The 60,948-nt window shown below is 57.9% G+C and overlaps 1 protein-coding gene across 3 annotated transcripts; it reads left to right on the forward strand.

Moving 5' to 3' along the window:
- The first annotated feature begins 9,367 nt into the window (after positions 1–9,367).
- Positions 9,368–54,139, forward strand: RAB11FIP5 (RAB11 family interacting protein 5). 3 transcript variants are annotated; one of them, XM_088056980.1, is made up of 6 exons: positions 9,368–9,748; positions 28,552–28,991; positions 32,295–32,982; positions 41,830–44,187; positions 50,702–50,885; positions 51,692–54,139. In XM_088056980.1, the coding sequence occupies exons 1-6, from the start codon at positions 9,369–9,371 to the stop codon at positions 51,902–51,904; spliced, it is 4,263 nt and encodes a 1,420-aa protein (XP_087913106.1). In that variant the 5' UTR covers position 9,368; the 3' UTR covers positions 51,905–54,139. The 3 variants fall into 3 exon arrangements, with proteins under 3 accessions (XP_087913106.1, XP_087913107.1, XP_087913108.1); XM_088056981.1 differs by having other exon boundaries at positions 51,695–54,139; XM_088056982.1 differs by having other exon boundaries at positions 41,830–43,569.
- Positions 54,140–60,948: the final 6,809 nt, after the last annotated feature.

Consider the following 60,948-nt stretch of genomic DNA (forward strand, 5'->3'; position numbering starts at 1 on the left):
GGGGAGCTGGAACTGGGGTCGCTGCCCACAAACCCTTTCAGCAGGTCCTGCTCCAGAAGCGGGATGTGAATCCAGGCATGGCTCGTGCCTAATTTGGAGGCTTTGAGGATTAATTGGTGAAGGCTGCGGCTCCTGAGCTAATTAATGACAAAGCTGCTCATTAGCCCTGGGCCGGGGCGTCTGGGCAGGTGTGGATTGCAGAGGGATGGAGCCTCCAGGATCCCTGGACAGGCTCGGGGTGATCCCAGAGCCCCCTTGGCTTTGTGTCCATCCCCTGCCCTGCAGCGTCCCTCTGTCCATTGTCCGTCTGTCCTTGTGTCCATCCCAGCTCTGGGAGTCCTTCACCCACAAAATCCCTTTGCACCCCACTGGGGGCCAGGGACACCCCCAGCTCCCCGGGAAAGGGAGAATTTTTCTACCAATTCAGCTGAAATTCCTGGAGAAAAGGGAAGCGTTTGGATACCCACTGCCATCAAGTGGCTGAGGAGGATCCACACCTGACCCTCGTCCTCTGTGGGATCATTTTATCAGAATTCTACATCCGCCCTCAAGAAAATCCTCTCTTTTTTCCACTTATTAAAGGTCTCCCACCCACATTTGGGATGCAGAGCAAAGCCCTCCCTTAAGCACCCTAAGATATGCAGCTCCACTTCTTCTCTCCAAAGACCTGACCCAGCTCCAGGGAGGTTTTTCCCAAGCGGGACTTGGATGTGCACAGGTCACCGTGGCTGTTTGAGGGTGAAAATGTAGGAAAAACAAAGAAAAAATAAATTTTTAAATGCTGTCAGATTTCCCTAACCTGAGGAACTCCTTACACGGGAGCTTTTGGAAGTTGGGAGCTCTAACACAGCTCCATGGCATCCACAGCTGAATGAGCTGGGATAGAGTGTGCCCCAAATCCCAAACTGGGCTGTCCTGAGCAGGGCTGGGTGCTGGGAATGGGACCTTGGGATTGGGACAGGTCCCCCCAGGGCTGGGTTTGATCACCCCAGGGATGGGATGGATCCTTCAGCAGGGCTATTGTAATGTTCAGAGCTTTTTCTGTGCACCTCAGGGAAAAATGATGATTTTGGTTTTTTCTCCATAATCTTCCTTATCTCTAATTCTGGGGCTTTTGGAGCTGTGGTTCTCCTGGGGCTCCTGCCCTGCCCTTCCCACTCTGCTCCTGCTCCGTACCCAAACTCCTTTGGATGCTGGAGGTGCCAAAGGAGCCACTTCCAGAAAAAAATTGGCTTTTGGGAATCGGGGTCTGACTCCCAAAGGCACCTGAAGTGCTGATCCATCCCTGATCCACAGGGATATGGGACACCCCAGTTAGTGAGGATCCCAGTTAATGACAATCCCAGTTAATGACAAGTTAGCAGGGATCCCAGTTGGGGAACATCCCAGCTGGCAGAACTGCAGTCAGCTGCCAGCTCCCCATCCCAATTAACAGGTTGCTAATTGCTGGGGATGCCAGTCAGGGCCGATCCCACTGAGTGCACCCGGAGGTCCCGGTTTTGGGGATCCCAGCTCCGAAGCATCCCAGGCAGTGGATCCCAGAGGATCCCGGCTGGGAGGGGCCGCAGGGCAGGGGCCCAAAGCAGGGTCCCGGTGAGATCCCAGTGCGATCCCAGTGCGGTCCCGGTAAGATCCCGGTGCGATCCCAGTGAGGTCCCAGTGCAGTCCCGGTAAGAACCCAGTGTGGTCCCGGTGAGATCCCAGTGTGGTCCCGGTGAGATCCCAGTGCGATCCCAGTGCGCTCCCGGTGAGATCCCAGTGCGGTCCCGGTGAGATCCCAGTGCGATCCCAGTGCAGTCCCGGTAAGATCCCAGTGCGGTCCCAGTGCGGTCCCGGTGAGATCCCAGTGCGATCCCAGTGCAGTCCCGGTAAGATCCCAGTGCGGTCCCGGTGAGATCCCAGTGAGGTCCCAGTGCAGTCCCGGTAAGATCCCAGTGCGGTCCCGGTGAGATCCCAGTGCGATCCCAGTGCAGTCCCGGTAAGATCCCAGTGCGGTCCCAGTGCGGTCCCAGTGCGGTCCCAGTGCGGTCCCAGTGCAGCCGTTCCCTCAGTGACCGCCAGAGGGCGATCCCAGACCGCTCTGAGCCCCGGCGGCACCGGGAGGGGACAGGGATGGGACAGAGAGACAGGACAGAGAGACAGGACAGAGAGACAGGACAGAGAGACAGGACAGAGGGACAGGACAGAGGGATGTCACAGTGGGACAGGACAGAGGAATAAAGACAACAGGATGGGGACAGTGGGAGAGGACCCACTGGAATAGGACACACCAGAGCGGGATGCACTGGGCAGGCCCAGTGGGCTGGGGGACACCAGGCTGGGACACACCGGGGTGGGACACGTTGAGGTGGGTGGGACACACGAGGATGGGACAAACTGGGCTGGCACACACCAGGCTGGGACAAACTGGGCTGGCACACACCAGGATGGGACAAACTGGGCTGGCACACACCAGGATGGGACACACTGAGATGGGACACCCCAGTGTCGGGAGGCTTTTCCCAGGATGTTTATCACGGAGGTTTATCCCGATGGATGAGGGGGGGTTCCGAGCTGTCCCCTCTCCGTGCTTTGGTGCCATCGAGCCACACGAGCTCTGAGCCTTTGGCCGTCGATGTGACACATGTCCCACTGCCCCAAGGGACAGCAGCAATGGGGACCACGGGCAGATTTGTCCTTGGCTCGCTGATTTTGGGACGGCAGGACCGAACTCGTGTGACCTCCCCCTGGAATCCGCTGCAGCATCCCCAGGGCCACCAGCCCCTCGGTGGGTCCCCCTTTCCTGGCCATCTGCCCCCCGATGGGGAGGGGTCAGCACCCCTCCATCTGCCCAGCGGGAAAGTCACCCGCGGTGTCATTGCCAAATCCAGAGGCGCCCGCGGAATTGATGGCGCCGGATTTCCACCCCGCTTTGTCAACACGGCTCCTCGGCCTCCCCCGGAGCCCCCTTAATCCCCTGCACAGTTGCAGTTTGCTGTGCAAACAGCGCGGGGGGCTTTGCATGAGAAATGCGTCCTTTGGGGGGCCTTGGCCGCGCCGGGAGCGAATCCCGGCATCGCTAAAGCGGGATTGGGGCCGCTCCGGAGCGCGCCCTTCGCTAACCTCAACCCCCGGGAGAACGGGGGGCCGCTCCTCACCCCGGTCCCACCTTATTATCCATTGATTGACTTCTGGCAAGGGTAATAACACCGAGAGATTGATGCTCTCAATCCCGGCCCCAGATCAAATGGAGCAAATTCGCCACCAGGGATCCGCCGGATAAAGCCCAGAGCGTCGATTTTTCCCCCTGGAAGGGCGGGTGAAGGGGACGGGGGGGGGGGGTGAGGAGAAGGGAGAGGGGAGGGAGGAGCCTCCAGCCCCCCCCAGCTCCACCAAACAATCAGAATAAAAGCAAATTATTTCTCCCATTTCCCTGGCCGAGATGAGCGATAAAGCTCCATCCCGAAAAGCGCCTGATAACGCTTTAATTTCACTGCAAGGCCTAAAAATGCCATTTCTACGCAAAGCAGGGCCCCGCTCTCCTCCCCGGCCGGCTTTTGATAAATGTTGGGTGATTTTTACCTCCCCTTTTTTTTTTTTGCCCATTCCCCGTTCGGTCGGCGCGGGGGAAATGCCCCCGGAGCTACAAGCGCCGCACAATAAAGCAAAATCATATTTTAGTCAAAATAGGCAGACGGCGCTCGCAGCCAACTTTCAAATTAGCATTTTGAGGGCAAATATGCAGCAATTTGAGATAATGAGGCCTGATTATTCAATCCAATGAATGTTAAATAGGCAGCGAGGGCGCCCGCGCCTTATCTCCCCCGCTTTCCATTTATTTGACTTTAGTTTAGTTTTAATCGTTTCCCATTTGAACTCTTTATTTGTCTTGGCTCAGGCCCCTTCCCCCACTCCCCTCCTCTCCCTCCTTCCATTCCCGGGTGTTCCTGTGCTGCCAGCTGGAATTCTGCACCGGGACCTGCTGCTCCCGCTTCTCCAGCCCCTTCCAGTGGGTTTGGATGAGTTTTGCTGCTGCTGCTCCAAGGAATTGGGGCTGGGGGAGTTTTGGGTGTTGCTGTCAGTCCCCTCTGTGTGTGCAGGTTTGGGGGGTGTTTGGATGGTGGTGGGAATTTTTGTGGGGATTTGCATTCTTGGGGAAGAGATTCCATGGAACTGTGGAATGTTTTGAGTTGGAAGGGACCGTAAAGCTCATCCAGTTCCATGGAAGCTCCCACTGACCCAGGTGGATCCAATCCCAGTGTCCAACCCAGCCTTGGGCATTCCCAGGGATCCAGGGGCAGCCCCAGCAAATCTGGGAATTGCAGCCCAGGCAGGAATTCCTTGCCAAGATCCCAGCCCAATCTCCCCTTTCCCAGTGGAAGCCATTCCCTGGCTCCTGTCCCTGCAGCCCTTGGCCCCAGTCCCTCTCCAGCTCTCCTGGAGCCCCTGCAGGGACTCTCAGCATTCCCTGCATTTTGCCCTTCTCCAGGGGAACATTCCCAGCTCTCCCAGCCTGGCTCCAGAGCAGAGGGGCTCCAGCCCTGGAGCAGCTCCGGGGCCTCCTCTGGACTCTCTCCAGCAGCTCCACGTCCTCCTGCTCTTGGCCCCGGGGCTGGGGCAGCTCTGCAGGTGGGGCCTCACCTGAGGGGCTCCGGGACACAATTCCCACCTTTCCTTTGGGATCAGCCCAGCCTGGGGGTTCTGGGTCATTTCCAGCCTCTCACAGCAGCTCTCGGAGCTCCCAGCTCTTCCTTCACCCCTTCCCGTCCCTGCCCAGGGGTGACGCTGCCGTCGCTCCCACCCTGGAGCTCGGCTCCACTGCAAAACATCCAAACTCCCAACGAGCCCTGGGAATGGGATCCCCACTCTGGGAATGGGATCCCAACCCTGGGAATGGGATCCCAGCCCTGGGAATGGGATCCCCACTCTGGGAATGGGATCCCCACTCTGGGAATGGGATCCCAACCCTGGGAATGGGATCCCAGCCCTGGGAATGGGATCCCAGCCCCAGGAATGGGATCCCTGCTCTGGGAATGGGATCCCTGCTCTGGGAATGGGATCCCAGCCCTGGGAATGGGATCCCAGCTCTGGGAACTGGATCCAAGCCCTGGGAATGGGATCCCAACCCTGGGAATGGGATCCCAGCTCTGGGAACTGGATCCAAGCCCTGGGAATGGGATCCCAGCTCTGGGAACTGGATCCCAACCCTGGGAATGGGATCCCAGCCCTGGGAATGGGATCCCAGCTCTGGGAACTGGATCCAAGCCCTGGGAATGGGATCCCAGCTCTGGGAACTGGATCCCAGCCCTGGGAATGGGATCCAAGCCCTGGGAATGGGATCCCAGCCCTGGGAATGGGATCCCAGCTCTGGGAACTGGATCCAAGCCCTGGGAATGGGATCCCAGCCTTCCCAAGGAAAGCCTGGCTCGGCCCCAATCCCACATCCCATGGTGCAGCTCCCGATGTTCCTGCAGCGCTTTCCTTCTCTCCCATGAAAATCCCATTTCTCCGCAGCCCCAACAAGGAGCTTCTCCCATCCCAGGGAGGGGCAGCTCCAGGCTGGGAAAATCCTGGGGTGAGCAGCTGCTGCTCCCATTGGGATGGAGAGCGGGATTTTGGAGCTAAAAAGTTCGGAAAAAAAGGAAAAAATTAATATTTGTGTTGTTTTTCAGCTTCTTGCCTGGGATGAGAGCTGGATTTGTTGGGATCCCACAGCCAGGAGGTCATTGCGGTGTTTTAGGGAGCATCGGGGTGAGCTGGGGGAGGGAGATGCCATGGAGGAAGAGGAGGAGGAAGAAAAAATTAAGTTAATCAAATATTGAAGGAAAAGTTAGAGTTAAGGGAGAAATGAAAGGAAAAAAATTAAATTAAAATAGAAGGGAAAAAATAAAATTACAGCAGAAATTCAAGCCAAAGCAAAAATTGATGTTAAAACAAAAAAAATTAAAGTTGAAGAAAAATTGAAAGGAAAAAAAATTAAAGTTGGAGCAAGAATTAAAGGAAAATTTCACTCAGCCCAGGCTCGCTGAGGATGCTGCAGAGGATCCCAGTGTTCCCTTTGATTCCAGAGTGGAATAAAAAAGACAGTAATTGATTTCAGGGGTAATTAAAAACCCTCCTTTATGCATCAAATGCAGAGGTGAGCGTGAAATCAAAGAGATGAATAAATACGAGGTAAGTAAATAGGAGCAGGGCAGGGAAGGTGAAGGGAGAAGGAAAATAAATCCCAATTATGGAGGTAAAAGATGAGAGGTGGTAGAGAGGAGGAGATGTGGTGAGAGTAGAGATAATCAGAGCATAAAAAAATGGGGAAAAACAATCAAAAGAAAGGAAAATCAAGAGCAGATGCTGAGGAGGGATAAGGGGCGGCCGGTGGAGCGGGAACAGGCCCTGGACTGGAGGGATAATTGGATTTTAGTTCATCTCGGGGCGATAAGAAACTCCTGGTGTAGGTTTTTTATTCCTGTATGAAGCATATTTTAATGGGATATTTGAATACACCCCGAGAGAAAAAAGGCAGGATTTCCCACAGTTCATGTGTTTGTTTGCTTGGAGGCTTTTTGGGGTGAAATGGGGCTTTTCCTGCACTCGGCAGCGTTTGGGGCGAGCAGGAGCCGCAAAGGCAAGGAAAGGGCCAGGGGAACCTGGAATGGATGGAGAAGGAACTCAGAGCCCTTTTGGTGTCCCCAAAAGCAAGGAAAGGGCCAGGGGAATTAAGGAATGTCTGGAGTGGGAAGGAGCCTGTGCCGTGTCCCCGCGCTGGAGCGGAACGGGTGAGCCGGGAGCGGAGCGGAGATGGCAGCGATAGGGCAGGGCTGGCACCGGCCCCGCTGCCCCGGCCACCCCTCATTGCTCCGGGGTCACCTCTCTGGCCACCCCTCATTGCTCCGGGGTCACCTCTCTGGCCACCCCTCATTGCTCCAGGGTCACCTCTCTGGCCACCCCTCATTGCTCCAGGGTCACCTCTCTGGCCACCCCTCATTGCTCCAGGGTCACCTCTCTGGCCACCCCTCATTGCTCCAGGGTCACCTCTCTGGCCACCCCTCATTGCTCCAGGATTACTGCTCCAGTCACCCCTCATCACACCAGGATCACCGCCCCAGTCACCCCTCATTGCTCTGGGATCACCTCTCCAGCCACCCCTCATCACACCAGGGTCACCTCTCTGGCCACCCCTCATTGCTCAAGGGTCACCTCTCCAGCCACCCCTCATTGCTCCAGGATCACCGCCCCAGTCACCCCTCATTGCTCTGGGATCACCTCTCCAGCCACCCCTCATCACACCAGGGTCACCTCTCTGGCCACCCCTCCTCGCTCCGGGGTCACCGTCCCGTGACCTTGCTGTGGGCACGGAACGGCGGCGGCCGGGGATTAATGGGATGTGAGGATTGGGGCCCTGAGGCTCACCTGGCCCTGCCTGGGAACCGCGGCTCAGGTGGGAGGGGCAGGCCTGGCCCGGTGCCACCGGCCACCAGCCGTGGGGACACCGGGAATCTGCTCCGGCGTGCACGGGGTCACAACGGCCCTGGGGGCTCCGGCAGCCGGGGGCCACACACAGGTGTGGGGTGTGCAGGTGTGGGGTGGGGGCAGCGGCACACCTGGGTGGGAAACACCTGGGAATGGAAACACCTGGGAATGGAAACACCTGGGAATGGAAACACCTGGGAATGGAAACACCTGGGAATGGACATAGCTGGGAATAGACACAGCTGGGCATGGAAACACCTGGACATGGAAACACCTGGACATGAACACACTTGGGTACAGACATAGCTGTGTGCTTGTATGTACATGGCACACCTGTGCAGGGACACACCTGTGAGGGGACACACACCTGTACAGGGACACACCTGGACAGAGACACACCTGTGCAGGGACACACCTGTGCAGGGACACACCTGTGCAGGGACACACACCTGTACAGGGATACACACCTGTGCAGGGACACACCTGTGCAGGGATACACACCTGTGCAGGGACACACCTGGACAGAGACACAACTGTGCAGGGACACACAACTGTGCAGGGACACACCTGTGAGGGGACACCTGTGCAGGGACACACCTGGACAGAGACACACCTGTAAAGGGACACACCTGTGAGGGGACACACCTGTGCAGGGACACACCTGGACAGAGACACACCTGTGCGGGGACACACCTGTGCGGGGACACACCTGTGTGGGGACACACCTGTGAGGGGACACACCTGTGTGGGGACACACCTGTGAGGGGACACACCTGTGAGGGGACACACCTGTGCAGGGACACGCCTGTGAGGGGACACACCTGTGCGGGGACACACACCTGTACAGGGACACACCTGTGCGGGGACACACACCTGTGAGGGGACACACCTGTGTGGGGACACACCTGTGTGGGGACACACCTGTGAGGGGACACACCTGTGTGGGGACACACCTGTGAGGGGACACACCTGTGCGGGGACACACACCTGTACAGGGACACACCTGTGCGGGGACACACACCTGTGAGGGGACACACCTGTGTGGGGACACGCCTGTGCTCACTCATGTGCACATCATACCCGTGGCAGAGTCACACCAGGGATGTGGTGAGGGGGTGCCCCAGACCATGGGGGTGTGTGCGCCATGGGTGTGGCTGTGTGGGTGTGGCTGTGTGGGTGTGGCTGTGTGGGTGTGGCTGTGTGGGTGTGACCGCCCAGGTGTGACCTCACTGGTGTGATAGCCCAGGTGTGACCTCATGCTTGTGACCTCACGGGTGTGACCTCACCGGGGCGGGGCCGTGGGCGGGGCCTGAGCGGCAAGGGGCGGGGCCAAGGCGGGTGGGGCGGTGCTGCTGCTGCTCGCGGGGCGGGGCTGGCGCACGGCTGGGGCCGGGAGGGGCGGGGCTAAAGAGGGAAGGGGCGGAGCCAGAGGACGTTGGGGGCGTGGTTAGAGCAGCACAGGGGCGTGGTCAGAGACGCACGGGGGCGTGGTCCGAGCCGCACGGGGGCGTGGTCAGAGCCGCACGGGGGCGTGGTCAGAGCCGCACGGGGGCGTGGTTAGAGCCGCACAGGGGCGTGGTTAGAGCCGCACGGGGGCGTGGTCAGAGCCGCACGGGGGCGTGGTCAGAGCCGCACGGGGGCGTGGTTAGAGCCGCACGGGGGCGTGGTCAGAGCCGCACGGGGGCGTGGTCAGAGCCGCACGGGGGCGTGGTCAGAGCCGCACGGGGGCGTGGTTAGAGCCGCACGGGGGCGCGGTTAGAGCCGCACAGGGGAGGGGCCGGTGCCGTTGTGGGCGGGGCCGGTGCCGTTGTGGGCGGGGCCGGCGGGGCCGGTGTCGCTCGCGCTGCGGCAGCAGCGGTTCCGGAGCGGGGCCCGGCCCGGCCCGCCCGCTTCTCCCCGGCCCTGCCCCGCCCGGCCCGGCCATGGCGCTGCTGCGGGCGGCCGCGCTGCCCGCCGAGGGCTGCCCGGCCTGGCTGCCCACGCACGTCCAGGTGACGGTGGTGCGGGCCCGCGGGCTGCGCTGCAAGGGCGGCGGCGGCAAAGGCAAAGCGGGCGGCAGCGACGCGTACACCGTGATCCAGCTGGGCCGCGAGAAGTACAGCACCTCGGTGGCCGAGAAGAGCGGCGGCAGCCCCGAGTGGAGGGAGGAATGTGCCTTCGAGCTGCCCCCCGAGCCCGGGGCCTGCCCGGGGCTGGTGCTCACCGTGATGCACCGGGCTCTCGTGGGCATGGACCGGTTCCTGGGCCAGGCCCTGGTGCCGCTGGAGCCCGGCCGGCAGCGGGGCCGCGAGCCCGACGAGCGGTGAGTGAGGGGCGCGGCCCGGCGGGGACGGGCGGGCCTGGGTGGGCTCCTGAACCCCCCGTGAGCCCCGGGATTGCCGTCCCGGGCTCCTCGTGTGTCCCAGGGTGGTGTCACGGCATCCCCGGTAGCCCTGGAGGGGCAGCGGGGTCGCACACGGAACCCCCCGGTGCCCGGCGTGGCTGTCACCGGCTCGCCCAGGACGGGCACTGCGGGCTCCCTGGGCACCCGGGACGGCTGCTGGAGCAGGGAGGACATCTCGGCTTCCACGGACACCCTAGGGACGTGCCACAGGGATCAGGGTGTGGCTCACCCTGCAGCAGGAAGGGTGGCACAGGGTCCCTGTGCCCTGGCACCGTGTCCCCAGGCTGGGCTGCCCCGTGTGACCCCCGAAGGACGCCGCAGGACTCGGGGGATCGCAGGGCCTGGGGATGCTCCAGGAAGGACATGCTGGCACGGGTGGGACATGGCCGGGATGATGATGATGGGACATGGCCAGGAAGGTGCTGTGGGACAGGGATCCCGCCCTGGCCCTGCAAGGGAATCGCGCTGGACGAGGCACCAGAGCATCCAGCCCCTCTGGACAGGGGTCCCAGGGACCAGGATGGCCCCAGCTCCCTCTGCACCCCGGCTCTGTCTCTCCTGGGAAGCCGTGGCACAGCTGCACCTCGTGCTTTGTCCCCTGATGGCTGCGGTGGCCCCTCCGTTGTCACCCGGTTTGTGATGGAGGGTTCCCGATTTGGGGGTCCAGACCCCAACCCCGTGCTGCCTCCAGGGGGAATTGCTGATCCTCCTCCTTCCCCAGAAGGGATTAAAACAATCAAAATGTTTTTGAGCCTTTGCCAAGCACAAAAATGCAGGAATGTGGCTGAAATTCCTTTAGGGAAGGAGTTTTGGGGGTTTTGTTCCACGCAGACCTGGCGGTGCCTCTGGGAGCGTCCCCCCTGCTCCCTGGCCCCCCAAATCCCAGGAATTCTGCTGGCTTGCTGCCCAAAGCTGCGGGCCCGGAGAGGAGCCTCCCTCGCCTTCCTACGAGGGCAGCGCTGGGATTAACGTGGAAAGGATTGGGAAAACTTTTCCCGTGGAGAAACAGCCCTGGAGGCTGCCCTAAAACGGGAGCGTGGGCAGGGAGCAGGAATGAACAACCCCGGCAATACTGGCTGGGATTTTCCCCACGGTGTTTATTTTGCTTTTCTTAGCGAGATGCCGGAGGCCGGGCGCTGTCGGAGGAGCCGGCTCGGGATTCTTGGGGCCTGATTGGAACCAGCGCCGGCTGCGGGGCCTGGCACAGACACGGGGGATGTGGAGCAGCTCCACGGCCTCGGGAATGGGCTGGGGGAGAGGATTTTGTGGGTTGTGCAAAGCAGGGGCCCCACCAAGGCTCGGTCCTTGGTCTTGGCATCTCCAAGGTCTCGTCAGGGGCCGTTAATCCTACGGGAGCAATGTCCAGCCTGGCCGGACCGTGCCAGGCCGTGGTCACCCCGTGACACCGCTCCTGCAGCCAGGGGGGATCCAGGCTGTGGGGCTGGAGGTCCCCAGGGCTTTGGAGAAGGCTTCAGGGAGATCTTCCAGCACCTTCCAGGGCCTAAAGGGGCTCCAGGAGAGCTGGAGAGGGACTGGGGCCAAGGGCTGCAGGGACAGGAGTCAGGGAATGGCTTCCACTGGGAAAGGGGAGATTGGGCTGGGATCTTGGCAAGGAATTCCTGCCTGGGCTGCAATTCCCAGATTTGCTGGGGCTGCCCCTGGATCCCTGGAGTGTCCCAGGCCAGGCTGGACACTGGGATTGGATCCCAATGGAACGGTGGGAGCTGTCCCTGCCATGGCAGGGGTGGGATGGGATGAGCTTTGAGGTCCCTTCCAGCCCAACCCCATTCCATGATTCCCTCATTTGCTGTCTGTCTCCCTCCCTTCCTGTAGCTGTGCTTGCATAAGGAAAACTCACTTCCCCTTGTGACATTCAGGATCACAAGAGCTCTGTTTTCCCCCGTGGTCCCCAGGATGGAGGCGAGCACAGAGAACACGATGGAAGCTCTGTGCCCTGAGCCCCTCCGCTCACTGCAGCCCCGAGCTGGCAGTGTCCCGAGGCTGGCTGGCACCTCTGCAGCCTGGAGAGGTTTTTGGAGGACAATCCCAGGGGCTGGAGCTTGTCCAGCCAGGTGGGAGAAGGAACACGGGGAGCTCAGGGGGTTCTGGCTCTTTGGGAGCTTCCAGCCAGCTCTGATGTCTGGAAATAGCTTCATTCAGGAGGAAACTTTGATTCCCAGATTAAAGAGAGCAAAACAAACAGAGGCTCCCACCCTCAAGGCCGGCCCTGCTGAGCCCACCCAGGCCTGTGCTGAGGAGATAACGGGGCTGAGCCTCTGCCCCTCGCTGGCTTCTGGGATCCCGTCCTGGGCTGGGCACAGCCCCGCTGCCAGCTGGACTGGGAGCCTGCTCCAGCAAAGGATCCATTGTCAGTGTGGTGACCTTGCTCTCATTTCCCTGCTGGTTTTTATTGCACAGAAACTTCACTGGTGATAATAATTATCCTTGTTTTGGGCTCGGTGGAAAATGTTCCGTCAAACTTGGACTCTTCTCCGGGAAGGAGCCGCCAGGGAGGCCGGGGTGTTTACAAGCTGCCTCGTGCGGCTCAGTCTGGGTCATCTCAGTGCTTTGCCAGGAGAAAATCAACTCCTGGAGTTGCACAAGAGCAGCCTGAGAGCTCTCCCCATCCCAGGGTTTGTCCCATACTCGGGCAGCTCCAGGGGTTGGGCTTGGCAGGCAAAGCAAGCTCCGAGCATCATTTCCCCCTTTGCGCTTGAGCCTTGTGCGTCCAGAGAACTCTGGGCAGGATCTCCTGGTCCTCACCTCCTTCCCCTGGCCTGATCCTGCAGTTCCTTGTCCTGTGCTCAGTCCCTGCAAAACCAGGATCCAGCCCAGGAAAAGAAGGATTTTTGGGAACTCACGGGGCTGCTGTTGCTTCTGTGTCCCAGCATGCAGGAAATGCCCTTGGAGCCGCCGGTGGGGGCTCACGGCAGCGAGGGACTGTCCCCTCCACAGCCAGCCCATCTGGGAAAGCTGGGAGTGCAGCCAGTGAGACAGGCTCCATCCAACACACATCAGGCTGGGAGTGTGTGGAATCAGAATCCCGGAGAGATTTGGGTGGAAAGGGACTGTAAAGCCACCCCAGTGCCACCCCTGCCACGGCAGTGACACCTCCCACTGTCCCAGGCGTTCCCAGCAGCCCAGCCTGGCCTTGGATGCTGCCCCAGCTGCTCTGGGCACCCTGTGCCAGGGCCTGCCCACCCTCCCTGCCAGGAATTCCTTCCCAATATCCCATCCAGCCCTGCCCTCTGGCAGTGGGAGCCGTTCCCTGGGCCCTGTCCCTCCAGCCCTTGTCCCAAGTTTCTCTCCAGTGGATTTGGAGACCTTTCCCTTGGCCAAGGTGTAGCATCCCTTGGGTGAGCAGCATGGGAGGGGACAGGAGGTGTCTGGGAACACCTGCAGGACTGGACCTTGGATCTCCCTGCCTGGGAACCCAAAATATCCTTGATTGTGCTGTGTGAGGGTGAGGCTGATGGTGGGAGGAAGCAGCAAAGGTCCAAGATTTCCTGGGCTGGCTAAAGCAAGCCCTTGGTTGCCTTTCCCTGGTCCCTCCCTCCCTGAAGAACCATTTCCATTTGCCATCCATCCCAAAGATCACCCAGCCCCTGGGACACGGGGAAGGTGAAAGGTGCAGACATTGACCTGCCAGGGCTGAAGCCCCTGGGCTTTGCAGCTCTGGGATCTGTGTTTGAGGGGCAGTGAGTGCAGCAGCAATCAGAATTCCTGGCTCTGCTTTTCCTGCAGTGACTTGCAGTCGCTCCCTGGCTGCTGCCCGGGCCGGGCGCGACGGGGAACTCGTCTGGGGGAGTTGTTCCCTCTGCAGAATTAGCTCAGCTCTGACTTCCCCAAAGCCCTTCCGTGCTGCACTTCCCTCTTCTTGTTCCTGTTCCTGCCCAGCTGTGGAGGCACCTGCTGCTGGCTGGGCTTCTGTGGGGCCGCAGCATCCCCACCCTGGCAGAGGGTGCGACGCTCCCTCCTCCTCTCCATCACCAAAGGACATTTCCTTCAGCTGCCAAACTTGGCTAGCAAAGTCCTCGAGGCCACCGGGGCTTCTCTGCTCCGTGTCACGATGGAGTTCTGAGGCTCAGTGGGAAAGGGACAGGGAATTCCTTGGGTTTGGAGCCAGAGAGAGCGGAGAAGGAGGTCGTGAGCCCCAGCATGGGGGCTGGGAGAAGACAAGGGCTGATCCAGAGGCTCTCTGAGGGGACCCATCCTGCCCGTCTGCTCAGCGTGTTGGCACCTCGCAGGGGTGAGAAGCTCCCTCAGAGCCAAGGATGGTCCCAAATCCCTGCCAGGGCTCCCTCACTGAGCCCCACACCAGGCACTTGTCCCTTCCTGTCACTGGTGGGACCCATCCCGTCCCCTCCTTGCTGTGACAAATGGCACTGTCCTCATGTTCCCCCTGGAATGGACCCACTCTCATCTCCTCCTCCAGCCCCTCTGGACCTCTGTCAGCCCATGCTGTGCTAGTGGTGTCCTCCTCCCTCATTTAATTACCATCAGGAGATCGTTAGCAGTGGGATGAGGCTGTGGCAGCCCCTGGCAGGGATTTGGGACCATCCCAAGCCTTGGCTCCTCGTGCCTGTCCTGGGGGACATCCTCACAGCCAGCTTTGGAGCTGGGGCCTGAGCAAGGCCAAATCCCGGCAGCTCTGTGCTTGGAATGTCTGTCCTTAGGCTGAGGAGAGGGAGACCTTGCAGTGGGGAGGGGAGGGAATGGCTGCTCTGGGGTAGATTTGGGATGGGGAGTTTGAATCCAAGGGCAAAGAGCCCTTTTCCTGTGGTCAGAGTGCCCAGCAAGGCTGGTGAGGGTCTGGGAGGTGGCCAGGAGCTCCAGCTCCCCTGAGCTGGGATGGTTTGGGGCTGAAAATGCAGCTCTGAGGGAGGAAATGGCCTGGAGTGTCGGAATGCTGCAGGGGAGGAGGGATTGGTGCTGCCAAAAACCGGGGCAGGATTGGTGCTGTGGGGGCCTGGGATGGCATCCGTGGTGACCAGAATGGGATAACATCCATGGTGACCAGGATGGGATAACATCCATGGTGACCAGGATGGGATAACATCCATGGTGACCAGGATGGGATAACATCCATGGTGACCAGGATGGGATAACATCCATGGTGACCAGGATGGGATAACATCCATGGTGACCAGGGCAGGGATAACATCCATGGTGACCAGGGCAGGGATAACATCCATGGTGACCAGGATGGGATAACATCCATGGTGACCAGGGCAGGGATAACATCCATGGTGACCAGGATGGGATAACATCCATGGTGACCAGGGCAGGGATAACATCCATGGTGACCAGGATGGGATAACATCCATGGTGACCAGGATGGGATAACATCCATGGTGACCAGGATGGGATAACATCCATGGTGACCAGGGCAGGGATAACATCCATGGTGACCAGGATGGGATAACATCCATGGTGACCAGGGCAGGGATAACATCCATGGTGACCAGGGCAGGGATAACATCCACGGTGACCAGGATGGGATAACATCCATGGTGACCAGGATGGGATAACATCCATGGTGACCAGGGCAGGGATAACATCCATGGTGACCAGGATGGGATAACATCCATGGTGACCAGGATGAGATAACATCCATGGTGACCAGGGCAGGGATAACATCCATGGTGACCAGGATGGGATAACATCCATGGTGACCAGGATGGGATAACATCCATGGTGACCAGGATGGGGTAACACCCTTGGTGGCCAGCTGACCCCAGGCAACATTTTCCTTGAGTTGGGAGCCCAGAGCAGAGGGCCCAGGGTGTAATTTTGCTCCTACCTGCCCAGTTAATCCCATTTTCACCCAGCTGCCACGGCTGGTTTAAGGAGTTTAAGGCCCTTGCTCTGCTCTCCTGCAGGAAAACTCTGCTTTTATTGTTTTTTAAGATATTTGAGTGGTCTGATCCCAGCTTTGCAGATCTGGGACGTTGGGTCTGGTGTGTCGGTGGCTGGGAGCGCTGGCCCATCACCCTCCATCATCTCAAAAAGCTGCAGACACGCTGTTCCCCAGGGATTTCCCAGGGCCCCAATTTCCCCCAGCTGCAGAATGACCTCAGCAGCTCAGGACACCCCTCAGTCCTGTTGGTGCAGAGCTCCAGACTGGGGGAGGTGGTGCTGCTGCCTGTGCTGAGTTCAGTTGTGCTCAGTCCCTGCTCCAGGAGCCCCCCGGGTGACTCTGTCCCTCCAGAGCCCAGCTGAGTCCTCCCTCGGTGGGCTCTGCTCCTCCTCCTCCTCCTCTTGGGGATGCTCTTTGTGGTTCCTGGAGGAATCTGCTCCATGGTGGAGGAGTCCAGGGAAAACCTGGCACCCTCTCCACTGCCAGGTGGGAATGGCCTTTGAGCCACCGCTGTGTCCCTCTGTCCTGGGGCCTGGCAGAGCCGGGGCCTGGCTGAGCCGTGCTCAGATCCGCCGTGGGATTCTCCTGCTCCATCTGAAGCCTGCCTGGGACAGGGGTTTGGTTTCCCAGCCCAGGGTGGGGGTTTGGGAGCTGCAGCCCTGGAGCAGCAGCTCAGGGGCTCCTCCCCAGCTCTGCATTTCCAGGGGGTCTCTTCCCTGACAGATCCGCCAAGGATAAAGGAGTGGAACATGCTGCTGGGCTCTGGATTCATTCCCTTTTCCTTTTTTTCGTGTTTGACTCACTCCTGAGCATGGCTTGATGTGATGGGTGAGCAATCCATGTGTGACCTGTTCCCAGAGCTGGTTTCAGGCCGTGTGGAGCCGTGGGGTTGGTGTCACTCCCCTGGGATTGGTGTCCCTTTGGAGAACAGGCATCCCAAGCCTCTGGGCACTGGTTCTGTGTGCAAGCCCTGCCGTGCTGCTTCTCCCAGCTGGAAGTGGAAAGGATTTACAGTAAATGGTGTTTCTCCTGTGCCTGCTCAGGGGAGCTCGTGCAGCAGCTCCTGGTGCTTTGCAGCCCTGCAGAGTCAGCTCAGGGCTCCTGTTGGTTTAACTCTGGATTCTGGTGCACAGGGCGGGGGATCACCCACACTGGCAGAGTCACACAGGGACCTTGTCCCCTGTCCTGTGCTGTCTGGGCAGCTCAGGTCACTGGGTGACCACAAGGGTGGTTCATTGGCTGCTTGGCAGCTGGGAGGACACAAACCATGGGTGCTGTGGAGCGTGAGCGGATAAATCCAGCTGAGGTGATCCTGGATCCTGCTCCTGCTGACCCCAGTCATAAATGTTTCATGCTGTTTTACAGCTCCTTAAATCGTCCCTCCCTCCCCCTGCCCACCTGTCCATCCTGTAATAGAGAACAGCCTCAGATTTTCTTAGCCCAGAGTGATTTGGGATGAGGCCACTGCTGGTGCTCTCATGCCAGCACTGTCCTGGTGGCTCAGAGCTCTTTTCCATCCCTGGTGTCTATCCTGGTCCAAAAGCTGTCCCCTTCCTTTTCGTTCCCCTGCTTGCCTCTGACCTTGCCTTGTCCCATCCCTGGGCACAGCCTGGGGGTGCATTCCCAGCTGGGACACCAGCAGGGCTGGCTTTTCCTGCTTCTCAGGCTGTTCCTGCCGTTGAGTCCCTCTGCAGTGACAATATCTCCGTTCCTGGCTGTGACAAGCTCATCCTGGGATGAGCCCTTCAGCACGTGCCAGTCCTTGCTGGCATTTTCTCACCCGGCTTCCTGCTTGTCCCAGTGGAGCACCAGCACCGTGCCCAGGGCTTCCTGTCCTTCCACACAGCTCCTGCTCTCCATTCCTGAGGTGCAGCCCCTCTGGAGCTGCTGTCTCAGAGCTGGAGCCCTCAGCAGGGTTGGGCAGCTCCGGTGCGTTGGTTCCTTGTTTGTGAGCGCTTCTGGGAAGAACATTTGGAGGGATGAACTTCCCACCTCAGCTGCTCCATCCACAGGGGAGTCAGCCTGTGTTTATTTTCCATCTGTGCTTTTAGCAGCTCGCAGGGATCACCTGGCAGGATCAGCCATCCAAAACCAACACGGGAACCGGCTCTGTGGAAAAGCTTCCCAGCACTGCTGGGGGAAGCTGGGGCAGGAACATGGAACCAGAGCAAAAAGCACAGAATTCCCCGGGGCTGGCTTGTTTTCCAGCCTGTGCTTCCCATCCTGGCTAGGTGAGCTTCCTCCTGGCCCAGCTGCTGCAGCTCCAGGCTCAGGGAAGTGTCCCTGTGCTGGGCTCTCAAGGAGGGTTGTGCCAAGAGGAACCAGCCCCAGTGTTTTCCCTGGATTGGTTTCTCCATGCCCTGCCCTGCTCTGTCGCTGTAGCAGCCCAGGAGATCCCTGATTTAAGACCTGGGGCTCTTCTGCCCAGCCAGGCTGACCTTGTTGCAGGGATGAATCAGCAGTAAATGCCAGCCTGGAGCAGTCTGGGAAGAGCCTCTGGCTCTGGGTTGGGATGTGTCTGTGTCCCACTGCAGCTCCGAGCTGTGCAGCAGAATTTCTGCTCGGTTTCAGGTGAACCTCGCCCACCCTGACAGGGCTCAGTGCTTTTGGGAGGCTTTGGAGAAGCAGCTGGAGTGGAAGTGCTCCAGAAACGCTCCAGCTGTGCCTCCTTCCCTGGTGCATCCCAGGAATCACCAAGGGGCTTCACTCCCTGAGGAAACTCCCTGAGCTCCGGGCTGGCAAAGCACTGGGACCAGTCTGAGGGGGAAGTGGAGGCCCTGGTGCCTGAGCAGGGCTGCTGGGGCACAGTGGGTCCAGCTGAGCTGGAGCTTGAAGGGGAATCTTCTGGGGACCCCAGCCAGAGCCATCAGAGGGCAAAGGTTCTCCCTTGAATAACCCATATCCTTGTGGGAATAACCCATATCCTCATGGGAATGACCCATATCCCTATGGGAATAACCCATATCCCTATGGGAATAACCCATATCCTTGTGGGAATAACCCATATCCTTGTGGGAATAACCCATATCCTCATGGGAATAATCCATATCCCTATGGGAATGACCCATATCCCTATGGGAATGACCCATATCCCTATGGGAATAACCCATATCCTCATGGGAATAACCCATATCCCTATGGGAATAACCCATATCCCTATGGGAATGACCCATATCCCTATGGGAATAACCCATATCCTCATGGGAATAATCCATATCCCTATGGGAATAACCCATATCCTCATGGGAATGACCCATATCCTTGTGGGAATAACCCATATCCCTATGGGAATAACCCATATCCTCATGGGAATAACCCATATCCCTATGGGAATGACCCATATCCCTATGGGAATAACCCATATCCTCCTGGGAATAACCCATATCCTCCTGGGAATAACCCATATCCTCATGGGAATGACCCATATCCTCATGGGAATAACCCATATCCCTATGGGAATGACCCATATCCCTATGGGAATAACCCATATCCCTATGGGAATGACCCATATCCCTATGGGAATAACCCATATCCCTATGGGAATAACCCATATCCCTATGGGAATGACCCATATCCCTATGGGAATAACCCATATCCCTATGGGAATGACCCATATCCCTATGGGAATAACCCATATCCTTGTGGGAATAACCCATATCCCTATGGGAATGACCCATATCCCTATGGGAATAACCCATATCCTCATGGGAATAATCCATATCCCTATGGGAATGACCCATATCCCTATGGGAATAACCCATATCCCTATGGGAATAACCCATATCCTCATGGGAATAACCCATATCCTCCTGGGAATGACCCATGTCCTCCCAGGAAGAGGAGCAGGGTGGTGCCCCTGGCAGCTCTGAGTCCTGCCCTGCTCTCATCCCAGTGTCCATTGGTTATCCCAAACCAGTGGGATGAGCTTGGCTCACCCCAGGGCTTCGGGATGTTGAGGCAGGAAGCTGCTGATGGGCTGGAGGCCTTGGCTCTGTGCTGAAGGAGTCACTTGCTCCAGAGGGATGTGGAAGGGACAAGGTGATGGAAAATCTCTGCTCAGAGTTGGTGTTGCCTTCCCTTTGGGGCTGGCTCTGTTCATTCCCTGTCCATCCCGGAGCTGCTGGGCCAGCCCAGTGCTCCCACAGCTCCCACAGCCGGGGGTTTCTCACTGGTGGGGAGTGAGCAATGCCCAAGCCCCACGGGAACGTTTCCTGGGGTCCCTGTGCCCCCCTGGGCTGTGCCCTGCTGCACAGGGCAGGGCAGAGCACAGAGGGAAAGGGAAGGTGTTTGCCCTGAGAAAATCCATCCTCATCCTCATCCCATCCTCATCCTCATCCTCATCTCGTTCTCTTCCTCATCTCATTCTCATCCTCATCCCATCCTCATCCTCATCCCGTCCTCTTCCTCATCGTCATCCTCACCCCATCGTCATCCTCATCCCATCCTCTTCCTCATCTTCATCTTCATCCCATCCTCATCCTCATCCCATCCCCATCCCATCCTCATCCCATCCCCATCCTCATCGGGGTCTCTTTCCCTCCTGTTCGTGTTCCCGTGCTCCCGTTTCCACGCCGGTGTTTTTCCCTCGGCTCAGCGCAGGGTGAGGGATGCTGCAGGAGGATGGGAACAGCTCTGGTTTGGGGAACAGCTCTGGTTTGAGGAACAGCTCTGGTTTGGGGAGCAGCTCTGGTTTGAGGAGCAGCTCTGGTTTTGGGAACAGCTCTGGTTTGGGGAACAGCTCTGGTTTGAGGACAGCTCTGGTTTGGGAACAGCTCTGGTTTGAGGACAGCTCTGGTTTGAGGAGCAGCTCTGGTTTGGGAACAGCTCTGGTTTGGGAACAGCTCTGGTTTGAGGAGCAGCTCTGGTTTGGGAACAGCTCTGGTTTGAGGAGCAGCTCTGGTTTGGGAACAGCTCTGGTTTGGGGACAGCTCTGGTTGGGGAACAGCTCTGGTTTGGGAACAGCTCTGGTTTGAGGACAGCTCTGGTTTGGGAACAGCTCTGGTTTGGGGAACAGCTCTGGTTTGAGGAACAGCTCTGGTTTGGGAACAGCTCTGGTTTGAGGAGCAGCTCTGGTTTGGGAACAGCTCTGGTTTGAGGAGCAGCTCTGGTTTGGGAACAGCTCTGGTTTGGGGACAGCTCTGGTTTGAGGAGCAGCTCTGGTTTGGGGAACAGCTCTGGTTTGGGAACAGCTCTGGTTTGGGAACAGCTCTGGTTTTGGGGAACAGCTCTGGTTTGGGAACAGCTCTGGTTTTGGGAACAGCTCTGGTTTGGGGAACAGCTCTGGTTTGGGAACAGCTCTGGTTTTGGGAACAGCTCTGGTTTGGGAGCAGCTCTGGTTTGGGGAACAGCTCTGGTTTGGGAACAGCTCTGGTTTGGGGAACAGCTCTGGTTTGGGAGCAGCTCTGGTTTGGGGAACAGCTCTGGTTTGGGAGCAGCTCTGGTTTGGGGAACAGCTCTGGTTTGGGGACAGCTCTGGTTTGAGGAGCAGCTCTGGTTTGGGAACAGCTCTGGTTTGGGAACAGCTCTGGTTTGGGGAACAGCTCTGGTTTGGGGAACAGCTCTGGTTTGGGAACAGCTCTGGTTTGGGGAACAGCTCTGGTTTGAGGAGCAGCTCTGGTTTGGGGAGCAGCTCTGGTTTTGGGAGCAGCTCTGGTTTGGGGAACAGCTCTGGTTTGGGGAACAGCTCTGGTTTGGGAACAGCTCTGGTTTGGGGAACAGCTCTGGTTTGGGGAACAGCTCTGGTTTTGGGAGCAGCTCTGGTTTTGGGAGCAGCTCTGGTTTGGGGAACAGCTCTGGTTTGGGGAACAGCTCTGGTTTGGGGAACAGCTCTGGTTTGGGAACAGCTCTGGTTTGGGGAACAGCTCTGGTTTGGGGAACAGCTCTGGTTTTGGGAGCAGCTCTGGTTTTGGGAACAGCTCTGGTTTGGGAACAGCTCTGGTTTGGGGAACAGCTCTGGTTTTGGGAACAGCTCTGGTTTGGGAACAGCTCTGGTTTGGGGAACAGCTCTGGTTTTGGGAGCAGCTCTGGTTTTGGGAGCAGCTCTGGTTTGGGAACAGCTCTGGTTTGGGGAACAGCTCTGGTTTGAGGACAGCTCTGGTTTGGGGAACAGCTCTGGTTTGGGGAACAGCTCTGGTTTGGGGAGCAGCTCTGGTTTGGGAACAGCTCTGGTTTTGGGAACAGCTCTGGTTTGGGAACAGCTCTGGTTGGGGAGCAGCTCTGGTTTGGGGAACAGCTCTGGTTTGGGGAACAGCTCTGGTTTGGGAACAGCTCTGGTTTGAGGACAGCTCTGGTTTGAGGAGCAGCTCTGGTTTGGGGAACAGCTCTGGTTTGGGGAACAGCTCTGGTTTGGGAACAGCTCTGGTTTGAGGACAGCTCTGGTTGGGGAACAGCTCTGGTTTGGGAACAGCTCTGGTTTTGGGAACAGCTCTGGTTTTGGGAACAGCTCTGGTTTGGGGAGCAGCTCTGGTTTTGGGAACAGCTCTGGTTTGGGAACAGCTCTGGTTTGGGGACAGCTCTGGTTTGGGGAGCAGCTCTGGTTTGAGGACAGCTCTGGTTTGGGGTGCAGCTCTGGTTTGGGGAACAGCTCTGGTTTTGGGAACAGCTCTGGTTTGGGAACAGCTCTGGTTTGGGAACAGCTCTGGTTTGGGGAACAGCTCTGGTTTTGGGAACAGCTCTGGTTTTGGGAACAGCTCTGGTTTGGGAACAGCTCTGGTTTGAGGAACAGCTCTGGTTTGGGGAACAGCTCTGGTTTGGGAACAGCTTTGGTTTGGGAACAGCTCTGGTTTTGGGAACAGCTCTGGTTTTGGGAACAGCTCTGGTTTGGGAACAGCTCTGGTTGGGGAGCAGCTCTGGTTTGGGGAACAGCTCTGTGGCTGCTCTCTCACTCATCCTGACAACAGCAGATGTAAAAACAGACCCTGGGTGTGCTCTCTCCCAGAGCTGCCTTTGGCCCAGCCCTGGGGAGAGCAGAGGGGTTCAGGGGTGTCTGGGACAGCTGGCTGTGCTCATTAACCAACTCAATTAACTCAGTGAGTGTGCACAGCCCCACTGTGGGGGCTGAGCAGCCTCTGCCACAGGGGGCTGCCCCCGATCCCGAGACAGCCCAGGAATGGGAGCTGCAGACCCCTCTGAGCTCAGGAGCCTCCCTGGAGCTGACAGGGCCTCCAGCAGCTTCCCCTTCCCTGGGAGTTCTCTCTTTGAGGTTTCCTCTCTGCCCAGCTGGGGTGCAACGCTGCTTCCTTCCCCCTCAGCCACCCTGGGCTGCTCTCCAGGCCCTTCCTTGGGCATGGAAAACAGATCCTGGGCTCCTCACCTTGGGGATCCACACCCAGCAGTGTTGGATCCATGGAGTGTCACAGGGAACAATTCACATTTGTTAGCAAAAGCGAATTTCCCCAGCCTGTGCCTTGTGCCTTCCATCTGGCTGGAGCTGCATTCCCTGGATTTGTCACCCTGGAGGTGTCCCGGGGTTCTCCATTCCCAAATGTGTCACTCTTGGGGTGTCCCTGAGCTCTCCATTCCCAAATGTGTCACTCTGGAGGTGTCCCTGAGCTCTCCATTCCCTGGATTTGTCATTCTTGAGGTGTCCCTGGGTTCTCCATTCCCAAATGTGTCACTCTTGGGGTGTCCCTGAGCTCTCCATTCCCAAATGTGTCACTCTGGAGGTGTCCCTGAGCTCTCCATTCCCAAATGTGTCACTCTGGAGGTGTCCCTGAGCTCTCCATTCCCTGGATTTGTCACTCTGGAGGTGTCCCTGAGCTCTCCATTCCCAAATGTGTCACTCTGGAGGTGTCCCTGAGCTCTCCATTCCCAAATGTGTCACTCTGGAGGTGTCCCTGAGCTCTCCATTCCCAAATGTGTCACTCTGGAGGTGTCCCTGAGCTCTCCATTCCCTGGATTTGTCACTCTGGAGGTGTCCCTGAGCTCTCCATTCCCTGGATTTGTCACCCTGGAGGTGTCCCTGAGCTCTCCATTCCCAAATGTGTCACTCTGGAGGTGTCCCTGAGCTCTCCATTCCCAAATGTGTCACTCTGGAGGTGTCCCTGAGCTCTCCATTCCCAAATGTGTCACTCTGGAGGTGTCCCTGAGCTCTCCATTCCCTGGATTTGTCACTCTGGAGGTGTCCCTGAGCTCTCCATTCCCTGGATTTGTCACTCTGGAGGTGTCCCTGAGCTCTCTATGTGTCAGCAGGCCATCACCTGGCAGGGCTGGGGGCAGGAGCAGCTCCCCACGGAGCAGAGGATGCTGATCCAGCAGGTTCCATGCTCTGGGAAGCACATTCCAGCTGTCAGGAGCAAGGGAAGGAGCACAGACTGGGGCACAGCTCCTCAGCTGGGAGCAATCCTGCTCCTGATCCCCACCAGCTCCGGCTCTGGAGCAGAGTTCAACTTCATTTTAATTTCAGTTTTGTAACAGCAAAGGCTGCATGGGGCTGGGGACCCTCAGAGCGGGCTGGGGGTGAGGGGCTTGTCCTGGGTGTCCTGTGCAGCGAGGAGCTGGATGCCAGATCCAGCAGATCTTTGTGGATCCTGGGGCTGGCTGTGCTTGGTGCAGTTCCCTCCATCCCCCTGCGCTCCAGGCTCTGACTGATGTGACCCAGTTCTGCTCCTTCAGACCTGGAAAAAGGAGTTTGTGTTTGTTTTCCAGGTGTGTTCTGTTCCCATAAAAATGTCGTGTCCCTCTCCAGGATGAGACCTTGGGTGGCCCCAATCCAGAAATCCCCTTCCAGGATCCCCCTGAGGGCAGCTCCTGGGAGGAATTTGGGAAACCGAGGGCCGTGGGATGGGGCTGATGGTGAAAAGCTGCTGTGGGAGTTTGTGTGTTGCTGTTTGGGACTTGATCCCTCCCCGATCCCTCTGTCCTGCTCCATCCCAGCAGTTTGCACCTCCTCTTTCCACTGGGGCTGATTCATAAAAACCCAAACACACGACATGGAACAGCTGAATCCTCCCAAACCTCGTCCTGTGCCATGAACTGAGAGCTCAGCCTAAAAATAGCCCCGTTGCCGTTGGAGGTGTGGTCCCGACTGTGGATGAGGGCTGGGGAACCAGAAATAGCTCCTGAATCCCAGCCCAGCACAGCTCTTGCCTTCAGCAGCTGCTCCAAAAAGCTCAGCACCTGAATTCCCTCTGATGCTCACAGGGTGGGGTGGGATGGGATCCATGGCATGGGATCCATGGGATGGGATGGGGTGGAATAGGATGGGATGGGATCGATGGGATGGGATGGGGTGGGGTGGAATAGGATGGGATGGGATCAATGGGATGGGATGGGGTCCATGGGATGGGGTGGGGTGGGATGGGATCCATGGGATAGGATTGGAGGGGCTGGGATGGGATGGGATGGGATGGGATGGGATGGGATGGGATGGGATGGGATGGGATGGGATCCATGGGATGGGGTGGGGTGGGATCCATGGGACAGGATCCATGGGATGGGATGGGACGGGATCCATGGGATGGGATGGGATGGGATGGGATGGGATCCATGGGATGGGATGGGATGGGATGGGATCCATGGGATAGGATTGGAGGGGCTGGGCTGGGATGGGATGGGATCCATGGGATGGGATGGGATCCATGGGATGAGATGGGAGGTGCTAGGGACATGTCCAGGCTGTTCCATCTCCTCCTGGGGAGCTCCTGCCTTTCCTTGTGTTAATCCACCCAGATTCTCCCTGTTTTTTTCCACGGGATGATGTAAAGTACAAAGGCTCCTTTCAGGAGTTCTTTGTTTTCCTGTGCAGTGATTCAGCCCCTCAGTCTCTCCTTCCCCAGCTGCTGCAGCCCTTCCCTCCTGAGCTGCTTCCAGCTCCTGCATTAGAGTGAACAGCAATGCACTGTGGGGTGTTCCAGGCAGCCTTTTCCCCTCCAATCCTTCGGGAAGTGTCCTCCTGATGCTCCTGCTCCTGCTCCCTGGCAGTGGCTCAGCCTCTTCTGGGCTGCTTTTGTTGCTGGTGCCTGGCTCTAAGGGGTTAATGCTGCCTTTTTCCATGGATTTGTTTTTTCCTGCCTGGATATTTTCTGACAGCCTGAGCACTGGCAGTGTTGCAGTGGGCATTGGATGGGGTGGGATAAGTGAGTGGTGGGAATAGGAGTGGATTCCCTGGGATTTAATTCCATGCCTGTGCCCAGGCACTGTCCCTCCTGCACTTTGTGTGGTGAAGGACCTGGGAATGTTTCAGGGAATGAGGGGATTTTGTGCCCCCTTTGTAGGATCCCAGACAGGATTGGGTTGGAAGGGACCTTAAAACCCATCCAGTCCCACAGGCTGGGACACTTGCCACTATCCCAGTTCCTCCAAGCCCTGTCCAGCCTGGCTTTGGACACTTCTGGGTGTAGCATTCCCAAGCCTCCCAGCTCCTTCCTTCATCCAGGCTGTGAAAACTTCCTTGGCAGAAATCCAGCAACTCCTGGAGGACACAATTCCAGTTTTTTCCTCACCCTGGTGGTTCCATGGTCACACCTGCCTCCACCCTTTTCCCTTTTCCCTTTTCCCTTTTCCCTTTTCCCTTTTCCCTTTTCCCTTTTCCCTTCTCCCTTCTCCCTTTTTACTTTTGCCTTTTCCCTTCTCCCTTCTCCCTTCTCCCTTCTCCCTTCTCCCTTCTCCCTTCTCCCTTCTCCCTTCTCCCTTCTCCCTTCTCCCTTCTCCCTTCTCCCTTCTCCCTTCTCCCTTTTCCCTTCTCCCTTCTCCCTTCTCCCTTCTCCCTTCTCCCTTCTCCCTTCTCCCTTCTCCATTCTCCCTTCTCCCTTTTCCCTTTTCCCTTTTCCCTTTTCCCTTTTCCCTTTTCCCTTTTCCCTTTTCCCTTTTCCCTTTTCCCTTTTCCCTTTTCCCTTTTCCCTTTTCCCTTTTCCCTTTTCCCTTTTCCCTTTTCCCTTTTCCCTTTTCCCTTCTCCCTTCTCCCTTCTCCCTTCTCCCTTCTCCCTTCTCCCTTCTCCCTTCTCCCTTCTCCCTTCTCCCTTCTCCCTTCTCCCTTCTCCCCTCCCCCCTCCCCCTTTCCCCTTTCCCCTTTTCCCTTCTCCCTTCTCCCTTCTCCCTTCTCCCTTCTCCCTTCTCCCTTTTCCCTTCTCCCTTTTCCCCTCTCCCTTTTCCCCTCTCCCTTCTCCCTTCTCCCTTCTCCCTTCTCCCTTCTCCCTTCTCCCTTTTCCCTTCTCCCTTCTCCCTTCTCCCTTCTCCCTTCTCCCTTCTCCCTTCTCCCTTCTCCCTTCTCCCTTCTCCCTTCTCCCTTCTCCCTTCTCCCTTTCCCCATCCCATCCCATTTTCCTTCCCTATTTTTTTTCTTCCCTCTTCACTCTCCAAGTGGATGAAGGCACCACTGGGATTTTTGTTTTCTGGAAATCATTAATGCATGTCAGAAGTGTCTTCACCTCCCATTGCTCCCAAGAAGCACAACATGGAGAAACAGGATCTGTCCCGAGCCTGCAGATGTCTTTGTGCCTTGTTAAGGGGAATTTTAATCAGAAATTCATTAAATGCTTGGATCTGGGTGGGATCAGGGCCGTGGCTGTGCTGGATTCCTGCTCATGCTGCTGCAGCTGTGGGAAGTGGTGCCTGGGATTGGCAGAGATGGAGCACCCCGTGGGGAGAAGGGAGTGATTTTTGGGAAGGGATGGTTCCCTCGTGGCCTGTGTTTGGTGCTGCCCCACAGGGATGTGCAAGTGGAGAACCAGAGGATGGCTCTGGGTGTGTCCCCAGCCCCATTGGCAGGAATCCAGACCCCTCTCCCACCCCATTCCAGAGGCTGCTCCGTGCCCTGCCAGCTGCCAGGCCATTCCCTGTGGGACCATCAGGGCCTCAAGGGAGCTTGGGGGTGTTTGTGCCTTGTGCCATGAATGGTTTGGAGGCTTTTCCAAAGCTCCTCCCTTTCCATGGGCAGCTTTGGTGTTGGGGGCTGTGTGTGGGGTGGGACAGTGGGAAGCATTCCCAGTGATCCTCTGGGATCAATCAGTGGGAGCTTTGTGCTGGACATGGGCTCCTGGAGCTGTCAGCAGGAGCCTGCCGTGGGAATTGCCCCTGGATCAGGGGTTGTGTTGGGCTGGAGCTGCACAGAGCTCCTGGGATGCATCATCCTGGAAAGAACTTGATGCAAGGACACTTCCAGGAGAACCTGAGCATCTTTACTGGAGTGAGACACAGCAGGTCTGGCACAAAGTTGATTTAATGGATGCTGTTGAGTTCCTTTGGTGTTCTGGGTCAGTCTCTGCTGAGAGGATCCCTTGAGTCACCGGCTCTGGGATATTTAAATCAGGAACACAAAATTCCAGCAGCTTTGTCTCCTCCTGGACACAGCTCCCAGCTTTCCCTGGGAAACCAGAGTGCTGTCTGCCAGGGCTGGAGCTGCAGGGGCATCAGGGAGGGGTCAGGTCCCGAGTGCCACCTCCGTGTGGGGTGTTTGTGTCTCTGACTTGGAGGTCAGTGCAATCTGGAACACTTGGGTTAGACTCACTGAGGCTGGAAAAGCCCTCCCAGCCATGGATCCTGTGCTGGATCCCCCCTTGTCCCCAGCCCAGAGCGCCGAGTGCCACCCCAGGCATTCCTTGGGCACCTCCAGGGCTGGGCACTCCAAACCTTCCCGGGCAGTTCCAACGTTTTCCCACCCCAGGCATTCCTTGGGCACCTCCAGGGCTGGGCACTCCAAACCTTCCCGGGCAGTTCCAACGTTTTCCCACCCCAGGCATTCCTTGGGCACCTCCAGGGATGGACATTCCAAACCTTCCCGGGCAGTTCCAGTGTTTTCCAGCCCTTTCCCTGGAGAAACTTGTGCCAGACAGCCCTGCTGCTTTCTCCCAGCATCTCCTCCAAAGTTCTCCTGGCTCTTGGAGATGACAGAGGGCCTTTCCTTCTCCCTCCCCTCTGGCTGCAGGTGGCACAAGCTGCACTCCAAGGCTGGGAAGAAGGAGAAGGAACGTGGTGAGATCCTGGTGAGCATCCAGTTCACCCGGAACAGCCTCACCGCCAGCATGTTCGACCTGTCCGTGAAGGACAAGCCGCGCTCGCCCTTCGGCAAGCTGAAGGACAAGGTGACGGGCAAGAAGAAATACGAGCTGGAGTCGGCCTCTGCCATCATCCCCAGCAGCATGGGAGCCCTGGACATGGAGGATGACTTCGAGCTCGGGGGCAAGAAATCCAAAGTCAAGGGTTTCTTCCTGAAGAGCAAACTGCGCAAGTCATCCCTGACCCAGTCCAGCACCTCCCTGGGATCCGACAGCACCATCTCCTCTGCCAGCCTGAGCCTGGTGGCCAACGCCCCCGAGGTGGCCAGGTCCCCGAGCAGACACGGCAGTGTGTCCACCGAGCGCTCCGGTAAGAGGATCAGGGATAATCCCTCTGTTTCCCCCTTCCTTCCTTTGCAAGGGGCTGCTGAGACTTCCTTCAGCTCTGTTAACTGATTGCTTACCCAGCCACAGATCAGGGAATTGTGGAATTGGAGAAGCCCTCCAGGATCGTGGAATCCAACTGTTCCCCAGCAGTGCCAGGGCCACCACTGCCCATGTCCCCAAGTGCCACCTGCACAGGGCTTTAAATCCCTGCAGGGATGGGCGCTCCAGCCCTGCCCTGGGCAGCTGGGCCAGGACTGGACAGCCCTTTTAGTGGAGAAGTTTTCCCTAAATCTCCCCTGGCCCAGCCTGAGGCCGTTCCCTCTCCTCCTGTCCCTGTTCCCTGGGAGCAGATCCCAAATCCCCCCCGGCTGTCCCCTCCTGCCAGGGACTTGTGCAGAGCCAGAAATTCCCCCTGAGCCTCCTTTGCTCACTTCGAGGTGACATCTCACACGAACCCCGACACCTTCCGTGTGCCAGAGCAGGAGGAACATCCCAGATTTTGCTTTTCCATGCCTGCCCCACGAGCTGCCAGGGTGTGAGGGCTCCTCAGGGCTGTTCCTGCTGGCCCCCAGCAGTCCCTGGCAGGCAGGACCGGCTGGCCCTGGCAGTGCTGGCCCTGCCCCGGGTCACTGCTCTCTCTAATGAAAGCCAAAACGGGGCTGGCTCAGTGATTAAAACAATCTGAGCTCCTGGCACTCCCAGGGCAGTGATTTACAAACAAAAAAGGCCCTTGTAGGGAGTTAATTCTCCCTTGGAAACAAATGGCATTAAATGGTTCAGTTGGCTGCAGACAGCACATGGCAAGGTTGGGTGGGAGTCCCCGGGGTGGCTTCTGCTGGGTGACATCTCCGTGCTGCTCCTTGGGATGAGCCTTCCAGCCACTGGGAGCTTCCCTTCCCATGGCAGGGGGTTGGTGACTCGATCTTCTCGAGTGTGGCCCGGCTAGCTCAGTGATGAGGTTTCTCTTCACTCGAGTTTCGAGGCAGCATATGTTTGTGGGGTTCACTGATTTTCTTCAAGAATCCAAGTCTATAGAGCGAGTAAAGAAATCAGGGGGGGACTCTCTCTCTGGTTTGCATTCCACAGTTTATTTCTGTGAAGGGGAATCCAAAGGACGAGAGACAAAGGATTTGGGGTCTGGGGGGGTCTCTTTTAACAGGGTTTCTCGGAGGGAGGGAACATCAGAGAGGGAACCAATTATTTTTCTCAGTTAGTGCATCTTACAAACTTTCTACAAATCAAGGTTACACACGCCAAGATAAGAAATAACAGACACCAACTTCTTCAAATGCCCACAAAGGTGTGGGAGTATTCTGTACAGAGGGGCAGAGGGGAGAGAGGGGGGGCCTGGTTTCCTGGCAACACAGGGGGGAAAGAAAGGGAAGGCAAGGTAAGCATGCCCTCTCAGCTTCCATAGTTTAGAGGCATTCTGGGACAGGAAAAAGTTACAAACTTCCGTGTTGGAAAGAAGAGTTCTCTTCTCCCAACCCCGTGCTTTCCTGGGCTAAAGAAACTTCAAGCAGCTGGAAATGCCAGCGGGGTCTTCTCTTTACTCTATCCGGCCTCTCGCCGTGGGGCTGAGGAGAGAAACTTCAGTAACCATGGTAACTTGACGCCAGGTAAACAGGAGAAAGAGAAGCTGGGGGGGAAATCACAACTAAAAGATGGGAAAAGATACATTTCAAGCTATCAACTACAACAGGTTGGAACTGGGTGGTCTTGAATCCCAAAGCATTCCACGATTCTGTGAAGGAAGCAGCACCTCCAGCTGTGTCAGCTGTTTTCCTCGGGTTCTCCAGGACTTTTACCCCCCAGAACTGGCAGTAGCCACAAGGTCATGCAATCACGGAATTGTTAAGGTCGGAAAAGATTTTTAAGATGATCAAGTCCAGCCCTCGAGGCTGTGGGAGGGAAATGCAGGCACTGGATCCTCCTGGTTCGTCACACCGAGCCTGGAGCTCATCTTCTCTCGTTCAGTGCAAACTCATAAGTCACATGGAACCTTTAAAACCCTTCAAGGAGCTTCTGGGGTGTTCCTTGCATTTATTATCAGCCTCAGGTCCTCTCAGACGATGGGTTTGTCACCTCAGTCTCCTCTGGGGGTCCTCCCCGCTGTGCTGGGGACAGTTTTGTGTCCCTGTGTGGCTGCACACCCTGAGCTGTCCTTGGCGTTTCCATGACTTTAATGGGCAGGGCCAGGCTGAGTCCCCAGATGTCCGTGGTGGTTCCAGGTGGGGATTGTTGTAGTCCACAACCTCAGGATCACGTCCAGGGAAGCTGCAGGGTTCTGGGGACCAGCATGGAACACCAGCAAGACGGGTTCCTGTTCATGAAACCATTTATTCAGCACGGGAACAAACTCAGATCCAGAGCAGAGAGCCCTGAACAGAGGCAGAGCAGGGGTTTTTGAGGGACAGAACCTCCGAGGGTCTCCCCCTTTGAGGGTGGAGCTCAGGGTCAGGGACCACTAGTCCCATTTACCCAATTAACAGATGCCAACTAAATTATTTTTCTTATTCACCCAATGACCCAACACCTGAGTGCTGCACTGCTGCATTTTTTACCCAATTACTACCACCCAAAAACCCCTGGGAGAAGAACATGGAGAAGAAAGAAGGACAAGAGACAACACCTTAAATCCTCCATCTTGTCCTCTGCTCTCTAAACTGGTTTAAACTCTAAACTTCAACCCATTCACTCAGTGACTCAAGAAACCTAATTCACACACATTTTCAGTCCTTTCTACTTAACCCTAACAGTTGTCTCCACGGTGCTGTGTGAAACTCGGTGCTTTCTTGGCTGTCAGAGTTAGGCATTACAGATTAAAGTTTATTGTTGCCGCTGAAGATGAACAGATCACACGGACACAGGTCGAGGTGTGCTGAAAGGAAGAGAGAGTTTATTTTTCCTCCCAGGATTTATAGGCTTCTGCCCACAGTCAGGGATTGGATGGTCAGGATAACACTTTCTCACTGCACTGGCCATGAGAGATGTCCATCACAAGACGTGGAACAGAAAGAATGTACACATATCTATGTTTGCAGTTCCTGTCCTGGGAAAGTCCTTAGAAAACCATGGCAGCAAGCTCAGAAGCTGAGTTTTCAGGGCGACAGTTTGTATCCTGCATCTCTGACCCTGACACACCACAAACAGAACAAGGGAGAAACCCCAGGGACTCAAACCCAATCAGAACCCCTGGGCCGCCCTTCACAAGGGGTTTGGGGTGGGACAGGGTCACAGCAGGAGATGACCATGGCCTGAGCTGTTTTGTGCTTGCTGCCCGCAGTGAAGGAGCTGCTGTCCTCCCCGAAGCCGAGCCACAAGCGAGCGTTCAGCGACGACGTGTCCCAGCTGGGCCCGGAGGCCGGAGCCGCGCAGGGCGCGAGGCCCGCGGGCGACGCCGCGTCGCGCTCGTCGCTCTGCATCAACGGCAGCCACGTGTACGGCGAGGAACCCCCGAGGAACCCCCCCGGCCCTGCCCCACCGCCCCCGCCCCGCCGCCAGGAACAGCCTTTCGCCTTCTCCCCGCTGCACCCCGAGCCCCGCGAGGCGGCCTGGGGCGGCCTGGAGAGGGCCCAGCAGAGGGACGAGCCCAGGTTCATCCCGTCCCCTCCCAGCCTGGCCCTGCAGGAAGAGCTCAAGGTGTCCACCAAGGCCGTGACCCTCAGCAACCACCTGGGCAGGGCCAGGATGGAGGAGAGCGCCCGCCTGGAGAGCAAACCCACGCAGGCCGCGGCTCCTCTGGGCTTCTCCTCGGAGCTGGCCAAGGACAAAGCGCCCGAGGACGCCAGGAAGGAGGACAAGAAGGCCAAGGGAGGCTTCTTCCACCACGGGGGCGGCCGGAGCGACGTGGGGGGCAAAGGCCAGGGGGACAGAGGGACCCCCGTCCACGCCTCGGCTGCGGGGGATGACGGCAGTAAGAACAGCGGCTGGTTTGGGTCCAAGGAGCCCAAAGAGTCACCCCAGAAAGCCAGGTCAGTGCAAGGGGGTGTGGAGGTCCAGGCTGCTGATTCCTGCCCCAAATTCCCCCGGTCGGAGCTCCTGGATGCTCCTGGGAGTGCTCAGGCAAGGTCAGAGCAGGGAAAATCCTTCCTTGCTGTTAAATGTCTCCAAGGGAAGGGGATTTTCCTGGATCCTCTCCTGGCTTCTGCCAGGAACCACCTGTGTGTTTTCCCCTCGGGGAAGGGAGGGATCCCCTCCATGGAGAGGTTTCCCTCAGCAGGGATGAGGCTCAGTGTGGTCACACCAAGTGGTTCTGTGGCCTCAAAAGGAAGGATCGTTATCCTTTAATGAGCTGAAAAAGCTTCCCTGGCATTCAGGCTGGGGTGTGGGATATTGGGATGTGTAATCACATTCTCGTTGTGAACCCCACACCCCCCTGCAGGCTCTGGTCGGGGTGCAGCACTTTGGTTACATGAGATGTCATTAATATTCCCAAAGTAATTAATCCCAGCCCTGCTCTTTGCTCTTCCCATCCCACCCAGCCTCCCCTTCTCCCAGTTATCAATCTCTAACTGTTCTTGCTTTGTGTGATGATTCATCCCTCCAAATCCTCGGGTTTTTGTGGTGTTTGTGCTGTTCCTGAGAGGAATTTGTCATCCCTGGAGCCCCTGGAGCTGAGCTGGCAGTCCAGAGGTCGAGGGTGTTGTCAGTGAGAGGCAGGAAATGGGGTTAAAATCAGCCAGGGAAAACAACCAGCACTCGGAGCTGCTTCAGTCTGCAGCCTTGCTTTATCAGAGGGATTTTCTGATCTGGGCTGACTTTAACCTAATTTATGAAGCAGAAGGATTTGAGTTCAGTCTGAGCCTCCTGTAATGAGGAGGGCACTCCTGGTTTATTCCACATAACCTGTCTCCCACATGGATTTAACTCGTAAAGGGATGAGCACATCCCTCAGCCTGGCTCCAGAACCAGCCCCAGAATTCCTGCTTTCCACAGGAAGGTGTGATGCTCGTGGTGACCTTGGGGCTGCAGAGCTGGGGACACTGGGACAGGCAGGAGCTGCTCCCCTGGCTCGGGAATATCGGGAATGTCCATCATTGGGAAGGATGTGGGAGCTCTGTCCTGTTCCAGCAGCAGGAGGGACAAGTGTGAGGTCTGGGGGCTGCTGTGGTGCATCCCTGTGGATGGTTCTGGAATTCCCTATCCTTGGGAGTGTCCAAGGGTGGGTTGGACGGGGCTGGGAGCACCCTGGGGTGGTGGAAGGTGCCTGTCCATGGCAGGGGTGGAATGGGATGGGCTTTAAGGTCCCTTCCAACCCAAACCATGCTGTGATTCCGTGATTCCCAGGAGTGGTTTGGTGTCACATCCCAGGGCAGGATTTGTGGATGAGCCTGGAGGACTCCGGTCTCTGCATCCTGTCCTTGAGGAAGGACAGAGTGTTCCCACTCAAGATCATTCTTTTTGTTTTTATTTCCAATTTTGGGATAAGAAACCTGCTGGTTAAGGCCTAGGATAAAAAATCAAGGCTTAAAAGTCCTGCTGTATCCAGGCAGTGACCCCACAAGTGCCTGAGGCAGCCAGGGAAGCACTGTGGGGATGGGATCCATGGGATGGGATCCATGGGATGGGATGGGATGGGATGGGATGGGATGGGATGGGATCCATGGGATGGGATGGGATGGGACGGGATGGGATGGGATGGGATGGAGCTGCCCTCAGCATCTCTCTTTGGGGCCTTTTCCTTGGGAAATGGGTGAGAGACCAGCAGGTTTTCCCCTCCTGGCAGTCCTGGGAAGGAGGCAGGCAGGGCCATGCCTGCCCAGCTCCTCTGGCAGACGCTGCTTTCGGGGCAGGGATGTTTGACCCAGCTGGAATTGGGTTCCTTGTCCATCCAAGCCAGTGGATAATCACCAGGAGTGCTCCTAAACACTGCTGGTTTCTGACAGCCCCCTGCCTTCCTGCACTCACCCCCAGCACTGCTCCTTTCCCAGAGGGTTTCCAGTCCCTGGGTTGTTTTTAAATCCACTTCAGTGCTCCCAGTTTAATCTCAGGCTCAGCCAGAGCCGAGCTTTGCTTTGTGTGTCTGGGGAGGAGAGGCTCGGAGGAGCTGTGTGGCTGCAGCTCCTCTGCCTGGGATTTTCTCTCCCAAAAAACAGGAATGGATTCCAAGCAGCACGAGCTGGAGGGGAGGAATTCCCAGAACCCCCTTTTGGGGCGTTTAGGAACATCTGAGTGGGCTTTAAGTGCAGTTTGCAATTAGGAATGGGAAATAATGAGCTGAAACCGGAGCAGGGGGGATTTGGAGTAGGAACTGGGAGAAGTGGCTCCTGGAGGATGGGGAAATGCTGGAGCTGCCTGGCTGGGAAGGGATTTCTCTCTCCTGGTGGCCAGGGATTTGGCACTGGGATAGTTGAGAACCTCTGGGGAGCATTGCAGGAATCACAGGGACAGTGTTTGTCTCTGCCCTGGTTTTCCAAGTGCTTCAGTTTTCCTTCAGGCCGTTCATTAGGACATCATTACTCATTTTAATGATACAGAACCAACTTCTCTGATGTTATTTTGCTTCCTTACACTGAGTGACCTCGTGGACCAAGCTGGTGATTCAGTCAAAGCTGTGGAAGAGCTTTTAGGTCTTGGTGGCTTCAGAGTGCCAGAGGGCAGGGTCAGATGGGATGTTGGGAAGGAATTCCTGGCTGGGATGGTGCAAAGCCCTGGCACAGGTGCCCAGAGCAGCTGGGGCTGCCCCTGGATCCCTGGCAGTGCCCAAGGCCAGGCTGGACACTGGGGCTGGAGCTCCTGGGACAGTGGGAGCTGTCCCTGCCAGGGCTGGGGTGGCACTGGGTGGGGTTTGGGGTCACTCCAGCCCAAACCATTCCAGATCCTCTGATCTCTGGGGGTTCTCTGATATCCCTCTGTGGCTGTTCAGTGGCAGTGTCACTTCCAGAGCTGGATTAACCCTTGCTCTGGAGAGAGGCAGCCTCCAAACTGAGCAGTTTTGAGTCTTGATTTATTTGCAGAAAGGAATTTTTCCCTCCTGCTCTCCTGACTCTGGAAACTTCAGCTTTGTGAGCAGCACCTTCTCACCAGTTTGCCCACCTTGGATAGGCCAAGTTTAACCCAGAGCTGAATGTGGTGAGAAAGCATCAAAATCAGCCCCTTTGCAAGCCCAGCAAGCTCAGCCTGTAATTAGTTAAAAGGTCTGTAATTAGAAGGCAGGTCTGAGTTTGCCTGCAGCAAGGCCCAGCCTGGCACAGCTCATCTTTACCCACTGGCTCTGCCAAACACACCCTTCCCAAAATAAGGAGCTGCTGCCTTTGGGCTGGGTTTAGCTGGAGCTTTATAAAAAGGTTTTTGTTGTGGGCTGGGTGGGCTTTGCTGAGCCATCAGTGTGGGAGCTGGCTCTCACTGCAGGGAACTGGGCACTGCTGCCTTCAGCCCTTATTGACACCCCTGATTCTTCTCAGGGAAGCAGGTCCCAAAGGCTCTGCTCCTCATCCCGGGCTTTGCTGATCCCTGGGAGCTCCAGGCTTTGATTCTGGAGGGGATGGAGCAGTAGGAAGATGGTGTTTGCTCTTTGGAGGCTGAATAAAAGCCTGAATAAAAGCCTGAATAAAAGCCTGGTTGGGGGTTGTTGTTTTGAAGGTCAGTGGTGAAGGGTTGTGTGTAAGGAAGAGGCTCAGCAGGTTTATTTGAGGCAAAGCCTGGGGCTAAAACAATCCTTTAAATGTTTCCAGGGTTTCCTCCAATGTTATCAGAGCTCTGCAGCTCCTGCTTCCTGTGGAGAATCCTGATGATAAAACGGGGCTGCATCTCAGGCCTGACAACAGAAGAAAAAGGAAATTGTGCTCTGTCCTATAAAAACAGGGCCATCAGTTCCATTTGCAGGCTCAAGCCCCTTCCCAGAGTCCAGACCCTTGGATCCAGCAGTGAGGCCAAATCTTGACTCAGCTCCTCCCTGTTCCTCCTGTCCTAACATGGGCCTTTCCAAAGTGCTGGGAGTGGGAGGAAGGTTTGGAATGGCTGGAGCAGAGTCCTTGGCCAGGCTGGCAGGGGCGGGATGGAGCCTGGATGTTGTGGCAGCCCCTCCAAAGCCAACAGAACTCCTGGAGCAGAGCCTGGGAAGCTGCAGAGCTGGAGGAAAGGGGAGATGAAGGCCATGATGTGACACCAGGGCGTTGTGGATGAGTCCATGGGAGCCCCCAGGATCACAGCTCTGGACAGGGATTGTGTCCAGGAGAGTGCAGCCCTGCCTTGGAGCACCCCAGGGATGGAGTGAGGAGCCTGCAGGGCTGGAAATGGCTCTTGGTGCTGCTGAGCCTGCACTTGCAGGGATGGGCACGAGGCAGGATGGGCAGCTGGAGCCACAGCTCCTGATGGGCTCCTTTGGAACCCTCCAGGAAAAGCACAGCCCCACCTCCACTCCTAAAAGTGGGAATTGGGGGTTGGAGTTTGCATTTCCCTGGGTTCCCACTGCCCAGATTTCTCCTATTTTTTTTAAATTCCCAGAGTTTTGAGGGCAAATGTCTGTAAAGGAAGAATTGTCCATTTGAATGGGGATGATGGACAAGTGAGGCCCAAGGGAAGAGCAAAGTGGTTGTTGCACAGATAATTATTACAGATAATTTATAGATCATTACAGGTGATTTATTATAGAGAAATCCAGTCCTTCCACCTCTGGAATTCCTATTTAAAATACATTTAAAATACATCCTTCCCTCTGGTGCTCCCACCCTGAACAAAAATGTCCTGGGCTGCTGTTCCCATCTCTTCCCACCCCCTTCCTGCACAATTCCTGCTGTGCCAGCCCTGCTGATGCCAGTGGGAGGAAATTCCTGATCCCTGCCAGGTGTGCAGCTGCTGCAGGATGCTCCAGCACCTCCATCCTGCTGCTTTTCCACCCAAGTGAGCCCCAGCTCTGGGAAAACGGGGCCAAAAGCAGCTTGGGAGTGGCAGCGCACGGATCCAGCCCTCCTCCATCCCTCCTAGCAGGGATTTTCCACTTGAGCTTCAGCACATCGGGGCTGGATTCATCCCTGCCCTTCCCAAACTCCGTGTGCTGTTTCCTCCTGGTGGTGCAGAGTCCCCCAGCCTCCTGCAGCCAGGGCACAGCCTGAGATCCAGCCTGGGGCCCGCAGGGAGAAATGTCCCTGCATTGAACAAGCTGTTTCCAGTCGACTTTTTCCATCAGGAGGTTGCTCAGCAATATTTTATTTCCTTTTTATTTTATTTTTTTTTATTGCTGCGAGGCTCAAAGGCGTCTGTGAAGTGCTGCCAAACAAATAAATGAGGGCAGGAAGGTACCAGCGATTTATTTTGGCTGGCAGAGCCTTGTGCTGGGAATGGGAGGGGAAGGAGGAGAGGGAGGAGGAGGAGGAGGAGGAGGGTGAGTCAGCGTTTCAGTGCTGCACAGAGCTGCTTCCATCAGGCTGCTGCAAGTGTAGGTTTCCCTCTAGAGGAATGCACCGTGCTGCACTCCTGCTTTCAGCCAGCACTTCCAGCATCCTCCCTCAGGGAGAGCAGGAAAGGGCATTTTTTGGGGCAGAGCAAAGCTCCTGGCAGCGCCAGGCTGGTGGCACAAGCAGGGATGTTCACCCCAGGGAATGAACCCTGCAATCCCAGTGGGAAGTCACAGATCCTCAAACGGCCCCAGGCGGTGCCAGGGGAGGCTCAGGCTGGATATTGGGAAAATTTCTTCCTGTAAGGGTTTGTCTGGCCCTGGCACAGCTGCCCAGGGCAGGGCTGGAGTTCCCATCCCTGGAGGGGTTTAAAAGCCCTGTGGATGTGGCACTTGGGGACATGGGTTAGTGGTGACCCTGGCACTGCTGGGGATGGTTGGACTTGGTGATCTTAGAGGGCTTTTCCAGCCTAAACATTCCATGATTCTTCTGCCTGGAATTTTCAGTCCCTGAACAAACCCCAGTGTGTCCCAGCAGGAATGGGGCTGAGAAGCAGAAAGGGAATTGAAGGAGGAAAACAAGAATCCAACAAAGATGGACTCAAGTTGTGTCTTGATCTGTTTAGCCAATATGGGCAGGTCCAGCACCCCATGGGCCCCATCACAAGAGCCAGGGAATGGCTCCCAGTGCCAGAGGGCAGGGCTGGATGGGATTTTGGGCAGGAATTGTTCCTGGCAGGGTGGGCAGGCCCTGGCACAGGTGCCCAGAGCAGCTGGGGCTGCCCCTGGATCCCTGGCAGTGCCCAAGGCCAGGCTGGACACTGGGGCTGGAGCTCCTGGGACAGTGGGAGCTGTCCCTGCCATGGCTGGGGTGGGGATGGGATGATCCCTAAGGCCCCTTCCAACCCAAACCATTCCATGGTGACGTGGGGAATGAAGACAGGATCATCTCAGGGGGTTGAGGAGGCCTTGAAGCTGTGCAGGTGGGGATTGGTGCAATTGCAGGTGCCTGGGCAAGGGGCTGCTCTGGCATCGGGCACCCCTGAGGAGGGAACTGCACCCACTCAGCTTCTGGCAGCCAGGCTGGTCATTAGCAGCCAGTGCTCATTAGGAGCCTGCAGCTGATTAATGCTCTGCAGCCTTTTAGAGCTGGAGGCCAGCAGAGCTGGAGCAGGCCCTGGATGCTCTTAATCAGCACAAAGGAGCAAAGCACGGGCGCAGTGCCAGCAGGACAAACAGAGCTGGGGCAGGGCCGTGTGCCCCTTGCAGCCACCCCGAGATCGTGGTGGTTGGGCCTTGTCACCTTCCTGTGTCACCTTCCCTTGTCACCTTCCCTTGTCACCTTCCCTTTCCAGCTGGGAAGGAAAATTTGCCATGGTTTGCCCTGTGAAAATTTATTTGTGGAGGTTGTGAACTCATCCAGCTGAGTGGTGACGTACTGAGCAGCTGTTCTCCTCTTGTGGGGAGCATAAATTCGAGGGGGATTAGGGAGAAAGGTCCAACCCTCTGCTGATCCCCAGGAGAGGTTTCCCTCCACGTGGAGAGTGGCTGCCAGTCTGGAGTGCTCTGTGCCACCAGCTTCTCCCAAAACTTGTGGAGCGCTCAAAGCCCCCGGGAGGGGCTGGGCTGCAGTGTGGGGCCAGGCAGAAGAGGACACGGAGCAGGGCCACCACCGCTGCTCTGTGACAGCAGGAGAGGGCACCCACGAGCTGTGCGTGCCCCAAAGGGAGCTGCAGCTCCCAGGGAGGATGGAGAGCTCGAGGCTTTTCTTTGTCCCAGGTGCCTTCAGTGTCTGGCTGGTGTCCCAGGGGTGCTGGAGCGGGGCTGGCTGTGCTCAGCCGCTCTCTGGGAACGTTCCCTGTCCCCAGACTGGGATGGGGGGCTCCGAAGGGCACCTGTCCTGGGAGCTGCTCGGAGCAGGGTGCTGCGTGGGGAGCAGGGGGTCCCCGTGGTGGGGCCATCGCTCCTGGGCCGAGGTGGTGCCAGCCCAACGCCCTGGGACTGAGCAGCTGCACCATCACCAGCCTCAGCTTTTGCCTCAAGATGGCATTTTGTGCTTTAAAATGTGTCTGAGGCCTTGGGTGGATGCACAATAACATGGAAATTGTTGTCCAAGCAACTCTGTGATCTTGCAGTGCCACCTGTAATCCCTCCCAGCAGCCAGGGAGGGAAATTCCTTGTCCAAGGAATGAATTTATTCCTTTCTCTTAAGCCTTGGTGGTCCAGAGCTGGCTGAGCCTTGCCCAGATTTCTCCCCAGCCAAGAGGGGAAGTCTCTGGAGCTCGTGGCTGCTGCAGGAGGCACCAATCCCATGGGATCTGTTATGGGGCAGGGCCGGGTGTCCCTGTGCTGGGGATGGGACTGCTCCTCCCAAGGGTGAGCCGGGAGGGGCCAGGAGGAGGGAGCAGTGGAGCACCAGCTGGATGTGGGGTGTCCACACCACACCCCCCTTGTGATGTGGAAACCTCTGAGCCTCCTCGGGGTGGTGACTCCGCATTGCTGGAGTTGTTCCCAAAGGAAGATGAGTGAAATTCCAAAGGAAGGTCCCTCAGTCCTGCCTGAACTGCAGCAGGGCGCTGTCACCTCACCTGGGGCGAGGTTCTGAATTCCAGATGTGCTGAATCCCTTCCACCTTGGCATCCCCCGTGGGGTTTCAGGCATCTCTGGCAGAAGTGATGTGACAAGGGACGTGTGGGAGGTGGGGACAGGGCCCTGGCCTGGCCCCGTGCTGGGCTCTTGTTCCTGGGCCTCCCTCAGCCCTGTGCCTCCCTCCTATGCAAGCGTGAGCTCGGTGTGTGCTCCCATCCTGGCCGTGCTGCAAACCAGTGTGGAGGCACTGGGCTGAGCTGGGAAAGGCTCCTCTGTGTGCCTGGGCTGGCTCAGGTAACCCTGATCCAAGAGCCCGGCCGGCTCCTCGCGCCCCACCTGCGGGACAAAGTCACCGAGCGAGTCCTGGGGCTGCAGGAGCTGGGGAAACCTCTCTGGCTCCTGGGCTGGCTGAGGCAGAGAGGGGAATGTGGAGGAGCGTCCTGGGAGCAGGGCTGCCCCTTCCCGTGTGTCGTGCATGCCCTTCCCACGCCTTGACTCCATGCTCATCGCTCTGCCTAACAAGAGCCAGGCATGGGTTCGGTCATCGCGCTGCTTGGAGCGTTGGTGTGTGTGTGGTGTGTGCTGCCAGCTCTGTCACAGCATTAACCAGGAGGACTGTTCTGTCTTCCCTCCACAGCCTGGAAGTGTCTCCTCAGGTAGAAACCAGCTCAGATGCTCCTTGTCATTCTGCTCCCTGCTCCCCTGCCCCGTGCCCTGCCGCCCTCGCCGCTAGCATGCCGAGCTCTAACCTCCCTCCCGCTCCTGGAGACAGCCAGGCCGGATGCTTGTCCCCCACCAACCCATTCCTCAACTCCCTGCAGAGCAATCCCTTCTTTGAGGAGCTCCTCGCTGACCAGGTACTAAATTCTCCTTCACCTACTCACTTTCTCTCTAGTTTCCCGCCTGGGCCGCGTGCTGCACCAGAGGTCGCTGGGAGCTTTTATTCCTCTGAGGACTGCGGTCCCTCTGCCTCCCCAAGGCAGGCAGAGCCCGACAGGGAGTGTCCGGCCCAAAGCGTCGGTGTCCCCGTGCCAGAAACGACTCCCCCAGCACCGGGAGAGCTCCCTCCTGCCGACAGCGGCCCCGCCGTCCCCCCGCTGCCCTCGGAGTGGGACGACACCTTCGATGCCTTTGCCACCAGCAGGCTCAAGCCAGAGCGGAAGAAGGAGAACTTCTTTGCCCCGGTGGCGGCAGAGGGCATGGCTTTCATCGACGACCCCGACAGAGCCAGCCCCACGGACAGAGCCAGCCCCATGGAGCCACCCTGCCACAAGGGCTCCAAAGCGTTTGAAAAGGCCGAGGCGCCCGTGGGCGCTGAAATCCCCGCAGCTCTCCGCTCTTGGACAAATTTCTCCAGTTTAGACGTGGGGGCCAACCTGGTGAGCACCACACAGGAGGCCACGGTGATCGAGGACGTGCTGAGCCCCGTGTCCGCGGGGTCCGTGGCCAGGAGGAGGAAGAGCAGCACGCCCACGGTGTGGACGGCCGCCTTTACCTCGGGCACCCCCGGGGACAGAGAGGCGTCGGCAGCACTGAGCGGTGACAGCGGCGCTAGGGAGGAAGGGGACAGCGCCCAGGAGGAGCCCTGCAGTGCGGGGACAAACGGCTGGATGACCATAGCCACGGAAACCGCCGCTGACCCCTCTGGGAGCGCGGCCGAGCAGCGCGCGCTGCCCGACGGCTCCTTCGGCCCGCGGCCGCCCTTCCTGGGCGAGGGCGCCTTTGAAGCGCAGAGCTCGTCCCGTGTGTTACCCAGGAGCTCTTTCCCCGCCGAGCTGGCCCCCGAGGCCCCGCCAGGCAGCACCGTGGTGGCCGTGCCCCCGCGGCTGCTCGGGGACGCGGAGCCCGGGGGCGGCCGGGAGGGCGCCTTGGACATCCGCAGCTCGGTGTTCCGGCTGCAGGCCAGCATGCGGCTCGAGGCCAGCGACGGCCTCCTGACGCTCAGCTCCGACATCCGCGAGAGGCGCGTGGTGCTGTCCCCGTGGGCAGCGCCCCACGGCCGCCAGGAGCCCGGCACCCCCGTGCCGCCCCCCAAGCCCCCCAGGTGGTTCGCAGCCGCGGGAGCCGTGGGGGATGGCGAGCAGGGGGAGCCCGGAGGCGCCCAGCGAGGCGAACAGGAGCAGTGGGAAGACTCGGAGGGCCCAAGAGCAGAGATGGAATTGCCAGGGAGCCGTGGGAGCAGCGAGCCCCCCGTGCCGGCGCCTCCCGGGCTGCCCACGCCGGGAGCAGACGCCGGGGGCGAGTTCCCAGCGTCCGAGGGTGCCGGAGCTGCCGCTGTGGACTCGGGAGCCGGTGAGCTGGGCACAGGGGACACCTCTGCGGGAGAACAGCCATCGGAGATGAACGAGACAGGTGTGGCCGAGCAGTTTGAGACTTGCACATCCAAGTTCTCCCTGGATGGACTGGACCGGTCGGGTGCTGAGGAGAGCTGGAGCCAGCCCCGTTTATCCCCTCAGACACAGGGGGCCACAGACAGTGCCACGTGGGAAATGACCTCCAAACAGGAGCTGTTCCCGGAGGAGCTCAGTGTTTCAGAACTAAACCCACCTTCCAAGCCAGACCTGGGCCAGCCGGCCGGCTGGATGGCTCTGGAAGAGCAGGAGGCAGCTGGACATCCACACCCACGTCCCCAAAGGTCAGAAGGTGTGGAGAGTCCATCCCAGCTGGAGCTGGCGTGCGAGGACGCTGAGGGGCGAGCAGGAGAGCGGCCCCAGCCCCGTGGTCCTGCCGGGGAGGCAGAGCGGGGCAGGAGCGAGGGGCGCTCGGCAGAGAGCAGGATAGACTTCAAGAGAGCCGATTTCTGGAAGCCAGATAGGGCAGAGGAGAGGCGCACCCCGGGAGCGTCAGCCCTGAAAAATCCCTTTACCCTGGCGCTGAGCCCGAGTTCCCCGAGCAATCCCTTCGTGGAGAAGCCCCCAGCCCCTCTCCCCATCCAGGCTGTGCTGCCCGAAAAGCTTGAGCAGGGCGACTTCAGCTTCTGCAGCCTGCAGGAGGAAGCCCCCGGGCACGGCTTGCAGCCCACTAACGCTACCCCCCTGCATGCCAGCCAGCCCCTGGCCTCCTCCACCCCTTTCCTCGTGGCTGCCACTAACCCCGAGCCGTGTGGCCACCCCCGGGCCCCCGCGGGGGTCCCCGCCAGCCGCGCCGCAGCCCGGCCCTGCCCGCAGCCCGGGGACGCACAAGCTTCAGCGCTCCTGGTTCTGCCCAGGGAGACACGGCCGGCTGAGAAGCCCCTGTGCCAGCAGACGACCAGGTGAGCACTGCGGGGAGGCGAAGGGAGTGTGTGTGTGGGAGAGATGAGCTCCGGCCCCTTCTGCTCTTGGCAGGGCTGCACCCGGCTGGGCTCGCTCCAGGCAGTGCTGCAGCTCCTCTTCCATCGCCTTCCCCCGGTCCCAGGGAGCCCAGCCCGAGCTGCCGGGAGCTCTCTGGGATCCTGGGGGGAACGGCCGCCGGTGTCTGGTGTGCTCCCTGGCCAGGGCAAAGGGTTCCGTGCACCCAGCTGGAAATTCAGAACTGCACCCACGTTTGTCAGTGCTGATTTGGGCTCCATCATCTTCCCCGTGCTTGCCAGGAGAGCTTGTGGCTGTTTCTGCTCTCCTGAGCTCCCTCATGGCATGTGCACAGCTGCTCCCCTGCCATCCATTCAGCTTTGGCTGCTTTCCTTTGAGACCTTTGGGTACTGGAATCCTCCTTCTCTCCATAGCCACAAAAAGATTTTTCACCAGGGCAGAATGCCCTTCTCCCCTCCCTCCTGCCGAGATGCCCCTTGGGGGATGAAGCAAGTGGGATTTAGCCCTGAGGCTGCTGGGAATGAATGGGAAGGGTGGCAGGAAGAGGCTGTTCCTCCTCCCGGGTCACTCGTGGCTCTACAAATGCCATGAAGCAAAGCTGGTGAGTTCAGGGTGAGGAATCTTCCTCTGTGTCCTTCAGTTCCTCTCATTTCCCTGGTGCTCCTTCCCCTGCTCTGCCTGGGCTCTGCCTGCCCAAGGACCGAGCTCTCCCAGTGATGTACCAAGCTCCAGCAGGGATTTATTGATCAGCATCACTGATCATGAGGCAAATGGAGCTTCCTGGGGGCACTGAAATGGTAAAATCCCACCTGGCCCAAGAGCAAGATTGGATGTAGCCCTGGGGAGAGGAGGGGAGGGAGGATGGGGCCAGCAGAACTCACTGAGCTTCCTCCAGTCCTTCCACAAGGGGATCCCCCCTTGGGTTGAGCATGAGGAGCAAAGAGACCTCAGGAGCAAAGACCAGCACCTGCCTGGGTCTGTCAGGTGATATTTTTTTCTTCTTATTTGGGCCAGATCCTCCAATCATTTTTAATTGGATTACTCATCCTCCAGCAGATAGCCTTCTTCAAAATTTGCAGAGATGCTGCACAGGAACTTGAATTTTGTTATGTTTCATGGAAAGAGAAGTGTCCTGCGATGCCAAAGGGGTAACTGGGGCAGTGAGGGAAGTACAGGAATCTCTGTGCTGCTGGAACCTGCTCGTGGCCATCCCCAGCCTTGCTGTGCATTTATCCAGGCTGCTTTTATCCTGTTTGGCTCCTGGCATGGAGTGGATCCAAGAGCTGGATATCCTGGATATCAGTGCTGCCTTCTGTTGTGACACAGGGCCAGTGGTCCCGGAGCTTCCCTGGTTCCTCCAGCACGTTTTGGATGCTTGCTGTGACTGAGGAACCTCTGAAGAGCTCCTGAGGCCTCTGGGGAAGGCTCTGAGGCTCTGAACTGCTTCACAGGGCTGGGACTCATCCCAGGGTGAGGGAGGAAAGCTGGAAGGGATCTTTTCCCAGTCCCCATGGCGATGCTTCCCAGGATCAGCTCCTGTTGGAATGGCCAGAGGCACACAGATGAGGGGAAGATGGGAGGAAAAAGGAAACAGACTTGGGATGGGCATTAACTCCTGGCTGGGACAAAAGTGTCTGCAGGTGAAGGGGGGCGGGTACCTGGTGTGTGAGAGTTTGGGGTGAGGGGGTTTGGTGCCTCCTCAGGAGAGCTGGAAACCGGGACTGGGGTCCCGTGGTCCCTTCCCAAGTGGCCAGAGGCTCTTTGGTCATCCTGTGTGGTTGCTGGGGCAAGGGAGCAGCTGCAGCTGCAGCTCCAGGGTGTGAGGAGAGCCCTCTGCTGCCCCTGGGCACTGGGCAGGGTCCCCGTCACTGCTGGGAGGTGTCACAGTCCCCAGGACAGCCAGGGACCGTGTCCTGGGGGCTGCGTGCCTGGAGGGGCCTGGCAGCCGTGCAGCTCCTGTGCTGAGACCCAGCAGCCATGCAGCTCCTGCACTGGGACCCAGCAGCCATGCAGCTCCTGCACTGGGACCCAGCAGCCGTGCAGCTCCTGTGCTGGGACCTAGCAGCCATGCAGCTCCTGTACTGGGACCCAGCAGCCGTGCAGCTCCTGCACTGGGACCCAGCAGCCGTGCAGCTCCTGCACTGGGACCCAGCAGCCGTGCAGCTCCTGCCCCTGCACTGGGACCCAGCAGCCGTGCAGCTCCTGCACTGGGACCCAGCAGCCGTGCAGCTCCTGCACTGGGACCCAGCAGCCGTGCAGCTCCTGTACTGGGACCCAGCAGCCGTGCAGCTCCTGCACTGGGACCCAGCAGCTGTGCAGCTCCTGTGCTGGGACCCAGCAGCCGTGCAGCTCCTGTGCTGGGACCCAGCAGCTGTGCAGCTCCTGTGCTGGGACCTAGCAGCCGTGCAGCTCCTGCACTGGGACCCAGCAGCCATGCAGCTGTGCTGGGTGTGGGGCTGGCGCTTGCAGGTGTCAGGGGTGGGGATGTCCCAGGTCCTGAGGTGGTGGCACAGGCTGCGCCTCCCTCGTGCCAGGCGTGCAGAGGAGCGCTGTGTTCTGAGCAGGATGTGCCAGGTTAAGTCACCTCCCCTCGGTGATCCTGGGAGCGTGGCTGGGACAGCCCTGGGACATCCCTGGGACAGCCCTGGGACAGCCCTGGGACAGCCCTGGGACATCCCTGGGACAGTCCTGGGCCATCCCTGGGACAGTCCTGGGACATCCCTGGGACATTCCTGGGACATCCCTGGGACAGTCCTGGGCCATCCCTGGGACAGTCCTGGGACATCCCTGGGACATTCCTGGGACATCCCTGGGACAGTCCTGGGACATCCCTGGGACATCCCTGGGACATCCCTGGGACAGCCCTGGGACATCCCTGGGACATCCCTGGGACAGCCCTGGGACATCCCTGGGACATCCCTGGGACATCCCTGGGACAGCCCTGGGACATCCCTGGGACATCCGTGGGACATCCCTGGGACATCCCTGGGACAGCCCTGGGACATCCCTGGGACATCCGTGGGACATCCCTGGGACAGTCCTGGGACATCCCTGGGACATCCCTGGGACATCTCTGGGACATCTCTGGGACAGCCCTGGGACATCCCTGGGACATCCCTGGGACATCCCTGGGACATCCCTGGGACAGCCCTGGGACATCCCTGGGACATCCCTGGGACATCCCTGGGACAGTCCTGGGACATCCCTGGGACAGCCCTGGGACATCCCTGGGACATCCCTGGGACAGTCCTGGGACATCCCTGGGACAGCCCTGGGACATCCCTGGGACATCCCTGGGACAGCCCTGGGACATCCCTGGGACAGCCCTGGGACAGCCCTGGGACAGCCCTGGGACAGCCCTGGGACATCCCTGGGACAGTCCTGGGACAGCCCTGGGACAGCCGGTGCCGAGCCCAGCCGTTCCCATGGAGAGCCTTTCTCCATGGAGAGCTGGAACTCGGGTCTGTGTGGTGCTCCAGGCCACAGGAGGCCACAAGGGACAGGAATTGCTTTGGATTTGTCCTCTGCTGTCTTGTTCTCTGTGGGGACAGGAATTGCTTTGGATTTGTCCTCTGCTGTCTCGTTCTCCGTGGGGACAGGAATTGCTTTGGATTTGTCCTCTGCTGTCTCGTTCTCCGTGAGGAGTGTTTGAATGATTTCCTGTGAGGGAACTGCACCCGGTGTGTCCCTGTGCTCTGCAGTGACCTCGGGAGCGCCGGTGACAGCTGGGACAGGGCAAGGCTGGCTCAGAGAGGGGGACAGGGCTGGGTCAGGGTCACCCTGAGATCACACCTTGGCCCTAAGCTCCAGCATAACTCAGATCCCCTTGGGATGCAGTTCTGGGTTAGGAGCCTGTGAGCAGCTGGTTCCACGCTCGAGCTGATGCTCGTGGAGCAGGAGAGGAAACGGGTGCAGCTTCTTGGCAGGTCCACCAGGACTTCAGACCTGGCTGTGAGGTGTGAAGCTCCCCTGGAAGGACCTGGTGCCACCATCCCAGGACAAACACAGCTCGAGGAATGTCTCCAGCTCTTGGATCCTCGCAGAGACAGATGGAGGCAGAGCCCTGCTCTGCTCAGCCGAGCCCTGCGAGCACCTCCCTCCGTGGGAAGCAGTAGGATAATGATTTATTCCCAAAAGTCCCTTTTCCAGCCCTGCAGCAGTGACTGTTCCCACTGGCTGGGTGGGAATATCCCCCTGCTCTCAAACACATCCAGGCATTCCCGCATTCCCACTGGTGTCCCAGGTCAGCTGGGTCCCAGGGAGGTTCCCAGCCACGCTCCGCTCGTAGCCCCTGCGCTGCCTGTGGGGATGCACAAGGTGACAGTGACATCTGGCCGTGGTGAGCAGCCCTGGTGGCCCCCCAGGCCTCTCCTCACCCCTGTCCTGCAGTGGCCTGGTGGCTGTAGCTCCTGGTCAGGGTTTAGTGCCAGTGGGCAGTGCTGGAGCTGCATGTGCAGAGCAGCAGCTCCTCCAGCCCCTGGCACTGTCAGTGGCTCCACCTTAGGGCTGTGGGATCCCTCTCCATCCCTTCCAGCTGGGCTCTGCCCATGTGCTTGGCCAGCTCTGCCAAGGGATCCGAGAATCAGAGTCCTGAGCTGGGAGAGACCCACAGGGATCATCAAATCCCCCCCTGGCCTGCCCAGACCCCCCAGCAATCCCACCCTGGGCATCCCTGGGAGCTCCTGGAGCTGCGGCAGCCTCGGGGCCGTGCCCATTCCCTGGGGAGCCTGGGCAGTGCCAGCACCCTCTGGATGAGGAACCTTTCCCAAAATCCAACCCAATCCTGGCCCAGCTCCAGCATTCCCTGGTCCTGTCCCTGGGCAGCAGAGGGAAGAGATGAGAGCTGCTGTGCTGCCCCTCGGGAGGAGCTGATCCTTTGGCTCGCTGGGGCAGGCTGGTGCTGCCAGAGCTGTCCCCTCCCAGCACACGGACAGCAGGAGGCATCGTGTGCTTGAGGAGGATTTCCACATCCTGGGTGTGTCCTGGTCCCATCACCATGGACGAGGACACAGCACCGCTGGGACTCACGGCTGCTGGGGCTGCCACCTGTGAGAGGCTTTGCAGAGCTCCCAGGTGCAGGTTTGGGTGTTTCCATCCCAGTGGAGGGATGGTTGGATGTTTCCATCCCCATGGATGGAGATTTGGATATTTCCATCCCCATGGAGAGATGTTTGGGTGTTTCCATCTCCAGGATGGAGATTTGGATGTTTCCATCCCAGTGGAGGGAAGTTTGTTTGTTTCCATCCCCATGGATGGAGATCTGGATGTTTCCATCCCAAGGAGGGAGATTTGGATGTTTCCATCCCCATGGATGAAGATTTGGATGTTTCCATCCCCATGGATGGAGATTTGGATGTTTCCATCCCCATGGATGGAGATTTGGATGTTTCCATCCCCAGGATGGAGATTTGGATGTTTCCATTCCCATGGATGGAGATTTGGATGTTTCCATCCCCATGGATGGAGATCTGGATGTTTCCATCCCAGTGGAGGGAAGTTTGGGTGTTTCCATCCCCAGGATGGAGATTTGGATATTTCCATCCCCATGGAGAGATGTTTGGGTGTTTCCATCCCCAGGATGGATGGTTGGCTGTTTCCATCTCCAGGATGGAGATTTGGATGTTTCCATCCCAGTGGAGGGAAGTTTGGGTGTTTCCATCCCAAGGAGGGAGATTTGGATGTTTCCATCCCCATGGATGGAGATTTGGGTGTTTCCATCCCCAAGGATGGAGATTTGGATGTTTCCATCCCCATGGATGGAGATTTGGGTGTTTCCATCCCCAAGGATGGAGATTTGGGTGTTTCCATCCCCATGGAGGGAAGTTTGGGTGTTTCCATCCCCAAGGATGGAGATGGTTGGATGTTTCCATCCCCAGGATTGTGCACAGCTGTGCCTGCTCCTTGCAGGGAGGGAGCATCAGGTCACTTCTCTTTCCATCATACTGAGAATGAACTGGACTTTTGTTCAAGCCCAGGAAGAACATTTTGGGTGAAAAGTGAGGCAAAAAGAAATGAAAATGTGATTCCCCCTTAGCTGGCTCCTCACCCTGTGTTTGGCCTGGTGGAGGGGGACAAATTCTGGGGTGGCTTACAGGCAGGTGACATTCACCTCTGTGCTGGAGATCGGTGGTGACCCCAGGCCAGTCTGGGGGTCCCTGGGCAGCAGAAAGCTGCTGTGGGCAGTGGATGCAGCAGCCTCTGGTCACCCTGGAGCTGTGTTTGAACCCCTGGCAGGCGGGAGCCGTGCCCCACGGCGTTCCCAGTGCTGCTGGCCAGTGCAGAGTGGGCACCAGTATCTCATCCAAACACCTGCCTGGGGCTCCTTATCTCCTGGCTGGGTGGGAGCAGAGCTCTGCCCCACCCTGCTGCCTCTCCTCGGAGCTTTGTGAGCAGCTCAGCTGGGTTCAGCTGTTCCATCCCTGCGGAGTGCCAGGGGAGGGGGCAGCCGGGGGTGCTGACTGTGCCTTGTTCCTGCAGCCCCCACCCCGTGAAGCCCCTGAGCGCTGCCCAGGACGGCTCCAGCGACAGGAGGCAGCAGCACAGGGCCAGCCTGAGCTCGGCGCTGAGCAATGGCCTGGAGAGGCTGAAGATGGTGACCACGAGCAGCGTCCAGCCCGTGGCCCCGGCCCCACAGCCCGACAAAAGCGAGCCCAAGTTAAAGGTAGGAGCCTGGCCCGAGCTGTGCTGGTGGCAGGGCCGGGGGCAGGCAGGGCCGGGGGCAGGCAGGCTCCTGCCATGTGTGGGTCCAGCCTCTGCTTGCTCTGCCTCCCTTCTCCCCTGAGCCCAGAGGCTCTGCCATCCTCACCCCATCCTTCTGCCACCACCACCTGCACTGCTTGGGGTGTTACTGAGCAGTGAATCCCTGCTTGTACAAACATGGGGTTGGGATGGAAGGGACCTCAAAGCCCATCCAGGGCCACCCTGCCATGGGCAGGGACAGCTCCCGCTATCCCTGGCTGCTCCCAGCCCCATCCAGCCTGGTCTCCACGAGGTGTGGGAGGTGTAGTACCTGACTGATGCTCTGAAGGGTTCCTCGTCCTGGCAGGGGGAAGGTCCTTCCTGGAGCTTTGCTGACCTGGATACTCCAAACCCTGCTGTGCTGGGGCCAGCAGAGCACCTGTGATTCCTCTGGGGACGCACAGGCTGTTCTGAGGGTGACCCCTCCATCCCTTTGTCCACTCCCACTCCGTTTGCCTCCCCAGTGTCACATGGAAAACGCTGCTGGGGTTCACCTGAGCGAAGGACAGGCACAGCCCTGCTGCTCTCAGGATCCCTGTGGGCGCTGCAGGGAGTTCAGCTGTGGCTCTGTGAGCACACGAGGTCTCTGTGGGCCCCCCGTGCTGCTCCTGCCTCTCCAGTTTGGAATGACGGCCACGGAAAGCAGGAGTGCTCTGGCTGTTGCTGCATCCCACAGATGTTCCCAGGAGCTTTTCATTCCAGTCCCTGAATGTCCCTCTTGGTTCCCAGCAGGAGCCTGCCCAGCTGGACCAGTCAGCCAAGTATTACCACCTGACCCACGACGAGCTGATCCAGCTGCTGCTGCAGAAGGAGGGCGAGCTGAGCAAGAAGGAGGAGCACATCCACGAACTGGAGAACTACATCGACCAGCTGCTGGTGCGCATCATGGAGCAGTCCCCCACCCTGCTGCAGATCCCTCTGGGCGGGGGCCAGGCCCCGTGAGGCTGCCAGGGCAGCAGTAGCCAGCAGAGCTCTGCCAGTAGCCACGCTGCCAGCACCCCGCACCCCCTCCTCCTGCCCGAGGCCGGCAGGGGCTCCTGTTCCCAGAGTCAGCAGGAAGGGTCACCTGCTCCTTCCCAGGCCAAGCTCCCTCAGCCCAGCTCCAGGGAGCTGTGGGGTGGTGGATGGGCTGGCAGCACCCTGTGGGGAGGAGCAGAGCCCTGGAGCCTCCCTGGTTCCCATCACTGCCCAAGTGCCACCCCCCTGCCACAGCTTTAAGTGACCCATGGACACCTGAGGGCTGGAAACATCTCCCTGTGAGTGCATCCTGCTGCTGCTCCCCTGCCCACACTCCTCCTCTCTCCCCTGGGCTGGTGTCCTCTGACCCGCTGGGTGGCACTGGGGACACTGGGACCAGTGAGGCTCCCCCAGCCCGCTCCTGACCAGAGCTGTGGGACACCCAGGGAAGGGAGAAGAGCCGGCTCCAGTCTGTGCCACTCCCTGAGCCCAGGGAGAGCTGCACAGGGGCAGCACCGAGGGCTGGGGGTGCTGGCAGAGCCTGCTGGGCCACGTTGGCACTGTCCCAGCACCAGTGACCCCACTGCACTGGGAATATGGGAAAGGGAAAGTGGGATGGTGCCCCAGGAGTGCTGCAGGAGATCCTCTGCATCCCCCACCCAGCACGGGGCTGGTGTGCCCTGGAGGGATGAGGAATGCAGAATCCAAGCTGGATTTCCACTCAGTATTCCCAGGAATGGCTGCCCTGCCCTGCCTCTGCCTGGGCTGTCCCAGCTCAGCAGGAAAAGGGCCCTGCAGCAAGGTCTGGGGGTCTGACCCCTCTGCAGGGCCCCTGCGGGCTCAGGCACCCCAAACACTCCTGGCACAGCCCACAATTCCCAAACCCAGAGCCCAGCCTGCTCCCCTGATCCCATCCACGCTGGATCAGCTCTCCAGGCCTGGCCTCAGGGGCAGCTCTGAGCCCTGAGTGAGCACCCAAAGGGCTCAGATTTACCTGGCTGAGCGACTGGTGTGGGGGTACTGTGCCAGGGGATGGGAGGGATGTTGTTCCCTCCCTCCTCCTGCCAGGACTTTGGCTGGAGACGGTGCCCGTGCAGGCAGAGGGGCCATTGGAGTGGGATTTCAACATGAAAGGCACCTTCTCCCTCTTTGTCTCCCACAGTCACTGGGTTCTTGTAAAACCTCCCTGCTCTGCTCTTCACTTGCTCCAGTACAGGCCATGACTTTGAAGAATGGTGCCTTTTGCCATAGGCCAGTAGCAGTTTCCTACCCCAAAAAGGCTCTGAAATGCAATTCCCAGTCCCACACACCCTGCCTGGGGCAGGTTCCTCCCGTTTTCCTTCTCAGCCAAGAAAAGGGAGTTAACTGTTCCCCACGGGCTGTGCAGGTGCCCTGGGTCCCTGCAGGAGCTCTGCACAGCACCTCAGGGCAAGGACAGAGATCAGGAGCTGGCAGGGCAGGGCAGGCTGAGTGTTCCTGGATAAAATACAGCCGGAGACAGGCAGTGTTGGGGCAGGAGAAAAGGAGCTCTGCTCCTGTCCTCTTGGACCCTGCAGGAGGAGGAAGAGGAGGAGGAGGATTTGCTCCCTTGGAGAGCACCAGCCACCAACCTCCCTCTCCTTCCTGCCTCTCCCTGCTGGGAAATCCCTGAGGGTTTGCACTGCTCCAGCTGCTGCTCCCGTGTTTCTGTTCCCTGTGGTGCTGGGGTGGGCTGGGAGTGCCCAAGGGAAGAGTTTCTCCCGTTTCAGGAGGTGCCAGGACATTCCATGCCCTGCCTGCAGCCCAGCCCCTCTCTGGGTGCCCCCCGTGTCCCTGCGAGCTGCAGGAGCTCGGGAGGAGCTGTGGGAACGGGAATGGGTGCTGGGAAAAGGGAGAGAGGAATTCCTCAGGAGGGCATTAACGGGAGAGCTGCAGAGCCAACATCTCCCAGGGAGCTGGGGCTGCTCACAGACGCTGTGTGGGGCAGGGATGGGTGTCGGTGCTCCCCACACAAGTGCCAATGTTTCTGTGGATCCCAGGCACCTCCTTCCCAGCCATCCCTCCTCCCCCAGCGTGTCTCACCTCCCCCCTCAGCCCCCTCTGCCTTAGTCAGCTCTGCCTTGTTTTGCTCCAAAAGCCTGAATGTTTTGCACTTGAATATAAAAAGTTACCCTCAGAGCTCAGCGGGTTGTACCAGGTGTGCAGCCCTGCCAGCAATAGGTGCTTCCACATCTCCTGGTTTTAGCAATAGCTGTTCTGTTCCCTCGTCTCCTGTTCCCAGCAATTCCTGTTCCCTGCTTCCCTGCCTTCCCAGCAGTAGGTGCTTCCACATCTCCTGCTTCCAGCAATAGGTGCTTCCATATCTCCTGCCTTTCCAGGAATTCCTGTTCCCTCATCTCCTGCCTTTCCAGGAATTCCTGTTCCCTCATCTCCTGCCTTTCCAGGAATTCCTGTTCCCTCATCTCCTGCCTTTCCAGGAATTCCTGTTCCCTCATCTCCTGCCTTTCCAAGAATTCCTGTTCCCTCATCTCCTGCCTTTCCAGGAATTCCTGTTCCCTCACCTCCTGCCTTCCCAGCAATGGGTGCTTCCATATCTCCTGCCTTTCCAGGAATTCTGTTCTGCTCCCTCATCTCCACCTTTCCAGCAATTCCTGTTCCCTCATCTCCTGCCTTTTCAGCAATGGGTGCTTCCATATCTCCCATTCCCAGCAATATCTGCTCCTTCCACCTCCTGGCTTTCCAGGAGTACCTGTTCCCTCTTCTCCCGCCTTTCCAACAATTCCTGTTCCCTCTTCTCCCGCCTTTCCAACAATTCCTGTTCCCTCTTCTCCCGCCTTTCCAACAATTCCTGTTCCCTCTTCTCCCGCCTTTCCAACAATTCCTGTTCCCTCCCACCTTTCTAGCAATAGGTGCTTCCCTCACCTCCTGTTTCCAACCATACCTGTTCTATTCCTCACCTCCTGTTTCCATCTCCTGTTCCCATCTCCTGTTCCCATCATTCCTGTTCCCATCTCCTGTTTCCATCATTCCTGTTCCCATCATTCCCTGTTCCCATCATTCCTGTTCCCATCATTCCTGTTCCCATCTCCTGTTTCCATCATTCCCTGTTCCCATCTCCTGTTCCCATCTCCTGTTCCCATCATTCCTGTTCCCATCTCCTGTTTCCATCATTCCCTGTTCCCATCTCCTGTTCCCATCTCCTGTTCCCATCATTCCTGTTCCCATCTCCTGTTCCCATCTCCTGTTCCCATCTCCTGTTCCCATCTCCTGTTTCCATCATTCCCTGTTCCCATCTCCTGTTCCCATCTCCTGTTTCCATCTCCTGTTCCCATCATTCCTGTTCCCATCATTCCTGTTCCCATCTCCTGTTTCCATCATTCCTGTTCCCATCTCCTGTTTCCATCATTCCTGTTCCCATCTCCTGTTCCCATCTCCTGTTTCCATCATTCCTGTTCCCATCATTCCTGTTCCCATCTCCTGTTCCCATCTCCTGTTCCCATCTCCTGTTTCCATCATTCCTGTTCCCATCTCCTGTTTCCATCATTCCTGTTCCCATCTCCTGTTTCCATCATTCCCTGTTCCCATCTCCTGTTCCCATCTCCTGTTCCCATCATTCCTGTTCCCATCTCCTATTCCCTGTTCCCATCTCCTGTTCCCATCATTCCTGTTCCCATCATTCCCTGTTCCCATCTCCTGTTCCCATCATTCCTGTTCCCATCTCCTGTTTCCATCATTCCTGTTCCCATCTCCTGTTTCCATCATTCCTGTTCCCATCTCCTGTTCCCATCTCCTGTTCCCATCATTCCTGTTCCCATCTCCTGTTTCCATCATTCCTGTTCCCATCTCCTGTTTCCATCATTCCTGTTCCCATCTCCTGTTCCCATCTCCTGTTTCCATCATTCCTGTTCCCATCTCCTGTTTCCATCATTCCTGTTCCCATCTCCTGTTCCCATCTCCTGTTCCCATCTCCTGTTTCCATCAGTCCTGCCCCTCGTGTCCCCAGGATCCGTGTGTCCTGTCTCTCTGCGGGATCTGCGGCGGATCCGAGCGGGGCTGGATGTTCCGTGCGTGTCCCGGATTTCTGGGCAGCCCCGCGGTTCCTGCTGCCGTCTCTCAGTCTCTGCTCTCTCCTTTTCCCTCCCCGCTGTGCTGAGAGTTTGGGGTTCCCTGTCCCCGCTGTGCTGAGAGTTTGGGGTTCCCTGTCCCCGCTGTGCTGAGAGTTTGGGGTTCCCTGTCCCCGCTGTGCTGAGAGTTTGGGGTTCCCCGTCCCCGCAGTTTTTGGGCTGTGCAGAAGAGCTCACAGCAGCCCGGGGTGTTGCTGTTGAACCTCCACGTTCCAAGGGAATTGTTTTGGGGACCCAGAGCTCCTCAGGGAAGGAGGGGATGAGGAGGAGAATTGGGGGAACGTTCTCGAGTTGCCCATCTGGGATTTATGTCCGTGTTGAGTGAGTGAATCTCCCTGTTCAGTGATTTATTTGGGATCCCTGGGCAGGAGCATCCTGAGCTCTGTTCCTCTCTGCTGAGCCCAGCACATCCCAGAGGTTTTCTGGGCCAGCAGCAGCAGCAGCTTCCCCCTGTTCCGTTTGAAGAATTTCCCGTGGTTTCTCTTTGTGCCACTTTGTTTTCCCACGAGCCTGAGCAGGGTTCTGCCCTCGCTCTCAGCCCACAGCTGCCTTTCTGCTTCTCAAGAACTTCACCCAATGATTTCTTTTCCCCTTGTCTGGTCCTCCTGGCCACGCCTGGGCCAGAAGAACCACCAAGGTTTATCCTCAAACTGGAACAAACCCAAAGGGATGTGGATTCTCCGCTGGGACGTGGACTCAGCCTTGTCTGGGAAGGAACCGCCGTGTTTGGGGTTAAAAACCTGGAAAAACATCCCCAGGTGGGAGAAGCGTCAGGGTTTTCTGGAGTTGTTGGTTTCCCTGTTCTTCACGTCCGCAGGAAGTGGGTTCTGTGTGTCTCATGTTTTAAGAGTTGCGACTAATGTTTATAAAGAGCTTGTTATTTACGTTTTAAGCACTTTAAAAAAAAATAAAAGTTGTTCAAGCTGTTCCTAGACACTTCTGATTCATTGACAACAGCGTCTGTGCTGACGGCGCCTGGACACCGAGTGACATTTCTGTGCATTTGCTGCAGGAGGAGGAGGAGGAGGAGGAGGAGGAGGAGGAGGAAGGTGTCCAACTCCTCCAGCAGCTTTTCCACCTGCCTGACAGCTCCCGAGGGCTGAGCAGTGGGAATGCTGTGGGAACCTTGAGTTCCTCCCCAAATGCTGCTCCTGCCTCGGCTTTGGGGTTCAGGATTCTTCGGGGTTCCTTGTCCAGTGTCGTGCCCTGAGCTGGGGCTGGAGAGAGCTGGGGCTGGGCTGGGGGAAAAGGAAAAGGAAAAGGAAAAGGAAAAGGAAAAGGAAAAGGAAAAGGAAAAGGAGGGGAGGGAAGGGAAGGTGCGGGAAGGTGCGGGAAGGTGCGGGAAGGTGCGGGAAGGGAAGGGAAGGGAAGGGAAGGGAAGGGAAGGGAAGGGAAGGGAAGGGAAGGGAAGGGAAGGGAAGGGAAGGGAAGGTGCGGGAAGGTGCGGGAAGGGAAGGGAAGGGAAGGTGCGGGAAGGGAAGGGAAGGAAGGGAAGGGAAGGGAAGGGAAGGGAAGGTGCGGGAAGGGAAGGTGCGGGAAGGGAAGGGAAGGTGCGGGAAGGGAAGGGAAGGTGCGGGAAGGGAAGGGAAGGGAAGGGAAGGAAAAAGGGAAGGGAAGGTGCGGGAAGGGAAGGTGCGGGAGGGGAAGGGAGGGGAAGGGAGGGTGCGGGAAGGTGCGGGAAGGGAAGGGAAGGGAAGGGAAGGGAAGGTGCGGGAAGGGAAGGGAAGGGAAGGGAAGGGAAGGGAAGGGAAGGGAAGGGAAGGGAAGGGAAGGGAAGGGAAGGGAAGGGAAGGGAAGGGAAGGGAAGGGAAGGGAAGGGAAGGGAAGGAAGAGAAGGGGGCGGGAGGGGAAGGGAGGGTGGGGGAGGGGAAGGGAGGGGAGGGGGGGGGAAGGTGGGGGAAGGGAAGGGAAGGGAAGGGAAGGGAAGGGAAGGGAAGGGAAGGGAAGGTGCGGGAAGGGAAGGTGCGGGAAGGGAAGGTGCGGGAAGGGAAGGGAAGGTGCGGGAAGGGAAGGGAAGGGAAGGTGCGGGAAGGTGCGGGAAGGGAAGGGAAGGTGCGGGAAGGGAAGGTGCGGGAAGGGAAGGTGCGGGAAGGGAAGGTGCGGGAAGGGAAGGTGCGGGAAGGGAAGGTGCGGGAAGGGAAGGGAAGGGAAGGGAAGGGAAGGGAAGGGAAGGGAAGGGAAGGGAAGGGAAGGGAAGGGGAGGTGGCTCCATCGGTGCTCCCGATGTTTTTGCACTGATCCCAGCCCTGCTCCTGCAGCTCCCCTCCCCCATCCCAGCCCCTTTCACCACTCAGCCCTTTTCCCTCCCAGCTCCCCTTTCCCTCCCCATCCCAGCCTTTTCCTCCAGGAGGATGAATTCCCCTCAATGGCTCTGCTGCTCCCACCGAGGAGCTGCCTTCCCTCCGATCCCGGACATTTCTCACCCTCTTTGGGCTCTCGTTAACCCCTCTGGCTCCGAGGGAAATCTGTGGGTGCTGGCACCCCGGGAAACGGGATCCATCCCCGGGAGGACAGCCCAGAGCGGCTGGGGCAGCCACTGGGAGCACTGGGAGCACTGGGGAGAACTGGGGCAGCCACTGGGAGCACTGGGAGCACTGGGGAGCACTGGGAGCACTGGGAGCACTGGGAGCACTGGGAGCACTGGGAGCACTGGGCCAGCCACTGGGAGCACTGGGAGCACTGGGGAGCACTGGGAGCACTGGGGAGCACTGGGCTCTGGAATTTGGGAAAAGAGCGGATTTTCACTCCCTTCCTCAGCTGGGCAGGGACAGAAAATAAAACAAAATACAACAAAAACCTCGTTTGGGGATAAGGGCAGGGAGAGATCAGTCACCAGCCACTGTCACGGGCAAACGGGACTGAGGAAATCACGTTATTACCAAAAATCACTTGAATTTATTACCAAAAATCATTTTAATTTATTAACAAAAATCACTTGAATTTATTAACAAAAATCACTTGAATTTATTAACAAAAATCACTTGAATTTATTACCAATAAATCACTTGAATTTATTACCAAAAATCACTTGAATTTATTACCAATAAATCACTTGAATTTATTACCAAAAATCACTTGAATTTATTATGAAAAATCACTTTATTACCAAAAATCACTTGAATTTATTACCAAAAATCACTTGAATTTATTACCAAAAATCACTTTATTACCAATAAATCACTTTGATTTTTGAAATCTAAAACCTTCTTCTGGGGTGTTCTGTGGGGTCCCATCTCATTCTGGGGTGTTCTGTGGGGTCCCATCTCATTTTGGGGTGTTCTGTGGGGTCCCATCCTCCAGGATCTCCTCCCTGGAGCCCCCCCGGAGCCCCCCCACCCAAACCCCTCTTTTTGATCAGCTCACACCATGGCTGGGGGGTTGTTCCCCCCCCCAAAGAAAAGAAAATTGGAAAAAAGCCCCATTTTTGAGCGGGGAAGCGGCCCCCCCTCCTTCCCCAAAGCAGGGAAACACAAGTTGTCAGTCGGGATGGATCTGGTGGGATTGATATCAGCCAAAGAATTGATATTCTTTCTGGGATTTAACCAAAAAAGTGATAGTCTTATGTCACTCCAAATGTGGTTTGAGATAAACAGATTTTCCCCCTCTGTTGTTACCAAACATTTCGTGTGTCAACACCGGGGGCTGCAGCAGCTCCTGGCTCGGGCTGTGGGATGGGGGGTCCCTGGGGCAGGGATTTGGGGCAGAATCCTCATCCCCCTCATCCTCCCCCAGGGCAGATCCCTCATCCCCCTCATCCCCCTCATCCCCCTCATCCCCCTCATCCCCCTCATCCCCCTCATCCCCCTCATCCCCCTCATCCTCACCCAGGGCAGATCCCTCATCCTCATCTTCATCCTCCCCCAGGGCAGATCCTGGAACCTTTGGGGAGGGGGAGAGGCCTCCCAGAGCTCCTGGCAGCGCTGCCTTTGGGTTTAGGGTTTTGTTTTTGTTTCCCCTCTATGGGGAGGAGAGAACAGCTCTGGCTGTGGGGTGAGGATTGAGCTTTGGGTTTAGGGTTTTGTTTTGTTTTCCCTTCCCGGCTCTGGCTGTGGGGTGAGGATTGAGCTTTGGGTTTAGGGTTTTCTTTCCCCTCTGTGGGGAGGAGAGAACAGCTCTGGGGATGGGGATTGAGCTTTGGGTTTAGGGTTTTGTTTTTGTTTCCCCTCTGTGGGGAGGAGAGAACAGCTCTGGGTATGGGATGGGGATTGAGCTTTGGGTTTAGGGTTTTGTTTTGTTTTCCCTTCCCGGCTCTGGCTGTGGGGTGGGGATGGAGCTCCAGGGCTGTCGCTGGGGGCTCGGGGCAGCTCGGAGCCAGCGACCCCCGGGGATGGCAGGAGCAGGATGCGCTCCAGCTCCACCGGGAATTCCAGCAGCGCAGGGGAGCTGCTGCTGGGTTTTAGCAACATCTCCGAGGAAAAGCAATGAGAAATGATAAAATTCCATCTCCCTGCTCTTTCCTATTCCTCTTTTCACCCTTCAGGCACGACCAGAGCTCCTTTTCCATCCCAGCAGCAGAGCTGGGATTCACTGGGGTCGGTGCTGGATGAGCCCAAAATCAGAAACTGCTTCTGTGGGTGGGAAGAGAACGGGACACGATGGGCTCTGGGGCCACGGGGCAGAGCAGCAGCATTGCCACAGCAAAATGGGACATTCACACCTTCCCCTGGGGAGAAACAATCAGGGATTGGGGTTTTTCAGGTGTATTTTTTAATTCCTTTAGATGGAATCCTGCTCCTGAGCTTCTGTCACCCGCTGCCTTTGCTTCTCCTTCCCCGCTCCCCTCCCTGCTCCTCTCCCTCTGTTTGCTGTCCCTCTGCTCTTCCCCGGAGAATTGATCCTAATCCTCCAAACAATTTCGCCGGCATTTGAAGGTCCAGACTCTCTTATCCCACTAATCTGGGGGAGAGAATTCCGAGGATGGCTCGG

The sequence above is a fragment of the Pseudopodoces humilis genome, chromosome 6, assembly GCF_049639895.1.
Source record: "Pseudopodoces humilis isolate 2021_Gansu_Grassland_sample_001 chromosome 6, ASM4963989v1, whole genome shotgun sequence".
NCBI classification, from domain to species: Eukaryota; Metazoa; Chordata; class Aves; order Passeriformes; family Paridae; genus Pseudopodoces; species Pseudopodoces humilis.

Bases quoted from the DNA above. Each gene is read 5' to 3' on its own strand.
- RAB11FIP5 (XM_088056980.1), top strand. From the start codon at position 9,369: ATGGCGCTGCTGCGGGCGGCCGCGCTGCCCGCCGAGGGCTGCCCGGCC. The intron at 28,992-32,294 runs GTAAGAGGATCA...TGCTGCCCGCAG, and splicing joins TGTGTCCACCGAGCGCTCCG to TGAAGGAGCTGCTGTCCTCC. The intron at 44,188-50,701 runs GTGAGCACTGCG...TTGTTCCTGCAG, and splicing joins CTGTGCCAGCAGACGACCAG to CCCCCACCCCGTGAAGCCCC.